Below are 72,089 nucleotides of genomic sequence, written 5' to 3'. Positions count from 1 at the left end.
AAATTTTTATTTTCTAAAATAGAGGTTTCACTAATATTCAAACTCAAATTAATAAATTTAAAGTCCAAATCCTAACCACTAGAAGATTAATTTCCTTAGTTAAGTTATATTTGGAATTTGGAGATTATTTTTATTAGATTGAGTCAACGAATTCCATCCCATGTAATCTAGGTGATTGACCCTAGTGTTCTGTACGGATAGAAACCCTAAATTTTGATCTGAAACTCAACTTTTGTGATTCAAAACACTCTGAAATTTTAAGGGAAACTATAGAATAGTAGTCTAAGACTATCTAGCATAGATTAGGCATCAACAATGATCAACAGAGTGGAATTCTAAATTAATCAAAAGCTAGGGTTTACCGAAATCAATCCGTGAATTCTAGGGTGAAGCTAGAGAGAATGAAAATTCACTCTAGAAAGAGAAGAACAGTAGATCTTAGATAGAAATATTCACTCAAAAGCTAGGTTTTAATCTAGCATGCTTTAAAATCAAAAACATCGAAGGGAGAGTCAATCATGAAGATCACACTTGATTTCCCTTCGAAATCATCATATGAAGATTCACAAAGTCATATGGTGTATGGAGATCCACTCTAGAACAACAGGGATTGGAGGATCAGTCATGGGAACGACATATGATCATCCTCCTATCAATAGAGAATAGAAGAAATCAAAAGAAATAGAAGATGAAGTGTGGGTAGTAGCGAATACCAACCTTAAAGAAAAAGAATTGCCGAAAAGCTTTAAGGATTTCATGAGGATCTTCCAAAACTCCAATGTGAATGCTTGAGAGAGGCTTCCCATGTTCTCTGAATGCTTTAGATCAATGTGGGGTTGATTACCACGAAGTTTTAATAAATAGAGCATCGAAAAGCTAAAATCCAGCAATTTATACAGAAGCCCCTATCACTGTGTGTCACTCAACCTGATCGACCCAGGCTAACAACAAACCCAAAAATAGGGAATTCAAGCTCCAAACCTCAAAATTTTCAATGGGGCTTCTCCCAACTCAACAAGTGACTTACCTAGCATTGAGGGACCTTCCAAAACATGTCCAACTAGGGTTTAAGTCCATCAACCAAGCTCTTTATCATCAAGGTGTAGTTTCTTCCCCCAAATTAGACAAGGTTTCCAAATAAGGAACTCCATCATCAATCTCCATGGGTTCTAGGTCAAACACCATGTCTTCTACTGAGATGGCCCACAATTGCCTTCTACCTTCACTTCAGGTCTTCAGACCTACAAACAAATGGGTTACTAGGTTAGGGTTTGGGCTAAATTTCACACATTTAATCTATCATATAGGTATAAAAAGACTTGGGATTTTGACTTACATGTGTGGGATGGTAATCGAAGATAAACTCCACGAGTTGAGATTTCATCTATATTAAGTACTTGAGAAATATTTCTTCTAGTATGAATCAGAACTCCTTTGCTAAAAGGAATGGAAGACTGAAATATTAATGTGTTGACATCTAAAGCTTGTTGTACTCCAACAGAACTTCATTTATCATAGTTGCATTTTCATTCTTTACTAGAGTAAACAACATGCAATCATCTACAAAGAACATATTATTGATTTTTGGAGCAGATCTAGCCACTGTTATCCCATGTAACCTTGGAACTCCAGTAGAGGATGTAAGTCTTCTAGAAAGGACTTCAAGGAATAGAATGGAAATTTAGGGTCTAAGGGGGCATTCTTGTTGGAGACCCCTTCAAGGGTTAGCTTGCTAGTGAGTTGGCCACTGATTTTGATTTGGTATTCTACTACAGAGATGCATTGCATACCCCCATAGGATCCATTTATTATCAAAACCTAGTACACTAAGAGTTTCCAGAATGAAACACCATTACATTCTGTCATATGCATTGCACAAGTCAAGTTTGAGAGCCAAATGGCTAGTTTTTTATGATGATTGCTCCATGAAATGAAGACATTCATGTGCAAGATATATATTGTCTGATATGGACCTTCTTGGTACAAAAGCACTTTCGCTTTGCTCACTAGTGAATGTAGAGTGGTTTTAATCTGTTTGCAAGGCATTTGGCTATGATTTTTCATGCAACCGTGCATAAACTAATTGGCCAAAGATGGCTCGCCTCCTAGGGTTTTTCCTTTTTGGTATCAAGATAAAGGGTAATTATTGTTCTATTGAGACTCTAAAGGACAAAACCCCTATTGAAAATTTTTTGATTCCTTAGGTCAAGTCAACCCCCTAATATGTCCCAATTCTTATGATAAAAACTTGTCGGCAGCCTGTTCAATAATGCTCTCTATATTTCTTCATCAGAGAAGGGTTTGCACAACATCTCATTATCTACCCTAGACGTACAAGGTTGTACACCAGATTCAAAAGGATGAGATGTGGTAAATAATTCAAAAAAGTATCCCAAGATTTCACCAAAGGTTCTTGATCAGTTTTGAGCCATTAACCAGTGTGAGATTTTGGTTTCTTGATCAGTTTTGAGCAATTAACCAGTGTGAGATTTTGGTTTGTGTATGGCATTTCTTTGTCTTCCTTTGGTTAGTGACTGAATGAAAGAAAGTAGTATTTCGCTCCTTTTAGCCATTTAATCATGGACCTTTGATGCCAATACTTCTCCTCTTCTCTCATTAGATTTGTCAACTTGAGGGAATTGAATGTCTAGTTCAGCTTGGGCTTACCGGTGAGATGAGGGGAGTTGTTGAACTTCCTCCAAGGATTTTTGAAGTTTATATATTTCCTGGGAAGTTACTGACACTGTTGATTTACTCCAATAGGTTCTTGTGCATTGATATATTTATTGTTGGAGCAAGAAAGCAAGAGAACCCTGATAGTCAGTACTCCAACCCTTTTTAATTTGTTCTAGAAGGTCTTAATATTCCTTCCATTTAGTTTCACACAAGAATCTCATGGGCTTTTTCTTGGTTTTCTGAAGGGTTACTTGTGTAATCTGATCCTACCATTGCTAGTTTATGAACATTTAGACCACTAAAAGTGTTAAGCATTGATGTATTGCAGAAACCTTAGCTATGTTCTCTTTACTTAAAGCACTACCCTTTCTTTCATTTGACCATGAAAAAGCTGGCCCTGAACATTTCAGTTCACATAGTCCACAAGTTGAAATTGCATCTCTAAACAAGTCTAATTGTCCTGAGGTTTTGGTTTCCCTTCAAATTTTTTACCATTAATCAATATTTCATTGAAATCTCCTAATACTAACCAAGGAGTTAAAACAATGTTACCCAGTTGGCTGAGTTCTTCCTAAAAATCTGCCTTCTTCTTTCGGGTCCCCATACGCTAAGGTAAGTCTAAATTCCAAGTCGAGAATGTACATGAATAAGTAAACCTACAATATTTACAGAGGCAGAAAGAAGAGTTTAATGAAATATTACCATTTCATAATATGGCCGTACCTCTAGACTTTCCTATAGGGTTGAGGAGGAAATTTCATGAAAGCCCAAAGATGAAGTAATTTTGTTCATAGCCGATTCTACTTGTTTAGTTTCCAGAAATAGAACTAAACTAGGTTTAGATGACTTGCATATCTTATGTAAATATTGTTTAGCTAGGGGCTAATCTAGCACCCCTGACGATTCCAGCATAATAGCTTCCTTTATCACATGCGGGCTGATTAAGAGGAGCCTTCCTCACCCTATTTTACAATCCCCAAAAGTAAAAGGAGTAAGCTTTAACTCTAAAGTGTCTACCAGAACCACCCAAGTGTTTAATGGAGCTCCTCGTACTTGATGTTTCATCTTTCGCATGGTGCCATTTCATGCAACTACTTTGGCTTGGACTCCTGTATCGTATCAGTTATTCTTAATTTCTCGAATTGCATTATGATTTGCATAGTTTCCACAGATTTCCTCTTATTTCTGTTACTTTCTTGGTTATGTTCAGAAGAAGGGATCTCTTCAATGGTAATAGTTGACCCAGGCATAAACGGGGTAGTTTGTTCTGCTGTCAAGATAACAATTTTCTGCGCCACTGCTATGGAAGTTTCTGCGTTTCAGTTCTGGGTTGCAAGCTCTGTATGATCATATTGTAATTCACAATTTGCATTTCTACCATAGAATTTGATTACCTTTCCATTCCAGAAGGCAAAAGATTACTCAGTTTCAGGTCGATCAGGTCCATGTTCTGAGAAGATGGAATAGAAACTATAGGAGGTTCTTCTAGCATAGAATAAGAGGAAATTCCAATCCCAATATTCATTGCAAAAGCATTTTTCTAGGTCTGGCCCAGATACGGGTCCATTTCTGGCCTTTGAGTGGGGCTTTTAAGGTTGGTTTGGGCTATAAAAGTAGAGCCAAAACTTTTTTTTTTTTTTTTTTTTGACTGGGCTTTAGTTATAAGGCCCAGAGCTTCTTTTCCTCCCGATTGAAGTTTTTCCAAGCCAGGTGAGCTATCCGGTTTAGGATAGTATTGACTTGGCCCATTAGCCAAATAGGACAGGCTTAACTGCAAGCCCATATTGCTCAAAGAATTATTCTTAAAAAGTGGGTCTTCAAACATAATTGGAAGTCAAAGTCATCGATGACATGTCATTTGGGGCATACGTGGCTTGAGCATGGAATACGTGATGTTGAAGTGGTGAGGGTGTCACACCCCACCCAACTGTATCGGACCAACCCGACTACTTGTGGATGTGACCCATAGTCTCAATATCATTGGTTATGATTACACAATCAAAACAATCAACATACTATCATTATTGAGAGCAGGGGAATAAGTGTCATGTATTTGATAATTAAGAATAAGGAATGTCACATTAAAGGAAAGAAAAGCGTATAAAAGTTTATTACATCCATTAGTGAGGACCTAACAAGTACTCTACATCCCAATATGTTATCTCCAAATCCCAATAACAAATAGAAATCCAATGATGTTTACTGAGCTCCATATGAGCACTCCATACACATGCATAAACCATCATGTGGCTCGTAATCATTAACCATTGGTGCCTTATATATTCCCACTAGAGTAGAGAACTCCTGTTCATCCAAGCCGTCATAACTTGCAATCAAATCTGAAAATATTGCCCAAGATGGTGAGTTCCGAAAAAGTCAAGAGGCAAAACAGTCCACACATGAATAATAAATATGCCAAGATGGCCTAGGATGCGTCTAATATGCAAACCATGCTAGTCTCTTCCAAGGCAACACACATTAAGTTCAACAATAGTCCCCTCTAGGTAGGTCCATACACCGACCTCCCACCGCTCTTAGCCACCTTTTGAGCATCACGACCCCACCATCTTTCAAGTGTCATGACCCCTCCCGAATCCTAACCGTCTTTTGGGCGTCACCGACCCCTCACGACTCCCAATCAACTTTTGGGCATCACAACGTAAGGTCTAAGGGTAGGCCACCACTATCTCACCACAACTAAGGTAAGGGGTAATATATCCATCAATTCTATATAATGACCATTGGTTTGAGAGTGGTGCATGTTAGGGAATTACCTAGCTAAATGCAGAGTCACCGACCCTTTTGGTCCAATATCCATCCCAATCAAGGAATGTTGATTCTCACGGCTCCTAACAGTCTTTTGGATAAACACCTTATAACCCTATGGTCATCTACATATAGTTTAGTGGATGAACTTCATGTCCCCTCACAACTTTCCATTGTCGTTTGGGCACCCACAAGCCCAACCTATATCATATGCAACCCTACCATGAATGATATGCCGGTAGGACTGTGTCTCCTCGTGGCTCTCAATTGTCTTTTGGACACCCACCAACCACCTACCACTACCACGGCTCGTTTAGCTTTAATGCCCTTGCTAAAAGGGTAGCAACATGCAATTGGGTTCCTAGCCACGAATCTAGACAATCATAATATGCATACACATATCTAAATGTCATGCAAGAGGTACCAATGGTAATGGCCTAAACCACACCCCTGATATATTTATGGATATAGCTTAAATTATATAAACTCTCATCCCAACATGCTTTCTAATATAAAAAAGTACAGTATTAAAGAAACAATATAATGACGATGCACCCCATGTATGCATGTCCTAAATAACATGTATAAGCATTATAACACATCACAAGCATGCATATGAAAGGATATGAAAAACTCAAGGATCAAACCAACCATATGCATATCGTTTCCCTCACTTGAATGATTTTCCAAAACCTTCGAAACAAATCCAAACTTCACAAAAATATACTCTAACAAGTCCCTGTTACTCCTAGGAACATGTATATATAATTAGAATTAGTGTTTGGGATCAATCAAGCTAAATAGACAACCAATGTCACACCCCACCCAGCCGGTATTGGGCTTACCCAAATACCTGTGAGGTGATTCATAACTACAAGATCTAGGTTTACAGCCAATCCATAACTACATTATACACAATAGCATAATCAAAGGAGCAAGCATTTAAGAGGAATCAATTATAAGTTATTACAGTTATCCAAAATTAATCTCAAAGTTAATATCAAAGTTAAATCAAATTTATAGTTATTATAGCAGAAGTCTCAATGTTATCATGCATTTTTAAAAAGTGTAGTCCTTCAAATCAAACTCCAGGATATCTTAAAGAATACTACACAACAATCAAAGCAGTTTAATACCATAAGAACAGTCCAAGCATGGACACGCATCACCAAGGGTATCCATCTCTTCGCTCGCTGGTGCATCCTACGGCTCCAGCGGCACTTGGTACTCCAAAGTGATGTTGTCATCATAACCTGTATAAGAGTCTAAGAAAAATATTTTCCACACAAGATGAGTTGCAACGAAATTAGTGTGAAGTCAACAATATCATATACCAAGTAGTTAACATATGTATGTAGTATGAAATGTAAATAAAATATATAGATATTGTCACATTGTCACATTCACCCAGCCAGTACCCTATCTGGCATACCTGAGTGTGCGATCTATAGCCCCAAAGATCAGTATTGAGGAAATCAACCTCCCACATTTACAATAATATAATTGAGAACAAGATTAAATCAAAGTGAACTGTATAAATCAAGAGATCAAGATAAGATTCAAAGAATACAATCAGAGTGTGGAAAATGAAACCAATAGAATAAAACAAATATAGAGTGTAGTGAAAAATTACTCTACAGTAGCAGAGGAAAAGTAGATCAAAAGTAAAAGAAATTTTACAATCGGTTCCCAAAATGAAAGGGGAAAAGAAAAGAAGAAAAAAAAAAATCTAAACTAAGGTCTCATCGAATCTATAAATAACGTATCCATAATCAAAAGAGACGATGTCCCATTGTTGGCACACAAGTACTAGAGTTGGACTAATCCTGATAAGCTTCAGTATCGTACTAGTAGTCTTCACCGTCGCAGTCACCGTAGCCAGTACCTTGGGTATTGTAAGAGTCATCAGCTTGGTCTTCATAGTATTGACCATCATATCATCAGTACCTGCAGATAAGTCTAACAAAAATGTTGCAAAAAGGAATGAGTTCAAAAGAACTCAGCAAGGCAGTTCATTCCATAATAACATAATAACACATGCTAGCAAATCATACAGAATGCAATATGATATGAAACAGACAATGCAGATATGATTCTAACTCTATGTATGTTGGTCTTTAGTGGCAGACATGCTTTAAGTCAAGCACCATACTCCTCTGGGTAGGTCTCAAATCACTCTCCCTCAACCATTTCGGTATCTTGGGTTCTCCGGTGGTACTTGGGTTCTGCATCCCTCTCGGACATTCCATGGCTAGGGTTTAGGTCACCGCTCTCTCACATCACCATTGGTCTGAGTATTGGCACATGTCAGGGTTAAACTTAGCCTAATACAAGTCTTCTACTTAGTTATATCAAGTCAGGGTTAGATACTTCCATTTCTCACCTCTAGCAATCCTTTCCAGTATCCTTCTCCCTAGAGTCAGCGTATCCTATGGGTACAACCAACTCGGACTATAGACTCATAAACCCTATTGGTCATCCACAAATAGTAAACATGTAGCTCTCATGTCCTCTCATGGGTTGGATACCGGTCTTGAGCGCCCATGAGCCCATGCCCACTACTGCAACCCTACCAGTGAATGACCCTCACAATGTGATTCATGTCCTCTCACAGGTTGGTTACCGGTCTTGAGCGCCCACAAATCCCCATTGCTGCCACAAGATGTTCGGTCTCAATACCCTTCCGATTGGGTCTGATATAATAGGGACATCCTAGCGATACACTTCTAGACATGCCCTAGGTATGTCAACTAGTAATCAGGGAAAGCGCCAAGGGGCACCATAGGAATACATCTCATACCACCTCCACTGGTGTCGAATGACAGAAACACCAAAAGGGCATTCGCCATTCCCCAATCACAACCTAAACAATCACATTCCCAAATCAGTCATTCACAAGCACAACTGATAATACAAATGGTAAGTAAATAATCATTCATACAAGACTGAAATAATAATTGAATCACATAAACAAGTACTACTGTTGTTGAAGAAACTATAGTAGCAATATAATTATAAGAAAGCTAATACAATAGTAGTATGATCATATAATCCAATTCAGTTACAAGTAGACATGTATATTAGGTTATTAGGGATCAACCGTCCTTACCTTAAATAATCTTTAAAGAATTCTGGAGAATAAAGAGGAGAGGTCCAAGACTAGCAAATAGACCCTAAACAAGCATACAACAATCATTAAGAATAAGCCCTAGAAGATTGAGGTCAAACGGATCAAATCGGACAAAGAAACAAGCTACTGTCAGCTTGGGCAGCTTGGTCCAATCGACCCAAGGAACAGTATGGAGCAGAAAACCCTAAATTGGTTATAACTTCTTCGTTTAGAGTCCGATTGCTCCAAAATTCGAAGGGGTGTGAGATCCCACCTATTCCTAACCTTGTTGTTGTACTAAATACATATATACCATATGCATTGTTCAATTTATTCTCTGTTGTACGAATTGCCTAGTTTCGTTTGGTAGAAGTTTACCCCAAAGCTGATCTATTCTCTCCATGATTTCTTCTTGTGCCTTACATTCCCTTTGATAGGAGGATGATCTTAAATCATTCCCATGACTGATCCTTCTATCCCTGTTGTTCTAGAGTGGATCTCCATACACTCTATAACCTTGTAAATTCTCCACATGATGATTTTGAAGAGAAATCAAGTGTGATCTTCATGATTTGTTATTCCTTCTAATTGTTTCAAGCTTTTCATCCCCTATTCTTCAATCAAAGAATTGTAATCTCTCTTGTGTTGTATTGATCTACTCTTGCTATGATTTATTCTTTGAGATTGAGATTATGAAGTAGATGTTGCATCCTTGCAACATATTGATCCTTGCAACCATCTCTTCTACAATCTCCTTTCATTCTTAAAGTTTTATGATCTTCATATTAATCTTTGCCATGATCCTTGTGAAATCTTCATGAAGCCATGATCATACTTTCCATTTGATTTCAAAGCATGTCAGATTTACTCCTTGTTTTCTTATAAAAAGACTTATTGTTATTTGTTTTCCGTGGACTTTGGGAAAAGGAAGCCAAGATAATAGGAAAGTACCCCTGCCTTTTTGAAACCAAGCACTCTCCCAATTTCGAGGACGAAATTATTTTAAGGGGGGGAGAATGTGAAATCCAGCCCAAACCTAGCCAGGGCACCCTATCTGTTTTGGGTAAAGAAGGGTTAGTTTAAATGTTGACTTTAAAGTTGGACCTTGATTTGATCTTAGCTTGTTGCTTGTAGACCCTTTTGGTTGACGATTTGGTGTCGGAACCCAAGCCCATGGACATTGTCGATGATGCCCCTCACTTGAGAGCATTGTCAGTGTTAGTTTTGAATCTGCGCACCGAAGAGGGGTGAATTAGTTGAAATACCTAATGAACTCCTGTGCTCAATCCGATTATATTTCCCGAAACTAGACTTCTTAATGGACTTCCAGGAGAAAACCCCACTCAATTTGACCCCATATAACCTTCCAAATCCTTGTCCGAAGTTGCTGAACTATGTCTGTCAAATCCTGCTTGCGCATCGAAGAAGATGAGCCTAGTTGGTGAACCTAATGAACTCCAATTCTTGATCCAAAGGTATTTCTGGAAACTAGACTTCTTGATTGACTCGTAGAAGAAAACCTCACTCAATTTGACCTTGTATAGCCCTCCGAATCCCTGTTTGAACCTTGCTGTCCTGATTGGTCGACTCATTGGTCGACTGGACCAGTAGACCAATCCAATCGACCAATGGTGTCTGAATTTACCAATTTGGTCCTGTCTCCTCTATTTAAGCCTAATCTCGGGATTACTTCGCCTCCTATGCCTCCTAAGCCTCTGGAATGAGTTAGAACCCTAATCTAATCAATTCCCTTGCATTCCTTGGTGATCTCTCACAAGACTTGAAGTAATCTTCTTCCTCTCGCATCAAAGGTATGTCTACTCTCTTTTCTTTCTTCTCCATCTCTGATTTTCTTTCTTTAATCTGTTCTTGGCTGAGATCAGGAAGAAGATGATGCACTCTTGCAACCATCCACTCCATGATCTCATCTTGTTCCTTGAGATCTATGATCATCATCATGATCTCAACCCCACCTGATGGAATCTTTGAAAACCCTAACCCTAATCCTTTGAAACCCTAATTTGGGTGATTATCTGAGAACCTTTTTGGTAACCTCCCATGTGAGGGAAACCTCATGGGTAATGTGGAGGTTGATCTAAATTCAATATTCTTTAATTCTTCTTGTTGTAATTGGCCAATCATCAATTCCTTCCCTCCTGTGATCTTAACCTTTTTATGGGAACCATAAAGGTTGAAACCCTAATTTCTTGGGTTAGATCAAGAACCCATCTTTTGACCATGATTATCTTCCCATAATGTTTCTATTAACCTAAACAAGATTTTCTTATTATGTTCTTGATTGCAACCATTCCCTTTCTTCCTGTGATCATAACCTTTTCATGAGAGCCATAAAGGTTGAAACCCTAATTTCTTGGGTTAAATCAAGAACCCATATTTTTACCATGACTTGATGATTTTATCTTCCCATATGATTCTAATACATCCTAGGAAGTTCCCCTTCGAATTTCGGATCAATCCGACTTCAAACGAAGAAGTTATGGCCAAAACAGTTTTCACTATTCCGTACTGACTCGATTGGTCGACTGATTGGTCGACTGGGTCAGTAGACCAATCAATCGACCAATGAAGTCAGTAGCTTCAATTTTCGCTCAATTTGATTCGTTTTCTCTCTAATCTTTTAGGTATCTTTCCTAATGTTATATCTATGCTTGTTAGGGGTTTATTTGCCATGTTTGGTGTCTCTCTCTTTGATCTTTGGATTATCTTCGGCGATAATCAGGTAAGGACAATTGATTTCCTTAACTACATAGATTGCTTGTTCTCTAGTTTCTACTTTATGAAACTATTAGATTACCTACTGTTATTGTATTTTAATTCTGATCTCCTACTGTGGGAACAGTAGCACTTATTTATATCATCTTTTCATTGTTTATGTTATATGAATTACTTATTACTGCTTAATCTGATGTTGCTTTTACATTCTCTTTTATATGATGAACTACTGGTTGTGTATGTTATGACTGATCTGAGAATGTGTTTGCTTAAGTTTGGTTTGGGATTGGGAAGTGTCCTTTTGACACTTCTGTCCTTGGACATTATCGAAAATAGTATGGGATGTTTCCGGGGTTGCCCATCGACACTTTCCCGAATCAATGGTTGTCATACCTAGGGATGTCTAGCAGTGTTTGGCTAGGATACACCCCTATTATATCAGACCCGATTCGGAAGGGTATTGAGACCGAACGACCCGTGGTAGCAATGGGGATTCACGGGCACTCAAGACCGGTGAGTTATATCCGTGAGAGGACGGGAATCACATTGTGGGGGCCATTTATTGGAGGGTTGCATATGGCTAGACTTGGGCTCATGGGAGCTCGAGACCGGTGAGTTATATCCGTGAGAGGACATGAGAGCTTCCCGTTTACCATATGTGGATAACCAATAGGGTTGATGAGTCCATAGTCCGAGTTGGTCGGTGCCATAGGATACGCTGACTCTAGTGCGAAGGATACCGGAAAGGATCGTCAGGGACGAGGAATGGACGTATCTGGAACCGAGTTGATATAATCCGACTAGATGACTTGCATTGGGCTAGGCTTTTCCCTGACATGCGCCAGTACTTATGCCAAACGGTTGTGAGAGAGTGTGTTGACTTAACCCCTTACCATGGAAATTGTCCGAGAAGGATGCAGGCCCCATTACCAATCAGTCGCCCGAGATATCTTAAATGGTTGAGGATGTGAGCGGACCTACCCAAAGAAGTACGGTGCTATGACTTAAAGCATGTCTGCCATAGAGACCAGCATACATAGAGTTAGATGCATTCATACATTACTTGTTTCATATTGCATTGCATCTTGTTATGGTTTGCTTCCATGTTATTTATGTTGTTATGGATTAACTTGCCTTACTGAGTTTCTTTCGAAACTCATTCCTTTTTTTGTACAATCTGTTGTTAGACTTCTCTACAGGTTTGGATTTCTTTGACGGCCCGTATGAGGAAGCGCAAGGTGAAGAAGATAAAGACTGAAGAACAAGAAGAGTTGACTGAAGATGTGGATTAGATTTCCTTTGTTTCTTCTAGACTTATACTCTACTTGTATTAGCTTAGAGCTTTACTTAGATTTCGATCTACCTTCCGCATGTATTTGTAGGGTATAATTCCGCTATACTCTACAGTTGTCTTTTGATTTTGGTATCTTGTTATTCCGCACTCTGATATTCTATAGTGATCCTTCTGAGATCCTTTCTTGACTTTTATTATAAATTACTTGAACATTATGATTTGTTCTTGCTTTTGATTATGTTATTGTGCGAAATGGATATGATCGTTCCTAAACTTGATCTTTTGGGTTGTGGATCACACTCTCGGGTATGCCAGATAGGGTACCGGCTGGGAGGATGTGACAAGGGAAGTCCCCAAAAACATACTAAGACTATTTATGAAGGTCTAAGCATCAAACATGGTCAAAAAGATAGAATCCTAATTGAACCATAGGATTAGGGTTTCATCGCATACAGTCCATGGTTCTCATGGAAAGACTAGAGAGAATAATAATTCACTCTAGGGAAAAGAGAATGTAAATTCATAATCAAGAAGGGTGTTGGAGAGGATCCAGCAAATAAAAGATAAATCATGTTTCCCAATTTGGATACCCTTTGTTGGAAGTTACCAAAATTTCCTTCAAAATAAACCCAGGGTAGATTCACAGAGAGCAAGGGAAAATAGGGATCCACCCAACAATCATGGAGATACAAGGGAAGGTCATGGTAATGGTATGAGACCTTCCTCACAATCATAAAGATAGGTAGGAAAATTAAGGAAAGAGAAATCAAAATCTTGGGTAAGATCAAATACAAGGAACATCACCATAAGGCTTCAAGAACATAGAGTGAATGGGGATTCACTCTAAGGCTAAGAGCATTAGAGAAGAGGCCATTATAGTAGTGTAATACCTTCCTCATAATCAAGAAATCAGAAGAAATAGAAGAGAGAATAGATCAAAGAAGAAACAATTCAATTACTAACCTTTGTAGAAGAAGATTCGATGAAGAAACTCAGACGGATGCTTGGGGATCTTCCTTGGCTTCTAAGAGGAGGTTCTAGGGTCTTCCCACATTCTCCAAAGGCTTAGAATTGATAATGAGTGAAAAACACGGAGTTCCCCTTTAAATAGAACAAAAGCCCTTAAAAAATATTAGAGTTTTACAATTTTGACCCTGCTGTCACTGTGGGTCGATTGACCCAGTCAACCCATGTTGACAGCAAGCCCAAAATAGGGAATTCAAGGTCCAAACCTCAATATTTTTGAATGGGCTTCTCACAACTAGTCAAACAACCTACCTAGCATGGAGGGATGCCTTCAAACCATGTCCAACTAGGCTTTAGGTCCAACAACCAATCTCTCCTTTATCAATGTGCAGTTTCTTCTCCAACTCAGACAAAGTTTCCAAGTATGGAACACCATCATCAATTTCCATGGGTTCTGGGTCAAACACCATGTCTTCCATTGAGATGGCCCATAGTTGTCTTCTTCCATCACTTCGGGTCTTTGGACCTACAAACAACAGGAATTCCGAGTTAGGGTTATGGCTGGATTTCATAGATATAATGCAAAAGTAAGTATGCTCATATGAGTCTTGGCATCATAACCGAAGTATGGTGATAACAATCCAATCATCGACCATGGCTAGGGAATAGGGCCACACTCTCTCACCACTACCATTGGCATGAAATTTGGCGCATGTCACAGAACTTCCTATCCCAATACAAAGAATCATCTATGTAACCATGACATGCTAGGTTAGGATATCCTTCCTATGGCACCAACCAACTCAGTCTGATATCCTCACCTATCTAGAAAAGGTCGCATCATATGGTACCAACCAACTTGGACTACGCCTCCTGTCACATCCCCCCAGCCGGTACCCTAACTGGCATACCCGGGAGTGTGATCCACAGCCCCAAAGATCAAGTATCGAGGAAATCATCCTCCCACATATACAATAACATAATCATAAACTGGAAATAATCAGGGTTTTAATATTATAAATAAAAGATTCAAATCAGAAAATGAATAATCAATATAATCAGAGTGTGGAAATGATACCAGATGTAATCACATCAAAAGAAGTAGAGTGAGGTGGAAACTCACTCCACAGCTACAGCGGAAAAGTAGTGGATAAGTCTAAAAAGAATTACAACGGTTTCAAGAGAAAAGCAATAATAGAATGTTCAAAGCAAACTACGCGGTTTCAAATCTATAGATGACATCTTCAAAATAGTGGACTTCGTTAGTCCAACAGAGATGTTCCATCTCTACATTACGTCTAATCGTAGTACGCAATGTGATCGCTCGAGGGATCATCAGTGTAATCTTGATTGTCGCCAACACCTTGCGTGTAGTACGCTTCATCGGTTTGCACTTCGTCTTACTGTCCGTCATAGTAGTCAGTACCTGTAGAAAAATCTAACAAAAGATTGTACAAAAAGGAATGAGTTTCGAAAGAAACTCAGTAAGGCAAGTTAACTCATAACAACATAAATAACAAGCGGCAAATCATAACAAGATGCAATGCAGTATGAAACAGATAATGTATGTATGCATCTAAACTCTATGTATGCTGGTCTCTATTGGCAGACATGCTTTAAGTCATAGCACCGTACTTCTTGGGAAGGTCTCAGTTCACTCGGCTCCGGTTGGTAGTGGGTCCGGCATCCCTCTCGGACAATCCATGGCTGGGGGTTAAGTCACCGCTCTCTCACATCACCATTGGTCTAAGTACTGGCGCATATCAGGATTAAGCCTAGCCCAATGCAAGTCATCTACTTAGTTACATCAACTCAGTTCGAGATACTTCCATTCCTCCCCTCTCGGGATCCTTTCTGGTATCCTTCACACTAGAGTCAGCGTATTCCCTATCGGACTACGAACTCATCAACCCTATAGGTTATCCACATATGGTAAACGGGAAGCTCTCATGTTCTCTCACGGATATAACTCACCGGTCTCGAGCGCCCATGAGCCCAAGTCTAATCATATGCAACCCTCCAATAAATGGCCCCCACAATATGATTCCGTCCTCTCATGGATATAACTCACCGGTCTTAAGCGCCCGTGAATCACATTGCTACCATGAGTCGTTCGGTCTCAATACCCTTCCGATTCGGGTCTGATATAACAGGGACATCCTAGCCAAACACTGCTAGACAGTCCTAAGTATAACAATCAATGATTTGGGAAAGAGTCAATGGGCAACCCCGGAAACATCCCAAACTATTTCCGGTAATGTCGAAGGACAGAAGTGTCAAAAGGACACCTCTCAATCCCAAACCATACCTAGTCAAACACATTCTCAGATCAGTCATGTCATACACAACCAACCATTCATCATATAAAAGAGAATATAAAGTCATGATCTAATCATTAAACAATATAGTAATAAGCAATTCATATAAGCTTGAACAATGAAAAAGAAAACATAAGTGAAGTGCTACTGTACTTACAGTAGTACATCAAAAGTATAAAGTACAAGAACAGTACATAAACTCAGAGTTTCATAAAGTATAAACTCAAGAGTATACAATCTATGTTATTATGAAATAACTGTTCTTACCTTGATTATCGCCGAAGATAATCCAAAGATCAAAGAGAGTAACTCCAAACTTAGCAAATAAACCCCTAACAATCATAAATACAACATTAGGAAAGATACCTAAAAGATCAGAGAGCAAACAAATCAAACTAGGCAAAAAATGAAGCTACTACCTCCTTTGGTCGAGTGCTTGGTCTACTGACCCAGTCGACCAAGCAGTCGACCAACCGAGTCAGTACGGAAATGTAAAGACTGATTTGGTCATAACTTCTTCGTTTGAAGTCGGATTGATTTGAAATTCGAAGGGGAACTTCCTAGAATGTATTAGAATCATTTAGGAAGATAAAATCATCAAGTCATGGTCAAATATGGGTTCTTGATTTGACCCAAGAAACCAGGGTTTCAACCATATGGCTCTCATGAAAAGGCTATGATCACAGGATGAAAGGGAATGATTGCTAACAAGAAAATAACAAGAAAATCATTGAAAACCAAGTTTAGATTAACATAAATATTACCCATGAGGTTTCCCTCGCATGGGAGGTTACCAAAGGTTTCCAGAAAGATCATACAAGGTCAGGGTTTCAAGAAATTAATCAGGCTAGGGTTAAGATCATTACGGTGATTGTGAAACCCAGCCCTAACCTTGACCCGAAAACCCTATTGTTTGTAGGTCCGACAACCCGAAGTAAAGCAAGAAGTCAGCTATGGGTCATTCTAGTGGAAGACTTGGTGGCTGGCTTGGAATCCATGAGTGTTGATGTCAGTGTTCCATTTATGGAAACTGCACCCTGATGAAGATGGAATTAGTTGATCGACTTGGAGTGCTCTCTGTCATGGTTTGAAGGCATTTCTACCTACTAGGTAAGTCACTTGGTGTGTGTGCAAAACCCCTTTATGTTTGGATTTGATCTGAGCCTTCATTTCCCTATTTTGGAATTGCTGTTCTAATTGGTCGACTGGACCAGTCGACCAATCCAATCGACCAATGGGATCTGATTTTGCTAATTAGGTCTTTGCTTGCTCTATTTAAGTCCAATCTCGAGTCTACTTCGTATTTTCTGCCTCCAAACTCTTTGGATCATACCAGAGCCCTCTGCAAGTCATCTCCCTTGCATCCTTGGTGATTATCTTGACGGATCTTCGTCAAAACTCGTGCTTTTACTCAAAAAGGTATGTGATCATCCTCTTCTATGTTTCATCTTTGATTCTTCATTATTTTTATTTCCTTTTCTGATTGAGGACAGTAGAAGTGATGTTGTATCTCTGTTGCAACCATCACTATACTCTTTCCCTCTCTTTTCCTAAGGATCTAAAGCTTGGTGGATGATCTTCATCAAGATCATCACTCGCTTTTGAAGGAAAGCTTGTATTCATTCTCTTTCCTTATTTAGATTGATGTTCTTCAGTCTTAGATCTAATTTTCTTGAAGATCTAAGCATGCTTTTCATGATTCCTTTATCACAATTAGTGATCCATCATCTTATTGTTCTTGTCCATGATTTTTACTATGAATTCTTCAAGAACCATGATTGATCTAATTATGGTAACTTTTTGTTTCTTAATTTGTAACTTGAAGACTTGATTTGATTAGTGTTTTAGAGTCGTCTATATACTAGTATACTGCCATTGTAGTTTCTCCCTTGTTTAGTACCCTTTTGAACCACCAAATTCAGTTTCATATTCTAAAAACTCTAATTTTGAAGGCCACTGTCTCTGTTGGTCGACTCATTGGTCAATCGAGGCGATGAGACCAATCCAATCGACCAATGGGTACAGCAACCTCATATTTGGTTTGTTTTGGATGTTTTGATATCTTTCCTTCTAAGTATCTTTCATAATATGTTGTATATACTTGTTTAGGACTTTCTTCCCAAGTTTAGTCAAGGTCTTACTTGATTCCCTAAGATTCCTTTGCGAGTTATATAAGGTAAAGATGGTTATTTCCTTAACTACATAGATTTCATGTTCTAGTTTCTATATTTGAATCTTGTTAGTTTATTTCCTTAATTAGATGCTTACACTGATATACTATTGATGCATTACCTTGATTACAGCAGCATTACTTGTTTATACTAGATTGATTCATGTATGATTTACTTACCAAATATATGCAAGTTGGATGTTATTATTGATTTCTTTCCATATAAGAAGTTACCATATATGTGATATGATGGAATTATGTTTGTGAATGATTAAGTATGGTTTGGAAAGGGGAGGTGTCCTTTTGACACTTCTGTCCTTGGACAACTACGGGAATATTATGGGATGTTTCCGGAGATGCCCTTTGGACACCTTCCTAAACTGTTGGATGACATATTTAGGGCTATCTAGTAGTGTTTGGCTAGGATGTCCCGTTATGTCAGACCCTAATCGGAGGTGTATTGAGACCGAACGACCCGTGGCAGCAATGGGGATTCATGGGCGCTTAAGACCGGTAACCAATCCATGAGAGGACAGGAATCACATTGTGGGGACCATTTATCGGTAGGGTTGCATATGGATAGACTTGGGCTCATGGGCGCTCAAGACCGGTAGCCAACCCATGAGGGGACGTGAGCTTCCCATTTACCATATGTGGATGACCTATAGGGTTGATGAGTCCGTAGTTAGGGACTATGAGGACTCTAGTGTGAAGGATACGGAAAGGATCGACAGGGGCAAGGAATGGACGTATCTGGATCTGACTTGATGTAACTGAGTAGGAGACTTGCATTTGGCTAGGCTTTGACCCTGACATGCGCCAGTACTTAGACCAATGGTGATGTGAGAGAGTGGTGACTTAACCCCCAGCCATGGAATGTCCCGAGGGATGCCGGACCCAATACCAAAAGGCGTTGTGCGATGAGACCTTCCTAAAGAAGTATGGTGCTATGACTTAAAGCATGTCTACCGATAGAGACCAGCATACGTAGAGTTAGAATCATATTGCATCATGTGTTTCATATCATATAGCATTTTACTTTGCTTTGAAATCCTGCCATTTATGTTGTTATGGATTAACTGCCTTACTGAGTTTCTTTGAAACTCATTCCTTTTGTACAATGTATTGTTAGATTTCTCTACAGGTTCTGAGTATCATGACTGCTCGTATGAAGAAGCGCAAGGAGAAGAGGCATATCTCCAGGAAGGTGATTGCGGTTACTACAATTACACTGAAGATTCCGCGGGTGGTTATGTTGCGTACGATGCTTAGTCTGACCATAGAGTGGAAGCGCCCTTGCGCCATTTTTGAGATTTATACTTATAGAGATGTTGTCTATAAGATTGAGAACAATTTAGTTACTTATTGTACCTGCTATTGGGATTAGTTTCATTCCTTTTCCTTTTCTTTTAGCACTACTTTTCCGTTGGTTGTAGAGTGGGATTCTGCCTCACTTTATTTTATTGATTTAGACATTCTGATTGTCTTTCGTACTCTGATGATATATGATTTATTCTTTCCTTATTTGGATCTGTTGTTTATCTTTTGCACACTGATTATTTATGTTCATGATTATGTTATTGTCTATGTGGGAGGTTGATTACCTCGATACTTGATCTTCGGGGCCATGGATCACACACTCGGGTATGCCAGGTAGGGTATCGGCTGAGTGGATGTGACAGTGATCATAGATCTCAAAGAAATGAAGGAGATCATGAAGAGATGGTTGCAAGGATGCATCATCTTCTTCTAATCTCAATCAAGAATAAGATTAAAGAAAAGAAATTCGTAAAGTGATTACTAACCTTGAATTGGCAGATCAGAGATGAGAAGCTTTAGATCTGCAGAGGAATTGTTCGAATCACCAGAGAGAGTTTCAGAGAGGTCTTCTCACGTTCAAAAAGTGTTTAGGAGGCTGCCGTAACTAAGAAACACGAAGTAGGGTTTAAATAAAAGTGAAAAACCCTAAAATTGCATTTCTCGGATTTAGCAAACCTTTGGTCGAGTGCTTGGTCGCTTGGCCCAGTCAACCAAGGAGTCGACCAAGGCAAACAGTAAGGAACAAACAGGGAATTGAAGGATCAAATGGGCTCTAAACCTCATGGGCTTTTGTACACAGATCAAGTGACATATCTAGTGTGTAGAAATACCTTCAAACCAAGTCAGATAACACTCCAAGTCCTTCAACTAATCTCATCTTCGACAGGGTGCAGCTTCCTTTCCGGATCAGATGCAGACTTCGAGATTTGAACTCCACCATCAATATCCATAGGTTCAGAGTCAAACACCATGTCTTCTACTGAGATGGCCCACAACTGGCTTCTTCCTTTACTCCGGGTCTTTGGACCTAAAAACAACAGGGTTTCTAGGTCAAGGTCAGGGTTAGGTTAGGGCTGGGTTTCACACCTCCCTTACCCCTATGGTCATCCACATGCAATAGGTCAAGCCATATCCTATGGCTCCAAAAAACTCGAACTATGCCTCCCTCATCCATATGCAACCTTACCATGAATGACACGTGGTCTGTTGTGTCCCAACACATACTACAATAGGCTGTTTGGTGACCACACCAAATGTTGTCATGGGTCACTCGGCTTCAATACCCCTACCAAAAGGGTGATGGCATGATACGGATTTTTAGGCATTCATCTCAACACATAAAGAATCTATATGAAATGTAATGGGTAAACCCACAACTCTGGGTAGATTATACATGTATGCATTATCTTCACATTTCCATCATATCATCATCATCATAAATATAATTGAAAGTAAATAACAAAATAGTAAACATAATGAAAATCTATGTCACTACCCTTGCATGCATGCCCTACAAAAAAGTTGCACAATCACACAACAAGCATGATAATCATAGTAGAACATGAAATTAAACACATGATAGTGTAAGATTGTCTTTGTCACCTGTCGCGATGCTAGTACTCTTAAGAGAACCAAAATGTGAGAGAAAAAAAAGGTCAAAAAGATCACCCAAGACCTAGCAAAACCATGTAAAATAGTTTAGTTTCAAATTAGAACCAAATTGGACAAACATTAGACATCGAACGATGTCACCGGATCAGACCTAGGGAGGGCTAGTCCATCAAGCTGACCAAGACTAGTTGAATGCCCCTGGTTGGCCTCCCCATGGCTACAAAGATATTTGGTCTCTCCTTTCTCATTTCGAAACCCAATATTTTTGGGCTTTTGGGGCTTCAATGGAGTAGCAACAATGCCCCAAAAACAACATCCAAACACCCAACCAGTCTCCAACTAAAAAGCCCCAATTTAGTTAACAGAGTGTTGTCTGTAGGCGTTTCTGAGATGTTCAATTAGTCTCAAATGGAGGACTAACACCATTCAACACATAATAGGATTTGGAAACATGCTAGGAAACTTCAACGAGCATTCAATAGCATTCAACTAACTCTACCACTCACATTCATCATCTTCAATACCAACCACCATCTTAAATAACTTAAAGAAATAGATGAAAGAGGGATTCCTTACCTCCGCACACGATTATCTCTATGATTCGTGCTTTGGCATGCCAAAATCCCCATGATTTGACACAATACCAATCTCTTCTCTTCCCCCACGCTCTCAGCCTCCAAAGAACATAAAAAAATCCGTATATGAGACTAAAAAAGATAATAAAATAGGGTTTCAAAACCCAAAATTCCAAAATTTTCCTTTTCTGGGTAAGGGTTGGTTAATCAATTGGATCAGCCACACCCAGGAGACTGCCCCTATAACTTTTTCATCCAAAGCGGTTTCTATCGAGCTTTGGAGGGTATATACCTCTAAAAATACTTGACTCAATGGTCTAGTTTACCTTTGCATTGGAGTCTTCTAACATTGGTTTTTGTGCATGCCAAAATCCTCTTTTTAACCCATCCGGTTGACTTTCTCTCTCCTTCCAACATTCAAAATGGTGGCCGGGTCATCTCCTTCATTATCCATGTCCGTAGTTCAACTTTTGGACCCAAGCTTCAACACGGATGACCCACAACTGCTTTCTACTAGCACTCCGGGATTGTGGACCTAAAATGAAGATTTATCAGGTTAGGATTCTAAGGGATTTCACAACCAACACAGGACAGTAGGAGGGGTTGTCGATTAAGCCAGTAGAGACAAGTCAACTACCCAGATAGACCACCCAGGGTGTGCGACCCGCAACCCAGGTCAAAAATTCACACCTTCTCCTGGATCCATGGAGGGTTCGGGGGTGATCTTAGGCATGGATTTCATCTCTGAAGCACATCCAACCACTCCCTAATGATGACAACAAACCCTAAAGATCTAACAATCTAAAGATGAGGATCCTATTTTGGGAATATTTCACAGTTGGGAAAGATGTAGATATCATCCCCCATGCAAGATCTTATTAGGATTGATGGAAAACATTGGTTTCCAAATTAAATCTAATCCCCCAACACAATCTCCTCCCATCCATTTCTCAAAACTTAACAAAGATCATAGAGGAGACACAATATATAGATGATTTACCTTAAAAACTAAAGATCCCATAAAGATCCAAAATTCCTTCCATGAATATTGCTTCCTTTCACTCTAGAACATACCCTGTGACTTGCTCTAGAGTTCTCGGCTGTCCTAGAGTAGAGTAATCCCGAATTCAAGGTTTAAAATCAATAAATAGGGGTTTTAGAGTGTAAAAACCCTAAAATTCTAGTATTGTCCTGACCAAATGCCTAGGGGCAATGGTGTGAAATCCCTCCTAACCCTAACCTAATGACCCTATTTGTTTTGGATGAAAAGTGACTTAATTGATGTTTGACTTGGAAGTTACCTTGATTTTAGTGTTGATAGCTTTGGAAGGTCCTAGGAAGTTAGGTCAAACTTTTCCCTAAGTTGGTTGAGGACCTAAGTGTTGGTTTTGACCCTGGAGATCCAAAATTCAGCAAGTTGACAAAGGGAGACCCTTTGGTCGATCCTCCCTCCGAAAACAAAATTGTCTAACTTTGGAAGTTTTGGATTTTGGATCTCTATATATATGCAACCTCGGTCTAAACCTAAGTACTTTGCCTCTTAACTATTGGAGAACGTGGGAAGAACCCTAGAGCCTCCTCTTCAAGCCAAGGAAGATCCCTAAGAATCCAACCAAGGTTCCTACTTTGATTTCTCCTCTACAAGGTTAGTATTCAATCTCTTTCTTCTCTAATCTATTCTCTCTACCGTATCTTCTTTTTGTTTTGATTGTGAGGAAGGTATTACACTACTGTAATGACCCAACCTCTAATCTTCTTAGTCTTAGAGTGAATCCCCGTTCACTCTATGTTCTCCTTGAAGCCATATGGTGGTTTTCCATGTTTTGATCTAGTATTGATATCATGATTTACTCTTACTGTAGTTTTCAATTCTAATCTATGTTAGACTTGTTTCTAAGATGTTTCCTATGCATGATCTATTGTTTTCTATCCTTTCGAATGAATCCCCCCATTCATTCTAGCCTTTCCGTGTGAACTTGCAGTTTTAACCTAATAGGTGTTTTATTAGAATTCTATTCCGTTGGCCTTATTAGATGTTTAAACCTTCATAGATAGTCTTAGTATGTTGTTTTAGAATTTTCCTATTAATTTCGGAGTGTTTAGATGTGTTTCGGCGAGTTTCCAACCAAAGTTGGTGATTATGTCCATACACTTTTTGCATGGTCGATGCATCAACCAAGGGACCATCGACCAACGGGTTGCTGACAACAGTTTTCCTTGTTTTGTCTCGGTTTAGACTCCGATCGTTTGGATTTGTTTCTTATGATCTATACATGTTTGTGTAAGGTTGTTTAGGTGGTTTTGGATTTGTTCTCTAATCTCTCACTTGAAGGTTACAAAGTCAGATACAAGGTGAGTACGTTCACTCACAATATGCATATTTACATGCTTTGATGTGTTATGACTTGAATGCATGAGTTAGCTATTGTTTTGCATTCTTTTATATATTGTTTCAATTATGTAATTACAATAGGTTAATCATATTGGGATCTACATATTCAGATTGACATTGAATGATGTGAATGGATTGGACTATAATGTGATATGTGTGGAATCATGATATGATGTGGTTGCCTAGGTTGTAGTTATGGAATGGGGAATGCCCTTTTGGCGTTTTTGTCTTTGGACACCAATGGACGTGGTATGGGACGCTTTCTTATGGTGCCCCTTGGCGCTTTCCCTAACTACTGGTTGACATACCTAGAATTGGTTTAGAAGTGTTTGGCTAGGGGAATTGAGACCTAGTGACCCGTGGCAACAATGGGGATTTGTGGACGCTTAAGACCAGTAACCAACCCGTGAGAGGACATGGATCACATTGTGGGGGCCATTCATTGGTAGGGTCGCATTTAATATACTTAGGCTCATGGGCGTTCAAGACCGGTAGCCAACCTGTGAGAGGACATGAGAACATCCTGTTTATTATTTGTGGGTGACCAATAGGGTTAAGAGTCTACGTAGCCAGGAAGAAGACCGTGACTTTAGGGGGAAGGATATCGGAAATGATCGCAGGAAGCTAGGAATGGAAGTATATAACCCTAACTAGATTTGACTCAATAGATGACTTGCATTGGGCTAAGTTTAACCATGAACACGCGCCAATACTCAGACCAATGGTGATGCGAGAGAATGGTGACCTAAACCCTAGCAATGGAATGTTCGGGAAGGATGCAGGACCTAATTACCAACGGAGAACCCAAAAGACAGGGAAGGTTGAGGGAAGAGTGACTGAGACCTACCTAGAGGAGTATGGTGCTATGACTTAATGTTTGTTTGCCAATAAAGACCAGCATATGTAGAGTTAGAAGCATACTTGCATTTATTGTCTCATATCATTGCATTTATGATTGCTTTGGATTGTGTGTAATTGTGTATTGTGAATTGGACTACTTGCTAAGTTCTTTTGAGCTTACCCTTTGGGGGATATGTTTTTAGATGCTTTTGCAGGAACAGAAGAGAACCTGTGCTTCGTTATGGAGGACCCTTCCTTACATGGTTCAACTACGGAAATCAATGGAGAAGATCATGTCCAATGGTGTGACCAGTACACAGGTTTGGACCACATTGACGGCTCCTATTGACAGCAGCCGGCATCGCCTTATTCGCCAATGGGATCATGAGTTAGAAGTTGATCCGAAGTTACAAGAGCACAATCCTAGGGTGAAGAAGATGAAGACTGAAGAAGAAGAAGAGCCGATGAAAGATTTTGATTAGTTTACTCTTTGTTCTTTTAGACTTCTATTTTAATTATAAAAGCTTTAGACTTGTTTTAGATTTCCGATCTACCTTCTGCTTTTATTGTAGGGTATATTTTCGCTATACTCTACAATTATCTCTTTTGATTAGTATCTTTTTATTCCGCACTTTGATATTTTTTGTGATCCTTCTCTGATCATTTCTAGATTATTTCTTAATTTATTTCAGTATAGTGATTTGTTCATGCTTTTGATTATTTTATTGTGCTATGTGGGATATGATCGCCTTAAACTTGATCTTCAGGGTTGTGGATCACACACTCGGGTATGCTAGATAGGGCACCGGCTGGGTGGATGTGACAGAGTGGTATCAGAGCCCAAAGTTTTTGGACAATCATAACCACAAAACACAGTAATGAAGCATCCTTGAGTAATAGATCTAAAGTGACTCAAACTTCCTTAGAAGTGAATAATAGAAAACTTGGACTAGAAACTTGAATTAATGAAGCATAATACACCAAGTTTGAATAATGCACAATAATTATAATTTATGACTTGTACTTGAGTTGTAGTTATGGGTTATAGTTAAGTTGTAGTTATGAGTCATAGTTATAAGTTATAAGTTATAAGTTATACGTTATGTGTTGATGAGTCAAGTCATGAGTTAAGAGTTGTCCTTATGGGTTACAGTTATGAGTTGAGTCATGAGTTAAGAGTTGTCTTAGGAGAGTTGTCATTGGGAGTAATAGTTATGAGTGGTCGTGATGAGTTATGAGTCATAAGCCAAACGTTGAACAATTACTAATACAATACAGGAAATGCATAATGTACAATAACACAAGTGAAATAAACTAAACTTCATTAATCACTAAGAAAATTTTTACAAGCTTGAAAGTAAGTACATCTCATAAGCAAAAGGAAAATCCTAGCACTGCCTATCTAGGTGATTGACTCTGACGATCTATCTAATCTCTCCTAGCTCTAACTTCCTCCTCCAGTCGTGTCAACCGATCTCCCATGGTATACATATAGGCCTCCATCCTCTTAAGAGTGGAAGATATCATTGACAACTGAGAAGCCACACCTGGAGCCTCAAAAGTCGTATTTGATAGAGCTCCAACCTCAAAGAATCATGGTATAGGAATCTCCTAGTGTCGCGGAATCTCCTCATTACCCTGATCCCCGACATCATCCTGACCCTGAGCCTTATCTTGAGCTGGAACCTCATCCTCATCATCATCATCATTCTTGGCATCATCATCCTCATCCTCTGATCCAGTTGCATCGCGAAGCCTCATCTTCCCAAGCAACGAAGAACCGATGTCCTCTCCTATGTTCCGGTGAAGCACCGTAGTATCCTTGAGACTGACATCAAAGTGCCGGAAGATGCGTGTCAAGAGTCGACCAAAGGCTAAGTTCCTAACCCTAGGATACTCAACCCGATCGATCATGACGTGTTGGATGATGTAGGAAAGGTCCATCCGATAGCCGGTGTAGATGTTGTAAATGACCAAGGCCTCCATCATTGACACCTTGTTGTGATGCCCTGCCTTTGGAATGATGTTTTGCTCGATGATGCGAGCGATAACTCAAGCTAATGGGCGCATCTGAGTTTCGCTCCGTAAGCTGTGATAGCGGATGTCATCCCAAAGAATCATGCAAATCTTGTGGAGCTCGTGTGGATGAAGAACCTCGGTAATGTCTATGCCGACTGGGATCCACCAACAAGAATCTAGAACATATGGAACTCTAAGAATGTGGGCCAGTACTCTCGTGGAAAATCTAATCTCCGTCTCTCTGACCTTGGTCTGAATGACTAGCCTGGTGCCCCCGTGTGTGTCTATCTCCGTACGGTAGGTCAAGTTACTATAGAAGTACCTGACTAAATCTGAGTAGACTGGGTAGTCTGTGGTGTGAAGGTGAAGCCATCCCATAGCCCCTAGTTGCTGTTGGATGTGGAAGGTCTCTATATCATCTGTAAGAACCAACCGCCCATACTCAATAGGCAAGTCTCTAAAGTAGTACTCGTGTAAGTAGTTGGCCTCTAGAGTAGAGAAGAGATCCTCTCAGATAACTATCGGCTGTGGAATGTGTCCTAGACCCCTATTCGCCCGTCCTCCTCCTCTAGGCATAGTGAACTTGTTGAGACAAGGCAAAGATTGCAATGGATTAGTACATGGGCTTGTTTGCACTAAAGAAGGGTATTTTGGTAATTGTTTTGAAATTTTTTTATTTCGGAAGAATTGCTATTTGGACATAATAGCATGTGCATAATACTTAGATTAACATGTTGGAATAACTTATTTAAGAGAAATCTATCAAAAAACTCAGTATGGATGAGAAAATTCAGCAAGGAAGAAGTGAAGAAATCCTCTTTGGGTGAAGTTTTGTGATATTTTGAAACTTGGATTTTTTCCTAACGAAGTGTGGGAGCATCTCAACCATGATGAATCAATCATGTAGGAAGTGATTTGGTTTAAATCTCCATTTGGTTTGGAAATGGTGCAAGTTTTTCAAAAGTTGGGTTTTTGTGTTGTGAATAGTAAAAAAGTGTGCAAAGTGTGTTGAATCTAAGTGTTGAAGCATGGCATTATCTCGAAAATGGTTGGAGCATGTTAGTAAACCTTCCTAGTTGTGATTCTAACCTAGAACAGCAAGCAAGGAATGGTTTTGAGAAAAATCTAGATAATGGTAAAGCCATTTGAGAGTGAGTTTGGAACTTACTTGTTGGTTGATGATCAAAGTGTGTTGTGAGATGTTGTTGAAGCCTTGTGCAAGCTTTAGAACCCTTAGAAAACCATAGAAAGCCTTTCCCCAAAGTCCAAATTCAAAATGAGTTAAGATAGAAGTGAGTTTGAAATGAACCAAGTGGGCCCTTTATGCTGTTTTTCTTCATGCAGAAGAGCTTTGGTTGATTCCCTTGGTTGATACCATCGACCAAAGGACCATTGACCAAGCAGGGCTGATTTTTGAGATTTGGCCATTTTAAGAAAAATTTAATTTTTGATGATATTGTTTGGATTTTAATGGCCTGTGTTGTTGAGATAAGTATGTTTGGCATGTTGGGAACATGAGTTTGACTTTGGATAGATTTTATTGGTTTTTGACTTCTTGTTGGATCAGCAGAATGGTTGGAAGAAGGAACCATGGTGCCTCCTCTTGTCAGAATGGAAGAAGGATTGTCCTTGATGTTGGTGCATCTTCTAGTGGTGTTGAAGACCAGAATCCTCTAAACAGTCAAGCTGCTGATAACCCACCCGGTGCTCCTCCAGTGGTTAGCATCTAGGATATCACTACTATCATGGGGAACATTATGCAATAGCAGAGTGCACAATTTAATCAAATGTTGACTGGGATTATGGCTATGCACAACGAGACCAGTGCACAACGAGACCAGTGCTGCTACCCAGGCCAATCCTAACCTTGTTGTTGTGCCTAATGTTGAAAGATTGGCAGGAACTCCTCATATCAGGCTGATGGAGAGTTTCTGAAGTTGCAAGTTCTGAGTTTTACAGGTGTGACGAAGGATACTATGTTCCCTAAGAAGTGGCTGAGGAAATTAGAGGCTTTCAGGAATTTGCAGTGCTCTGAAGCACAGAAGATCCTGTTCGCCAAGCAGAAGCTCCAGCATGAAGCTGATGCGTGGTGGAATGCTACCCGCCCTATTCGGAAGATTTGCATGCCAGATGGTATCTCTTGGGAAATATTTAAGAAAGCTTTTTGCAAGAACTATTTCCTTGAGTCTATGAAGGATGTTGATGCGAAAGAGTTGGAATTCATGGCTCTTACACAAGGTCCCCTTTCTGTACTTGAGTATCAACAGAAATTTGAGGAATTGTTTTTCTTTGCCCCTGCATCCTTGAAGACAAATAGAGCTAAAGCAAAGAAGTTCTTCAAAGGACTGTGACCCTCAATCAAGACTTATCTCACCATTTTACCAATTGAGAGTTACGCTCAAATAGTGCAGAATTCGAAGAAAGTTGAAGAATCTAGAGAGAGAATCTTCGTCACTAGAAATCCTTGCTGAGTAGAAGTTCTGGTTATGTCGATAGGACCGACAGGAAGATCACTAGACCTACACCATATCCCACCTCGACTTTTCAGCATAGGGCTGTGGGACAAGGTGTTGGGATTGCAAACCCTGGACCGATCTATGCAAACCCGAGGTTAGTGACTCAAAGACCTCTAGCGCTAGTGCAACCTGTGGGACAAAGAGAACTTGTCTGTTATTTCTGCCAACAGACACGACATCCTACTTGTCTCTGCCCCCATAAATTAGGTCTTCAAGCTGCTGTAGTTGTGAAGCCAATTCAAGCCCCTCCTGCTGGTAAAGTGTATAGCATAGTTGGAATCGAGATAGAGCCGAATCTTAAATGTCATGACCGATATGTTACTCTTAGCTTTAACTCCTATTGTTAATCTATTTCTTTACCTATGCATTGCATACATACCATATGCATTGTTTTGATTTTCTCTGCTATATAATTTATCCTAGCTCCATTTAGAACTAGTTGTGGGACAGAAGTATACCCTGAAGAAAATTTTAGGAGAAGGAAGTCAAGATGAAAGTGAAGTACCCCCGTCTTTTGGAAAGCCAAGTACTCTCCCAATTTCAAGGGCAAATTTTTTTTAAGGGGGCGAGATTGTGAAATCCCACCTAACCCTAACCTAATGACCCTGTTTGTTTTGGATGAAGAAGTGACCTGATAGATGTTTGACTTGGAAGTTGGACCTTGAGTTCAATGTTGAAAGCTTTGGAAGGTCCTAGGAAGTCAGGTCAGACCTTTCCCTAAGTTGGTTGAGGACCTAAGTGTTGGTTTGACCTTGGAGATCCAAAATTCAGAAAGTTGACAAAGGGAGACCCTTTGGTCGATCCTCCTTTGGTCGATACCATCAACCAAAACAGCCCCGGAAACAAAATTGTCTAATTTTGGAAGTTTTGGATTCTGGATCTATATATATATATATATATATATATATATATATATATATATATATATATATATATATATATACAACCTCGATCTAAACCTAAGTACTTTGCCTTTTAACTATTGGAGAACGTGGGAAGAACCCTAGAGCCTCCTCCTCAAGCCAAGGAAGATCCCTAGGAATCCAACCAAGGTTCCTACTTTGATTTCTCCTCTACAAGGTTAGTATTCAATCTCTTTCTTCTCTGATATATTCTCTCTACTGTATCTTCTTTTTGTTTTGATTGTGAGGAAGGTATTACACTACTATAATGATCCAACCTCTAATCTTCTTAGTCTTAGAGTGAATCCCCGTTCACTCTATGTTCTCCATGAAGCCATATGGTGGTTTTCCATGTTTTGATCTAGTATTGATATCATGATTTACTCTTACTGTAGTTTTCAATTCTAATCTGTGTTAGACTTGTTCTAAGATGTTTTCTATGCATGATCTACTATTTTCTATCCTTTTGAATGAATCCCCATTCATTCTAGCCTTTCCGTGTGAACCTGCAATTTTAACCTGATAGGTGTTTTATTAGAATTCTATTCCGTTGGCCTTATTAGATGTTTAAACCTTCATAGATAGTCTTAGTATGTTGTTTTAGAATTTTTCTGTTAATTTTGGAGTGTTTCGATGTGATTCGGCGAGTTTCCGACCAACTCAGTAAGAAGAGATTGAATCCAAGTTAACTCCGTAGTGGCAAGAGCAAGCGCACGATACTCACTTTTAGTACTGGAGCGTGCAACATTAGATTGTTTATGAGATTGCTAAGAAACAAGATTACCACCTAGGTATACAAGATAACCACCCTGTGATTTGTGATCCATGGGACACCCAGCCCAATCAGCATCTGCCTCAATAACAAAAGTAGCAGATGGTGTGAGATGTAAACCAAAGACGATTGTACCCTTTAAATAACGCAACAAGCATTTTAAAGTAGTCCAATGGGCCTCAGTGGGTTGAGCCATGAATTGACACAACGTATTCATAGGATAAGAGAGGTCGGGCCTAGTAAGCGTCACATACTGAAGTGTTCCAACAAGACTCCTATAAAGAGCTAGATCAGGAAAATGCGGCCCATCAAAAGATAAATGAGTAGAGGTGGCCATAGGAGTAATGGGTTTGGCTGTAGACAAATCAGCCCATGCCAATAAACCACTAATGTAACGCTGTTGGGAAAGAAGAAGACCAGCACCCATCGGAATAAGCTCAATACCAAGAAAAAACCAAGCAGGACCTAAGTCTTTGAGTGCAAATTTCAAGGATAAAGTAGACATTAGCGTGTTGATATCCAAAGATGAAGGACCAATGATGAGGATGTCATCAACATAAACAAGAATAAACAACGGTCCACTCGAGAGATGACAATAAAATAAGGACGAATTTGTCTTGGAGACAATAAAACTGAGACGAAGAAGGCATGTACTCAGGCGTTGAAACCAAGCACGAGGGGCCTGTTTCTATCACACCCCACCTAGCTAGATCCAGTCATACCCGAATACCCTTGGGGGTGATACACCGCAATATCTAGGTTTAGTGACAATTCCATACAATACATGATAAGGTAAAATTAAATGGACAGGAAATAAACAAGTTCAAGTATTTAATAATCAAGAATGAAAAGAAAGGATTACAATATCCAAAACTTCCTTTCAACAACTAAACATCAAAGTTCTACGGAAAGCAAGAATGTTAAATGTTGCAGCGGAAATAATCTAAAGGAGCTCTAAGGAAAGGAATCTCCATAAAAGCAGTCCCGGCACAAACAAGAAACCTCATGTGCCTCCATTTCTTCTCCAAATATTCCATCCTAATAATCACTTGACAAAGGATCCTCAACAATAGTGGGGTCCTCATAACATGTACAGCAGTCTAAAGAGCAAACAAAAATAAAGGAATGAGATCATAGAACTCAGTGAGGTAACTAACAATCACATCATATATTCATCTAATTCCCATGTCATAATTCATAAGACAATCATGTATTCAATAACATAAGTAAATAAATAAATAAATGCATGGTGATGATATGAGGTTCCTAACTCTATAATGTAGTCTCTAAAGTAGACACGCATTAAGTCATACACCAATCTTCTTTGGCGGTCTCATCACTCTTCCCTCATGGCCCCAAAGCACGTCTGTTGGGTTCTCCGCAGCTATTGGGTAAAGTCTCATTGAGCCCGGTTGGGGATTAAGTTACCACTCTCTCATATCATCATTGGTATAAGATTTGGAGTGTGTTAGGGATAAACCTAAGCCCAGTGCAAGGTCATACGGTTTCATACTACATATGGTCCGGATATCTCCCCTCACGCCTAGTGCTCTATTGGTTTAATACCTTCTCACCTATGAATGGAATCCTCAACGGGAGGCATCTGTTGGATCCCATTCCTTAACCCAGTGGTCATCCACATATAATGGACATGATGCTCTCCATGTCCTCTCATGGATTGGTTACCGGTCTTGAGCGCCCAAGAACCCTTATCTATTATATGCAACCCTACCTCTCTATGACAATAGTGGGCTTGCTCAATATACAGGACCCAACCACTAGCATCACGGGTTAACCGGCTTCAATACCCCTACCAAAAGGGTAGTAGTACTCATTAGGATTCCTAACTCAACACTTCTAGACACCTATAAATCATGCAATTGGGTTTAATAGCACCACATAAGGTTATTAGGGTAATGGGCGAACCCACAACCCTATTGGAAAATACAAGGTAGAGAGAATAATAATATCCCCCCTCTCTCTTCACATACATTTACATTCCATTTCATAACAACAATAATAGATTTAAAGGCAAAGAGCAACATCATAAATAATAGTTTTACCTTCCTTTCATGCAAAGTCACACACAATTATAGTAAGATAAACAGATATTATAGCAATTTATATATTTAATGGAAGACATAAAATAACAACAATTAATTAAATATAATGTGGTTAGTTATTCCTCACCTTCCAACTAGAATCCTTTCTCCAAAGATCAATAATTCTTTCCCACGAGACGGTAACAAAAGGTGATAAACGTAATCATCATGCAAGAGGATTAACAAAAATAAAGTAGAAGTTAATTTGGGTTTAGAAAAATGTCTCAAAATATTTCCGTAAAACCCAAATGGAAAACTAGGTTTAACTCGCCTTTTTAACCTAAATCAGCTAAGAGTTATAATTTTGCCCTTGATTTGAAGTCAAAACGAAACAAAAGCTTGGGGAAATCAAATTGGTAGTAAAGAGATCATAAGGGTGTCCTCAATTTGATCCAACTTTACCTAGATAAAAAATGCCCCAAATTGGCTCTCCTAAATCACTCGTGGGTGACTCGAAGAGTCGAAAAGCATCAACCTTAGCAAGGGATCGCACAACCACACCATTAACTCTTATACTAGAAAGGGATAATAAAACAAGAAAACAAAGGAACAACAAACCTAACATGCTCCCACAACCACAATTCCATGAATAAAGAGAAGAGAGTTGTCCACATAATTGTATCTAAGAAAATGATTAAATAAATCTCACATTTCCTAATGTTTTCGTGACGATTCAAATCACAAAACACCTTCGGAAGGATGGGAACTGCTCTTCGTCTTGGTTTCTCCTCTTCCCACAGCTTCAAACTCATTCTAGTATAAAGAAATGCGATTACGGGTGAGTTAAAACATAAAATAGGGCTTAAAAACCCAAAATTCCGTTTTTGCCCCTAAACAAAAAATGGAGTGGGGTGGTTGGTTCACCCAACCGGCCCATGGTTGGACTCCAAAATGGACTCTGAATGCGGTGATTTTTGGCTTGTTGGAAAGGTCTTTCAATGATCTTCGATATGATACCTTATTCGTGTCAATTGGATTCTCCACCACAGATCTATAAACGTGCCAAAATCGCCTTTTAACACCATCGTGATTTATCTTCTCTCTTCTTTTAAACTCCATGAGAGTTATCAAATCATCACTAGGTTCATCCACGATCATTTGGTCCTCTTTCGAACCTTCAGGCTCGACTCTAATGATCCACAGTTGTTGCCAACTTAAGGCCTAGGTTCACGGTCCTAAAATCATAGGCTAACGAGTTAGAAATCCGGGGGATTTCACATTCCTCCTCCCTTAAAAGAAATTTCATCCTCGAGATTAACGTACTTGAGGCACCAAAGAGGATAGGATACTTCACCCGCGTTTCATCTTCCTTTTCCCACGGAGCTTCTTCTACTGTGTGATTATTTCACCTAATCTTCACCAAAGGAATGGTTCGGTTTCAAATTTGCTTGTCCTTTCGGTCCAATTTCTCAGCAGCCTCTTCGTCATAAGACAAATTCGCACTCAATCCTTAGGTTCTTGTGGTAATAGGTGTTCCGAGTTCTCTATGCATTGAAGCATAGAAACATGGAACACACTATGTACACCTTCTAAAGATGTTGGAAGTGCCAACCGATATGCAACTGGTCCAACTTTCTCTAAAATCTCAAAAGCACCAATATATATTGGACTAAGCTTCCCCTTGATGTTGAACCTCATCACACCTCTCATTGATGAGACTTTTAGAAAAGCCCTTTCGCCTACTCGAAATTCCACATCTGTCCTCCTTTTATCTGCATAAGACTTCTACCTAGACTGAGCTGCCTTGATTCTTTCTCTAATCAAATCAACCATAGCTCCAATAGCTTCTATCAACTCACGGCCCAAAACTCTTCATTCTCTAGCTTCATCCCAACAGAGGGGAGTTCTACATGTCTATCCATACAAAGCCTTGAACGGTGCCATGCCAATAGTGGATTAATAGTTGTTGTAAGCGAACTCCACTAATGCTAAGTGTTCATCCCAACTTCCACTCATGTCAGCTACACAAGAGCATGTCCTCCAAGATCTAAATGGTTCTCTCAGATTGTCCATCCGTTTGGGGACGATGAGTTGTACTCAAGTTTAACTGGGTACCCAAAGCTTTTTGCAAACTCTTCCAAAATCTTGAAGTAAATCTTGGATCACGATCCAACACAATGCTCACCGGCACACCATGTAATCTCACCACATTATCCACATATAACCTTATCAGTTTGTCCATGGTGAAGGTAATCTTCATAGGAATAAAGTGTGCCAATTTTGTCAATCGGTCCACTACTACCCACACTATGTCATTTCCTTTATTGGTCCGACGCAAACTCGTGACAAAGTCCATCGTGATGTCCTCCCACTTCCAACTTGGCACATGAAGTGGTTGCAAAAGACCTGCAGAAGGTTGTCGAATGGCTTTTACCCTTCGGCAAGTTCCACACTTGGCCACAAAGTCTTCAACATCATTTTTCAAACCAACCCATCAATAGTGTTCTTTCAAGTCCTTGTAAATCTTGGCGCTACCGGGATGCACAATGAACACAGAGTAATGTGCTTCACCCAAAATCTCTTTTCTAAGATCTTCATTTGCCAGTACACATATTCTTCCTCTGTACACTAGAACATTATCGGAGGATAAAGAAAAACCAATCATCTCTTGAGGGTCTGAAGAAATCTTCTCTAACTTTTCTTGCAACAAAGGATCTGAAGACTATAAGGTAATGATCCTATCTCTTAGGGCAGGCCTTGCTGTCAAAGAGGCAAGGATCACATCAGAACCTTCCGGCACAATCTCCAACTCCAACTTCATAATAGAGTTCAACAAAGGCTTACTAAGAACATTAAGATCAGTCACTCCTCGAGTGCTCTTCCTACTCAAGGCATTGGCCACTACATTTGTTTTACACGGATGGTACTGGAGATTGCAATCGTAGTCTATTACCAGCTCCAACCACCGACGTTGTCTCATATTCAACTCCTTCTGGGTGAAGAAGTATTTCAAGCTCTTATGGTTGGTGAAAATGGCTATCTTCTCTCCATAAAGATAGTGGCGCCATATCTTCAAAGCAAAAACCACCGTAGCCAACTCAAGATCATGAGTGAGATAGTTGTGTTCATAATCCTTGAGTTGTCGTGATGCATAGGCTACCACTTTTCCATGTTGCATTAACACACAACCAAGACCGATCTTCGATGCATCCGTGTAGACCGTCACTCCTCCAGAGTTATCAGGTACAGTCGAAACCGGTGCATTGTTCAATCTCTTCTTCATCTCTTGGATGTTGTTTTCACATGATTCACTCCACACGAACTTCACGCCTTCCTTTGTCAATCTTGTCATTGGGGCGGATAACCTAGAGAAATTTTCAATAAATCTCCTATAGTATTCAGCAAGTCCCAAGAAACTTCTAATTTCAGTAACCAACTTGGGTTGATCCCAATCTGCCACTGCCTTGACCTTATTTGGATCCACTTTGATTCCGTCCGCACATACAACACGTCTCAAAAACACTACCTGTGAAAGACAAAACTCACATTTGGAAAACTTCGCATACAACTTCTTTTCTCTTAACCTTTGCAAAAGCAAACCTTAAGTATTCGACATGCTCTTTCTCATCCTTAGAATAAATCAAGATGTCATCAATAAAGACTATGATAAATTTATCTAAGACATCATGAAATATCTTATTCATCAAATCCATGAAAGCGGCTGGTGCATAAGTCAGACCGAACGGCATCACTTTGAATTTGTAATGACCATATCAAGTCCTAAAAGCCATTTTGCATATGTCACTAGCTTTCACCCTCAATTGATGATATCCTGATCGCAAGTCAATTTTAGAGAAAATTGAGGCTCCCCAATTGATCAAACAAATCATCAATTCTCGATTGGGGATATCTATTCTTGCTGGTATGTTGGTTCAATTCTCTATAGTTGATACACATCCTCATACTTCCATCTTTCTTCTTCACGAACAACACCGGAGTTCCCCAAGGATATACACTAGGTTGAATGAAAACTCTCCCTAGTAATTCATTTAGTTGGTCTTGAAGTTCTTTCAACTCCATGGGTGCCATTCTATATGGAGCTTTGAACACAAGTGCAATTCCAGGTATCAATTCAATGGCAAAATCCAACTCTCTTTCTGGGGGTATTTCGGGTAATTTGTCAGGAAAAATATCTCTGAAGTTCTTCACTACTTCAAGGTCTTCAATGGACTTCACTTCCTTCTTTTCTTCCATAGAAGCACAAAGTTTAGCTCCTCCAACCAGTTCCTTCGCTTGAAGTGCTGCCACTAAAGTCTTCTCGCACTACTTTCCCAAATCATTATGGAACTCAAAAATAGGGCCATCAACGGGATGAAATTGAACTTTCTTCTCTGAACATGAGATGATTGCCTTGTGAGCTGTTAGCCAATCCATGCCTAAGACAACATCAAAGTCCTTCATAATCAATTTCACATGTTGAGCCTCTAGATCTTTTCCTTCAACAGTTATAGGACAAGGTCCAACTACTTCATCAAGTTTTACTAGAGACCGAGTAGGTGTACTAACCACTAGGTCATAACATAGTTTACTAGATGGTAAAGAAGTACGCCTCACAAATGATGATGCAATGAATGAGTGTGAGGCTCCAATGTCAAATAATACAAATGCAAGAACTGAAGCAATAAGAAGAGTACCTATCACTACATCATGACTCTGGTCTATCTCAGTCCCAGTCACACTATACATCTTTCCTGCTTGAGGTTGTTGAGGTGGCCTAAAAGAAGTATTAGGCTGACTTCCTTTCTGTGGGCTGAAGTGAGCCATATGTCCAGGTTTCTTGCAATAGAAGCATGTAAGCTCTCCTTGACCTCAAATTGTAGCTGGCTGAACTACTGGTCTAGGGCCATTTACAGGACGCGGATTAGCATAAATAGGTCCTGATGGTGGAGTAGTACCAGCTGGTCGCATAGGTGCACCACTATTCCCATAACCAAACCTTGATCCTCTTGGTTGAAACTGAGGATTGGGGTAAGGTGAAGGCCTAGTGAACCTTCCTTGATTTCTATTCACATAAGGACTGGGTCCCTTATTAGCCAAACTCCTCTATAGTTGGTTCTTTCTTTCTCCTTCTTCAATCTTCTTTGCTGCTTGAACGACTTGAGCATAACTCACTATAGGTTGTATGGCCATGTAAGTTCTGATGGTTGGCTTCAAACCTTTCGAGAATTTCTTGGCTTTCTCCAAGTCAACCTTCATAAATACCGGAGCAAAGAAGAAAAGCTCCTCGAACATCTGCTGATAATCGAGAACAGAGAGGGTTCCTTGCTGAAGGGCCATGAATTAGCCTCCTTGGAATCTCTTACCGACACTGGGAAATAGTTCTAGTAGAACGCTTCTTTGAAAATCTCCCAAGTGACAACCGAATGTTGTGCCGTCAAGATAGGTTGTGTGGCATTCCACCAAGCATCAGCCTCATGTTGAAGCTTCTGTTCAACACACACTATCTTTTGCTCTTCATCACACCTTAGTGACGGAAGGCTTTCTCCATTTCTCTTAGCCACTTGTTCAAGAACAAGATGTCCTTAGTGATTCCGGTGAATGCTGGGACACAAATCTTGAGGAACTGCTCCATCAATTTGTTGTGAGATCCCAAATCGAAAGTCTCTTGATTCCCTCCTTGAGTGGAGGTTCCAGCACCATGAACTTGAGGTGCAGGCCTATTTCCTATAGCCACCACTCCTTGCATGAGTGCATTGATCTGAGTCTGCTGCTGCTGCATCATGTTCGTCATAATGTTGAACACATCCTAAGTTGCAGCCAACAGTGGTGCATCGGGTAGGTTACCTCCTTGAGGAAGGGGTGTTTCTGTACTAGGTGGAGGAACACCACTTGCTCCTTCCCGACTGGAATCATTAGGAGAGCCATCACTACTTCCATTCCCAACAGATGGGTTTCTCAAATTAACCATCTTGATAACACCATAAACTCATTAATTCCAAAATCACAAACTCAAAACGTCCAATTCTTATATCAAACTTCAGCAATTAATTGAGCTAAAAGCAAGTATGAAAGCCAATTGAGCTAAAAAAAAAAAAATAGGATTTCCATTTTTTTTTTTTTTTTTTTTTTTTGACCATGGGGGGGTTGGGCCGATTGGTTGACTCAATCGCCCACTCGCTCGGTAGGTCTCTAAAATCAGAGACCTGCCAAATTTTTTTTTTTTTTTTTTTTTTTGAAGTCCTTTCTGTGCGTGGTGTGTGAGTGTGGCTGTTGCACGTGGCGCGCAAGTTGTATTGCGCTCACCAAAACAGCTGAAGGGGTCGTTTTATATGACCGCCCATGCCCAAAAATCACTTTTTTCAAACTTTTTCACCTCTTTTCACTTTATAACTTTCCTCTCTTGCTTTGGGGTGGGTTCTTCCATACTTCTGCTCAGATCTAGCCACGTACGATGCTCAAACGCAAGATCCGACGACAAATCATCCGCAAAACGAAAGGTAAGCTTTCTCTACATACCACTTTTGTGAGCTTTCGCTAGGCTTTCGCGATTTTGCGTTTTTGTCCGTGGGATTTCCAATATTCTTGTAGATCTACAATCCTCATAGCATCCTCTTCACTTTCCCATAATTTTTTTGTTTAGATCTACACGTTTCTCCACATCATCTCATGAAAATTTCGCAAAAATCACTATTCACAGCAGTGTTCACTTTTACTGTCCATAGTACCAAAATTCTGAATTTTCTTCCTAAATTTCAGATGGCTCAACATGGTGGAGGTCATGGACAAGGCCGGGGAGTCCAACTTCCTTAATTATTCGACAACGTCGAAGTAAAAATATTGTATCTCAACTCCTTCCAAAATCGGCTCATTGAGTACGAACAATTCATTGAGCCACGCCCAGTGGCTCCATTCCAGGTATACGAGAGATTTGCAGCACTAGGATGGGGCAGCATGCTGAATTTCAACTAACCGGCTTACCCCTATTTGATTTGATATTTGTACAGCAATCGACTTTTTCTTGAGCTTCCAGCTAACAATGGAGGAACCATTCTCACTATCCGATCTCGGGTTAGAGGTACACTCATCCAATTCAATACTGAATTATTAGCTGCAATTATGGATGTACCATACGTCTCGGATGAGATGAGGTGGATTCCATCCAACGGTGGGGATGATTCCATCAATTACACTGAGAGACTTCTTATCTTTTCGATGTTGTGCAATCGCGAGTGCGATCATGTGCGACAAGGGAGAAGTATGCTTCCTTCCCCAAGACTTATTTCTTGCATTGTTAGCCGCAACATCTTGCCAAAGGGTGGGCATCAAGATGAGATCTCCATCATGTAGGCATTCATCACCTTCGCCCTTTATGTGGGATATCCCATAGACCTTGCATAGATCATTCAGTGTGCAATGATCCATAGAACGCAACATCCTGAGGTATCACACATAGGGCATGGGCGTCTCTTAACTTGAATCTTCAGACACTTCGGAATGGACTTCTCTGACACAGAAGAGTTGAGGGAAAATCTGGGAGATAACATTGGGAGAAAACTTATCTCTTAGATGGGAATTCGAGATGGACCCAACTCTCCAATTTTAACAGATGATGGTGAAGGAGGTAGACAACAGGAGCATCTGCCACTAGAACGTCACATGGAGGAGGGTAAGTCTTCCTGTAGTAGGAGGGCTCCACCGGTACCTGCAGTTGATCCTGCCATGTGGGCAACACTCTTGGCCGCAATAGGAAGAGTAGAGCAAAAGCAGAATTTCATGGGTCAGCAGATTGTAGAGATTCACACTCAACTGCAAGAGATTGTCCGATGAATGATAGACATCCAAGCCCGAGTCGAGCATTGGAAGAACTTCCTTTGTCAAGACATGACCCCGCCAGAGCGCTAGAGATTTACTTACTCCACTCAGTTTCATTTTATTTCGAACATATAATTTTATTATGCATGTTTGCCCATGCTCTTTCACTTGATATGGGGTTGTAATATTTTGAATCTAAGAATTTTATTAGTTATGAACTTTGATATTTCATATACTTATTGTGCCTTATGCTTTAGTTGAATTAATATGTGACTTTTGTGTTTCATTTACTTATTGTATCTTATTCAAGTTGAATTCATTATGCAACTATTAAAATCAAAATTTTCCTAAGTTCATGTTAAGCCTATTATTCACCTTTATTTAATAGAGTCATTTAAGGATCAATGACTCAAATGCCCCTATTGTATCATATAAAGTTAGGACTTGTATGAACCTAGGCTCTGATGCCTTTTGTCACATCCCACCCAGCCGGATCCGGTTTTACTAGAACACCCATGGGGGTGATACACCACAAGATGTAGGTTTAGTGACAATTCCATACAATACATGATAAAGTAAAATTAAATGGATAGGAAATAAACAAGTTCAAGTATTCAATAATCAAGAATGGAAAGAAAAGATTACAATATCCAAAACTTCCTTTCAAAAACTAAACATCATAGTTCTAAGAAAAACAAGAATGTTTAATGTTGCAGCGGAAATAATCTAAAGATACTCTAAGGAAAGGAATCTCCATAAGAGCAGTCCTACCACGAACAAGAAGTATCATGTGCCTCCACTTCTTCTCCAAATACTCCATCCTAATAATCACTTAACAAAAGATCTTTAGCGATAGTGGGTCCTCATAACCTGTTGAGCAGTCTAAAGAGCAAACAAAAATAAAGAAATTAGTTCATAGAACTCAGTGAGGTAACTAACAATCACATCATATATTCATCCAATTCCCATGTTATAACTCATAAGACAATCATGTATTCAATAATATAAGTAAATAAATGCATGGTGATGATATGAGGTTCTTAACTCTATAATGTATTCTCTAGAGTAGACACGCATTAAGTCATACACCAGTCTTCTTTGGGCGGTCTCATCACTCTTCCCTCACGGCACCAAAGCATGTCTGTTGGGTTCTCCGTGGTTGTTGGGTAAAGTCTCATCGAGCCACGGTTGGGGATTAAGTCACCACTCTCTCACATCACCATTGGTATAAGATCTGGAGTGTGTCAGGGATAAACCTAAGCCCAATGCAAGGTCATACGGTCTCATACTACATATGGTCCGGATATCTCCCCTCACGCCTAGTGCTCTGTTGGTTCAATACCTTCCCACCTATGAATGGAATCCTCAACAGGAGGCATCTGTTGGATCCCATTCCTCAACCCAATGGTCATCCACATATAATGGACATGATGCTCTCCATGTCCTCTCACGGGTTGGTTACCGGTCTTGAGCGCCCAAGAGCCCTTATCTATTATATGTAACCCTACCTCTCTATGATGATAGTGGGCCTGCTCGATATACAGGACCCAGCCACTAGAATCATGGGTTAACCGGCTTCAATTGTGAAACCCGGCCCTAACCTTGACCCGGATACTCTTTTGTCTATAGGTCCGAAGACCCAAAGTAGAAATGAAAGTCAACTATGGGCCATATTAGTAGAAGACATAGTGTTCGACTCCAAACCTATGGAGATTGAAGATGATGCCCCATACTTGAAGACAGTGTTGGATATAGAGAAGAGACTACGCCTTGATGAAGAGAAGATTGATTGATGACTGATGAACACATTTATGTGTGAAATCTTAGGGCATAAAGCATGCATTTTATACACTTAGAATGGAGTTACCTTGGGTTTTATGTTGTTTTTGCAGATTTTAGGACTTTTCAAGATTTAAGCAAATATTTGGAGTTTTGGGCTTGAATCATGCTATTTTACACGTCAAGAAGTTCATCCAAATTCTCAAATGCGAAAATGGGTCCGATCTGAAGCATGATGGGCTAGAGATGTGTGATTATGGGCCAACTCCGAAATATTGAAGAGATAAAGAATGCAAATCTGATCTACGGCTGAGATTTTAAATCATATCTACAGAGATATTATTGAGAGAGTCCAAATGGAAAAGAGTCCTTGCATACCTCAATATCTTATTTTCTATTTGGGATTTGATTAAAGAAAGAAAAAGAGGAAAAAGAATTATATTCAGATAAGGATGAAGCAAAAATCCCGTTTTTGAATGCCTCTGTCCAGTTTCGATCAAACCCTTCATCGAACGGTCATCTGATGTCCGATCGTGCTGATTTTTGGAGGAGAGCTTCACGACTACTTAAAACTCAAATCCAACGGTGGGATTATGCATCTGATCTCTCTAAGTTGGCGCGATTAGTACATCAAAACCCTAATTGGATGAGTCAAGTAGAAACCCTGAGTTTTATTCAAATTCAGCCGTGCTTCATATCTCATGTAAACTCTATAAAATGAGAGCCTACTCCATCAAAGGAGAACGTGTTCTAGAGCTTAGTAGAAGCATTCTTTCTTCTCTCTTCAGTTTATTTAAGTTTTCTTTAGTTTTCTTTGCTTGCATTAGTGAGATTTAAATTTCTAGATTAAATATTTAGGTTTAATTTTTTTTTATGTAATGCAATTCAAGTTCAAGCTTCAAGTTCAAGTTCAAGTTTCAATTTTTTTAGATTCGTTTTTCTCTGGGCATAGCAATTGCAGATTTAGATCATTCTAGATCTAGATCTGGTTGTTAGGGTTGGTTGAGATTCGAATCGTTTGTTCAATTCGCAAGTAAGTAACCTTCTTTATTAATCTTCTCTCCTCCCTCCATTCCCGCTTCTATCTCCCCCTCCATATTCTTAATTTAGGATTTACTTTCAGCATTATTTATTGTTCTGCCTATTCATTCATAATCTCGGACCACTACGGTCGAGAGCCTCGGTCGTGCCTCTCCCCGGGGGGGGTGGTGTTGCATCTGCATTTTCCTGTCTTTTATTTATGCATTGATTGTGTTTAATTTATTGTTCGTTTCAATTCGATTGCATTAGAAGTATAGATTAGGCTCGTTTAGTTTAGTTAATTAGTTAACAAAAATTGAATCATTCCACTCTCGCATTACTATTAAGAAGTTGAATTATAAGTGGCATATCTCCTTGAGATCGACCCGTTAGCTACACGATACCGTGCGCTTGCGGTTACTTTTAAAATTCACAAACAAGTTTTTGGCGCTGTTGCCGGGGAGGTATTAGTCCACTTTGTTTTTCTCATTCTTAGGTAAATCGAAGTGATTTAAAAATTAAAAAAAGAATTCAAAGATATTACTCTTAACTTGAGTAGAAACAAAAACGTATAGTAGTCCCCACTTTACAGCAGAATCCCAGGATTCGATTGTAGGTGGCTCCGAAGACTATACGGATTCCCTTGCTGTCAAACCTATAAGCGCTCAGCTATACGGCAACCTTACAGCTTTGGAATCATTGTTTCAATCTTTGTGGTGGGAAATTCATTACTTTCCCTTCGTTTTTTTTTTTTTTTTTTTTTTTAATTCTTTTTTTTTTTTTTTTTTTATTTAAAAAAAAAAATCTCATTCTTTCATAAAAGCCATTAATTGCATTAAGTGGTTAGTGCATGTGTGTCTGGACTCGTGATTCTACAAATAGAATTGTCCGAGTGTCTACCTTGACCATGGAAGGTCTACCTCCACCACCTCCACCTAAGAGTCTTAGGGATAGATTTTATCCTACCCGATCTGCACAACCTTCTTGTATACGTTTACCTGAAGTGAGGGGTAATAATTTTGAGCTCAAATCTCATTATCTATCTATGTTACCCCAATTTCATGGGTTACCTCATCAAGATGCATATTTGTTCCTTAGGGAGTTTGAGGAGGTTTGTGTCCTTATGAAGGTACAACAGCTCACTGATGATGCTGTAAGACTAAGATTCATTACATTTGCATTAAAGGATCAAGCTAAAAAGTGGCTTTATAGCTTACCTAGGGATAGCATTATCACATGGGAACAATTTACTGTCCTCTTCTTGAAAAATTCTTTCCTTTCTCTAAGACGAATAAAATAAGAAATGATATTCTTCAATTTCGTCAGAAACCCAGTGAGTCCTTTGCTAAGGTAATGGAGAGGTTCCAAAGCCTTCTCCAAGAATGCCCTCACCATGGTATAGAATTATGGCATTTATGCCAAATAATTTATGAGGGTATCGATTATCAAACAAAGCAACTCTTGGAATCTATGTGCCCCACAGGATTTACATCTTTTTGATGATTCTGAAGCTTGGGAATTTCTTTTAGACCTAGCAGATAGAACTAGAGAATGGGAGTCAACCCAAGAGTCTGAAAGGACTAGTAGGGGATATTTTGTTGATAGCCAAGTTCATACGGAAGCACAAATAGATAATCTTTTGAAAAAGTTAAAGACTTTGGTAGTTAAAGCTGCACCACCACCACCTAGTCAAGCACATTTTATTGACAAATCTATTGCTATGTGTGCATGGTGTCAGTCTCCTACACATGTAATTGAGGAATGTCCTAGCTATTCTGGAGACCAACATGAGAATGTCAGTGCAATGTTTCCAAACCCGTACAGTAACACGTACAATCCTGGGTGGAAGAATCATCCTAACTTTTCATGGTCTCAAGGGCAAAACCAAAATGGATTAAGCAATTATTCCACACAAAATCACTTTGGTGCCCCTCAAAAACAAAGTGCCCAATTTTCTCATAATCCAAATGTCCAGTTCCCTCAAGCCTCTAATTTTCAGAATGCCAATTTAGCTAGGCCTGTCAATCCAACTATTGTGCCTCGTATGCCTCATATTGCACAAAACCAATCACCACCTGGTTTCAATAGAGGTAATAATCCAGAGTTTTCTCGTCTTTCTACCTTAGAGAAGAATATGGAAGTACTTTCCAGCACCTTCATGACTTCTATGCATAATATGGAAAAACAAATTTCCACTCTTGCAAGTGCTTTGTCTGAGTGAAAAAAAGGTAAAATGCCTAGCCAGCCTGAGTTAAATCCTAGGACTCAGATTCAACAAAGGCCACCAAATCAAGTCAACCAAGTTGAAACCACCTCTTCTTCTTTAGAGCCAATTACTTCTATGTATGCATTGAGAAGTGGAAAAGGGTATTTAACAGGTGAATCTCCTATTACTGACCAGAGCAAAATTAGTGACCATCATGATGCGGAGAATGTTCAAGTATCTCCTAATGAGGGTTTGTCTAAAGAACCCTTAGAAGTTGAGGAGGAACAAATTGCTTTAGAGGTACCTAAGTCTGATGAATCATTATCTGAAACCCTGAGAGAAGAACAAACTTCAAATGAGAGATCTTATGTACCTAAAGCCCCTTTTCCTAGCCGATTAGCAAGTACCAAAAGGAATGAAAATGTTGACAAAATTTTAGAAGTTTTCAAAAATGTGAGTGTCAACATTCCACTTTTAGATGCTATTTCTCAAGTCCCTTCTTATGCTAAGGTTCTTAAAGACTTGTGTACTCAAAAGAGAACCACGAATGTCCCAAAGAAGGCCTTTCTAACAAAAATGTAAGTTCAATCCTTTCAGAACAAGTCCCAATTAAGTATAGAGATCCAGGAAGTCCAACAATTCCATGTGTTATTGGTGATAAAAAAAAATAGAGCATGCTTTACTAGACTTGGGCGCTAGTGTTAATTTATTGCCATATACTGTTTATAAACAATTGGGTCTTGGGGAACTCAAACCAACCTCAGTTACTCTCCAGTTGGCTGATAGATCTGTCAAAATACCCAATGGAATAATTGAAGATGTGTTAATTCAAATAGGAGAATTTGTTTTTCCTATTGATTTCATTGTCTTAGACACACATCCAGTTACAAATCTTAAGGACCAAATTCCTGTGATATTAGGGAGACCATTTTTAGCTACAAGCAATGCTCTTATCAATTGTCGAAATGGTCTTTGAAGTTATCATTTGGGAATACATCCATTGAGTTCAATGTCTTTAGGTTGAGGAAACAACCAAACTTTTCTGAGAATATTAGTATGTTGCAAAGCATTTCTGATGATATTGATGTCTCCATTGAAAAAGGTTTTGATGATGATTTTTACACTTGTTTGGAAGAGCTAGAGGATATAGGGAATGATTTTTTTTCTGATATGATGAGCTTGCAACAATTTAATGAACCACTTGGTAAGTTGTCTAGAAATCTTCCTGCCCCATCTGTGGTTGAGGCCCCCCAACTAGAATTGAAACCTTTGCCTTCAACTCTTCGGTATGCTTTTCTAGGCCCCAATGAAACTCTTCCTATAATCATTGCATCTGATCTTACCAAAGACCAAGAGGATGAGCTTCTTTGTTTGCTTAAAGACAATCAAGAAGCCATAGGTTGGCAAATGGTTGACATTAAAGGAATTAGTCCCTCCATAGTTCAACATCATATAAATTTGATTGATGGATCCAAACCCTTTAGGGATGCCCAAAGAAGGGCTAATCCTATGATGAAAGAAGCCATTCACAAAGAAGTGTTGAAATGCATGGATAATGGGATTATCTATCCCATATCAGATAGCCAGTGGGTAAGCCCAGTCCAAGTTGTTCCTAAGAAGTCCGGAGTCACAGTAGTTACATCTACTACCAATGAGCTCATCCCAACTCGTATTCAAATTGGTTGGCGTGTTTGTATTGATTACCGGAAGCTTAATGCAGCTACTCATAAGGATCATTTTCCTTTGCCTTTCATTGATCAAATGTTAGAACGTTTAGCCGGCCATGCTTATTATTGTTTCCTTGATGGTTATTCTGGCTATAATCAAATTCCTATAGCACCCGAAGACCAAGACAAAACCACATTCACATGCCCATATGGAACATATGCCTATCGACGCATGCCCTTTGGGTTATGCAATGCTCCTGCCACATTCCAACGGTGCATGATGAGCATATTCTCAGATATGGTAAAGGATTATTTGGAAGTATTTATGGATGATTTCTCTATTCATGGGTCTACCTTTTCTGATTGCCTTCACCATCTCCGCTTAGTTCTTGAACGTAGTAGAGCCAAAAATTTAGTTCTTAATTGGGAGAAATGTCACTTCATGGTGAAGAATGGAATAGTCTTAGATCATATTGTTTCTAAGGAAGGAATTATGGTTGATAAGGCTAAGGTTGATCCTATATCTAATTTACCATCACCTAAAAGTGTCAAGGATGTTAGATCATTTCTAGGTCATCTGGTTTTTACCGCCCTTTATAAAGGACTTTAGCAAGATAGCCGACCATTAACTTCATTACTTGCTAAAGATGTCCCTTTCATTTTACCTCGAGTGCTTACTATGTTTTGAACTATTGAAAGAGAAGCTCTCCACCGCTCCTATAATACAAGCACCAAATTGGTTAGAACCCTTTGAGTTAATGTGTATGCTTCGATTATGCTTTAGGGGCGTGCTAAGTCAAAGGTTAAATAAGATGCCCATTGTGATTTCTTATGCAAGTCGAACCCTCAATGATGTACAACTTAACTATACGACAACCGAAAAAGAATTTTTGCTGTTGTGTTTGCATTAGAAGTTCCGCTCATATTTGATGTGTCATGTAATTGTTTACACCGATCATTCGCTATCAAATATTTGCTACAAAGAAGGATGCAAAATCCCGACTCATTCGTTGGGTCTTCTACTACAAGAGTTTGACTTAGAAATTAGGGACAAAAAGGGACTGAAAATTTAGTTCGACCATCTATCCCGCCTTTCTAATTCTAGAAAGGAAGAGAGTCAAATTCTAGAAACATTTCCAGATGAGCAATTGTTATCGTAAACATGTACCTTGTATGCGATATTGTCAATTATCTTGTGACCAATGAAACCCCATCCCATTGGTCCACCCAAGATAAATATCGGTTCCATTCACAAGTGAAATATTTTTTCGGATGATCCATACTTGTTTAAAAAGGTTCGATCAAATCATTAGCGTTCGACCGGCATGAACAAATTCTTTCTTTCATTTTGCCATGTCTGCGTCATTTTGGGCCTAGGAAAACCGCAAAAAGTGCTTCATGTTTCTATTGGCCTACAATATTTAGGATTCATTTTCTTTTTGCGAGCTTCAAAGCTTTCAATCTCTTGGTTGCCAAGAACATTGCCCCTGAATCCAATTTTAATTGTTGAATTTTTTATGTTTGGGGTATTGATTTTATGGGACCATTCCCTAATTCTTACGAATCTATATATTCTATTTTCGATTATGTGAGCAATGGATAGAGGCCATAGCTTTAATCAAATGATCACAGTGGTAGTCAGTTTTTAGGGAAAATATCTTCTCTCGTTTTGGCACTCCTCGTGCTTGATTAGTGACGGGCAGCATTTCTTATCCCTTTTGAGCCTTGATGAAAAATATGAATCACCCATAAGCTTCTACGCATACCATCCACTGTCTGAGGTTTAATGCTTCTTTTAGAAAGACTTAACCCTACTCTTTTCATCTTTGATTATGCTTTATGCCCGCTCATATAGCGTTTGGGTCAATCCCCATCCGTTTAGTGTATGGTAAAGCTTGTCACCTCCGTTGAATTAGACATCCTTTCTGCATCAGAGTTATTTTGATCTTACTCTTCCATCTCTTCCCTTTTAGGAACTTAGAAATGAAGCCTATGAAAACTCAAAGATTTACAAGGCTAAAACTAAAACCTTTCATGATAAGCATATTGTTAGGAAATCATTTTCTATTGGTGATAAGGTTTTGTTTCAATACTCGCTACATTTGTTCCCGGAAAATTCACTGTGGAGGTCCATTTATTATTCACCTGTTTTTAACCTTCTAATGTTGATCCTCATTCTAACCAAATTTTCAAGTGAATGTCAACTTTAACCTTTCCTTGAAATGCCAAGTGTTGATGTTGGTCATTGATCTCTATGAGCCTTTTACACTGTGATTGAAACTCCAAGGTATCCCTCTTTTCCTTCCCTTATTCTTCTTTTCATCATGCTTGGACATTCTTACTTGTGTTCCTTTGATTTTAACTTTGACTTTTGTTTATACTATTCTTTCAATTCTATGATGTGTGAAATAGAGTGATTTTTACCTTGTGAACATATAAAACCCTTGGGGTCTTTTTAATAGCTTTAGAAATCCCTAACTGTTCCACTTTTTTCCTTTTTGGCTAGGTTGGATCATTTTGTGTTGCTATAAAAAAAAAAAAAAAAAGAAGGAGTGAGTTTGTTCCTTAACTAGCCACTCACTCTCTGACTTGATCACCAGAAGTTATTGAAAACTCTCATCCTTGGGCTTGCAGCACTACTAACTTTTTCTGTTTGATCCCTGTCATTCAAGCCAACCTTGGTATTGGTTCACTACTCAAAAAAAAAAGAGATAAATACAGTGTCCCTTTTTTTTGTCAAAAATCTTCAAAACTTAGTCCTTGTCCCTTACTTTATGGTGTTTGCTATTCATATATTCTTTATTAATTATGCTAAGTCTCAAAACTTGGTAATATTCGTGGGTCTTATCTGTGAAATTTCCTTTGTCCTTTGTCTTCCAATTGTTAGGTTGGATTTGCTTTTATTTTGAGCTTTGATTTTGGATGTACATTCCCCAACATCCACGGACAAACTCTCCTCTAGGGTACCTGTGGTTTACTTTTCCTCTTGTCCTTTCCTCAGTGAATTAATTTATTTTGTTGCACTTTTCTCCTTTTTTTTCTTTATTTTTCTTACCTAACTTGTGGGGATCTCACATTTATTTAAATCTTACTCATCATTTTATACACTTATGTTCTTTTATTTTTTTTCTTTTTTTTTAAGTTTCTTTTTTTCTTGATCTGCTTTTTCCAATTCATCCAAATTCTCAATGCTGGGTCCCGCTGGCTGTGTGTGTTATCCACTCCTATTAAGATATCAACTCTCTTTTTAAATCTTCTCTTTTTGAATATTATTAGGTCTATGGAAAAGATCCTCATACCTCAATATCTTATTTTCTTTTGGGTTTGTTAAAAAGAGGAAAATTATTTCAGATAAGGATGAGCAAACTTTTTGCTCTTATTTCATCAATTATCTTCTCCTTTTTAGGCTTCCACTCTTAACCTCACTTTTCTACTAGTCTTTCATAAAACCCTAATTGGATGAGTCAGATAGAAACCCTGAGTTTTATTCAAATTCAGCCGTGCTTCATATCTCATGTAAACTCTATAAAAGGAGAGCCTACTCCATCAAAGGAGAACGTGTTCTAGAGCTTAGTAGAAGCATTCTTTCTTCTCTCTTCAGTTTATTTAAGTTTTCTTTAGTTTTCTTTGCTTGCATTAGTGAGATTTAAATTTCTAGATTAAATGTTTAGGTTTAATTTTTTTTATGTAATGCAATTCAAGTTCAAGTTCAAGTTTCAATTTTTTTTAGATTCGTTTTTCTCTGGGTATAGCAATTGCAGATTTAGATCATTCTAGATTTAGATCTGGTTGTTAGGGTTGGTTGAGATTCGAATCGTTTGTTCAATTCGCAAGTAAGTAACCTTCTTTATTAATCTTCTCTCCTCCCTCCATTCCCGCTTCTATCTACCCCTCCATATTCTTAATTTAGGATTTACTTTCAGCATTATTTATTGTTCTGCCTATTCATTCATAATCTCGGACCACATAACCGGAGCAAGCCTACAGCCGTGCCTTTGCTTCTGGTGACAGGTGGTGTTGCATCTGCATTTTAGTTATTTCCTTTTCCTTTTATTGCTTTGTTTATTGCTTTGTTATTTACTTTCTGTTATTTACTTTCTGCCTATTCATTCATAATCTCGGACCACATAACCGGAGCAAGCCTACAGTCGTGCCTCTGCTTCTGGTGACGGGTGGTGTTGCATCTGCATTTTCCTGTCTTTTATTTATGCATTGATTGTGTTTAATTTATTGTTCGTTTCAATTCGATTGCATTAGACGTATAGATTAGGATCGTTTAGTTTAGTTAATTAGTTAACAAAAATTGAATCATTCCACTCTCGCATTACTATTAAGAAGTTGAATTATAAGTGGCATATCTCCTTGAGATCGACCCGTTAGCTACACGATACCGTGCGCTTGCGGTTACTTCTAAAATTCACAAACAAGTTTTTGCCTGCGGTTACTTTTAAAATTCACAAACAATGACCTTAGAGCTTGGTGGGATATGATTTAAAGCCATTTTCCATGCTAGGTATGTTATAGTATATGTGTTTAAAGTTTCGTTTGATTCCGAGTAGTGGAAGACCCTCAAATCCCTGTTTTTGGATTTGTTGTCTGCTTGGGTCGATTGCTTGGGTCGACTGGGCCAGGCTACCCAGCCAATCGACCCAAAGATGCTGAACTCGAGCAGAATCTTCTGTTTAGGTTATGTTGCTATATATACCCCATGACTTCGTGATTTTAGTATCCCTTGCCTCCAAAACACTTAGAGAACGAAGGAAAACCATCTCCAAGCCTCCAAAAGTGTAGAAGAAGATCTAATCTTGCAAACTTGCTATTTCTCTCTCTTGTTCTTCAATCAAAAGTTAGTATTCAATCTTTTGTGTTCTTGATTCATTCTTTCTATGATCACTCTCATCTTTGAACTGAGATTATGATGAAGATGCTGCAACCTTGTAGTCATATCTTTACAATCTCTTTTCATTCTCTTGTGCCATGATCATCTTATTCATTCTTAACATGATTTTTATGATTTCTTCTTAAACTATGATCATATCCTTATTTCGATTTATTCTAGCTTTATAGATGCTTCTCTATGATTATTCATACCTCTGATTTACTGTGTTCTTGTACTAGAATGAGATCTTATCATCTCTAGTTCATCTCTTTCGTTCATAGCATGTTTCCAATGAAAACCATGATTTTTACCAAAATAGAAACTATGATTTCAAATTAGTAAGTAATGGTTTTAATGGTTGTTTGATGTCTAAATTATGCTTTTTACTCTTAGACTACTGTGTTAGACATTTTCTCCAAGTTTCGTCGCATTTCGGATTGTGTAGCATAGGTTTCGGATAAAGATTCTATTCTTGGATTCGGATTTGCTCTTGGGCAGACTGCCTGGGTCGACTGACTCAGTCAACCCAGCCAATCAACCCGCAAGAATAGAATCTGATTTCTTCGTCCGATTCGATTTGATTGATGTTTATTCTTTTAGGACTACTTCCTAATGATTGTGTGATGCTATTCTAGGGTTTGTTTGCTAACTTTGGATTCATTCTCTTGTCCGTCCGGAATATATTCGAATCTATTTAAGGTAAGGAAAGTTGTTACCATATTAACATAGATTACATAGATTTAGTTTCTAATTTGGGAACTACTTAGAATTACTACTGTTATGTTAGTTTCTATTATGATAAGAATGCTGTAAGTACAGTAGGATCTTATTTCCTTATTTACTTTATGTATTTGGATCATGTATGAATACTTATTCATGTATGTTGCTTATTCATTTAATCTTGTCTTAATATACTCTTTCATATGATGAGATATCTGTCGTGGATGATATGATTGAATTATGATTGTGATTGTTTAGGTATGATTTGGGATTGGGGATGTCCTTTTGACATTTCTGTCCTTGGACCTCATTGGGAGTAGTATGGGATATTCCCAATGTTGCCCTTTGACACTTTCCCAGATTATTGGTTTTCATACCTAGGACTTGTCTAGCAGTATTTGGTTAGGATATTTCCCTGTTATATCAGACCCGATTCGGAAGGGCGCTCAAGACCGGTAACCATCCCGTGAGGGGACATGAATCACATTGTGGGGGCCTTGTATGGGTAGAGTTGCATATGGATAGACTTGGGCTCATGGGCGTTCAAGACCGGTAACCAACCCGTGAGAAGACATGAGAGCTTCCCGTTTACTATATGTGGATGACCTATAGGGTTGATGAGTCTGTAGTCTGGGACTATGCTGACTTTAGTGTGAAGGATACCGGAAAGGATCGCCAGGGGCGAGGAATGGACGTATCTAGATCTGAGTTGATGTAACTAAGTAGAAGAATTGCATTGGGCTAGGCTTTACCTTGACATGCGCCAATACTTAGACCAATGGTGATGTGAGAGAGAGGTGACCTAAACCCCTAACCAAGGAATGTCCAAGAGGGATGCAAGACCCAACTACCACCGGCAGACCCAAGATGCCAAGATGGCTGTGGGGGAGTGATTGACCTTCCTAAAGAAGTATGGTGCTATGACTTAAAGCATGTCTGCCTATAGAGACCAGCATACATAGAGTTAGACTCATACATGCATTGTCTGTCTCATATCATATCACATTATGCTTTGCTTATGTTATCATGTTATTTATGCTATTATGGAATAACTTGCCTTGCTGAGTTTCTTTTGAAAATCACTCCTTTTGTACAACATCTTTTATTAGATTATTCTGCAGGCCTTGATGACTATGAAGCGCAATATGAAGAAGCGCAAGATGAAGAAGCATACCATACGCAAGGTGTTGGCAACTATGAAGATTACATTGAGGATTCCTCGAGTGGTCTCTCTTGTTACCAAGATTAGCCCTACTATGGAGTGGGAGCGTCTGAGCGTAATCGATGAAGTCTATGTTTACGAAGACGTTCTTTACAAATTAGAATAGACTCTAGCTTAGTTTGATTCTATCTTTCTTTCTTGTCTTTAGAATCAGTTGTAATCTCCTTTGATTTTCGAACTACATTCCACTGTACTCGTGGAGTGAGATTCCACCTCACTCTACATTTTATTTTATACATCTATTGGTATCATTTCCACACTCAGATGATTATCTCGTTACTTTACTTTGATTCATTTGAATAATATTGTTAACCTTGATTTAGTCTTGTTCTTGATTATATTGTTGTGAATGTGGGAGGTTGATTTACTAACTACTGGATCTTGTGGACTGTGGATCACACACTCGGGTATGCCAGATAGGGTACCGGCTGGGTGGATGTGACATCAATACCCTACTGGAAGGGTAGTAGTACTCATTGGGATTCCTAGCTCAACACTTGTAGACACCTATAAATCATGCAATTGGGTTTAATAGCACCACATAAGGTTATTAGGGTAATGGGCGAACCGACAACCCTATTGGAAAATACAAGGTAGAGAGCATAATAATATTCCCCCCTCTCTCTTCACATACATTTACATTCCATTTCATAACAACAATAATAGATTTAAAGGCAAAGAACAACATCATAAATAATAGTTTTACCTTCCTTTTGTGCAAAGCCACAATTATAGTAAGATAAACAAAAATTACAACAATTCATATATCTAACGGAAGACATAAAATAATAACAATTAATTAAATATAATGTGGTTAGTTATTCCTCACCTTCCATCTAGATTCCTTTCTCCAAAGATCAATAATTCCTTCCCACAAGAAGGTAACAAAAGGTAATAAACCTAATCATCATGCAAGAGGATTAACAAAAATAAAGTAGAAGTTAATTTGGGTTTAAAAAAAATATCTGAAAATATTTCCGTAAAACCCAAACGAAAAATTAGGTTTTAAGTCGCCTTTTTAACCTAAATCGGCTAAGAGTTATAATTTCGCCCTTGATTTGAAGTCGAAATGAAACAAAACCTTGGGGAAATATAATTGGCAATAAAGAGATCATAAGGGTGTCCTCAATTTGATCAAATTTAACCTAGATCAAAATGCCCCAAATTGGCTCTCCTAAATCACCCGTGGGTGACTCGGAGAGTCAAAATGCATCAACCTTCGCAAGGGATTGCACCATTAACTATTATATTAGAAAGGGATAATAAAACAAGAAATAAAGATAACAATAAACCTAACATGCTCCCACAACCACAATTCCACGAATAAAGAGAAGAGAGTTGTCCACATAATTGTGTCTAAGAAAAGGATTAAATAAATCTCACATTTCCTATTGTTTTCGTGAAGATTCGAATCACAAAACACCTTCGGAAGGATGGGAATTGCTCTTCTTCTTGGTTTCTCCTCTTCCCACAGCCTCAAGGTTGTTCCAGCATAAAGAAATGCGGTTACGGGTGAGTTAAAACATAAAATAGGGCTTAAAAACCCAAAATTCCATTTTTGCCCCTAAACAGAAAATTGGGGTGGGGGGTAGGTTCACCCAACAAGCCCATGGTTAGACCCCCCAAATAGACTTCGAATTCGGTGATTTTGGGCTTGTTGGAAAGGTCTTTCAACGGTCTTCGATTTGATACCTTATTCGCGTCAATCAGATTCTCCATCGTTGATCTATGGACATGCCAAAATCGTCTTTTAACACCATCGTGATTAATCTTCTCTCTTCTTTTAAACTCCATGAGAGTAATCAAATCATCACTAGGTTCATCTATGATCATTTGGTCCTCTTCCGAACCTTCGAGCTAGACTCAAATGGTCCACAGTTGTTGCGGACTCGAGGCTCGAGTTCGCGGTACTGAAATCACGAGCTAACGAATAAGAAATCTGGGGGATTTCACTGTTTCAATCCATATAAAGAACGTTGAAGCTTGCACACAGAATCAGAGCATTGAGAATTAGTGTAGCCAGGAGGTTGATGCATATAAACATCCTCCAAAAGATGGCCATGCAAAAACACATTATTAAAGACATCAAGTTGGCGAATGAACCGTTACCTAGAAACTGCAAGGGAAAGCAAAATGTGGATAGTGGTAGTCTGACAACCGGACTAAAAGTCTCATCATAATCAAGACCATATTCTTGAGAGCCTTTTGCAACATGACGAGCCTTATAACATTCTATCATGTATTTACTTCTATAAATATGCAACCACAACAATAAATACAATTAAGGGAATTCATTTCAATCTGTTATGTTTTCCTTAACATGGTATCAAAGGGTGCTATATGTGCTGTATCGAACGAGGCAGAAACACAAGTTATACCAGAACCATTAGCATATCTCTCTAACAAAGGGTTAGAGCCGAGGATTCCAAAACTCAAAGGGCAAGGAGCGGGGAGAGAAGAAGACATGGAGGATGGAATGGACATTGAAGAAAGAGGAGAAACAGAAGGAGAAGAAGAAGAACGAAAAGGAAATAAGTGTTCATCAAAAACAACATGACGGGAAATAATGATCTTACCAGTGGTAGGATTATAACATTTGTACACATGATGAGAAACACTATACCCAATAAAAACACAAGGAACAGAACGAAACTCAAGTTTATGAAGACTGAAAGGTCTCATGTTAGGAAAACAACAACAACCAAAGGCGCGAAGGAACAAATAATCAAAATGTTTATCAAAGAGTTTATGAGGAGTATCAAAAGCAAGAGCAGCAGTAGGTAGTCCGTTTAAAAGAAAAACAGCAGCTCCAAAAGCATCACACCAAAAAGACATGGGGATCCCAGAATGAGCTAACATTTCTAAACCCATTTCATCTATTTGCCGATGTTTTCTTTCAACCTAGCCATTCTGTTTAGAAGTAAAAGGACAAGTCACTCGATGGGATATCCCACAAAATTGAAGGTAGGAGTTAAAACCCTGAACTTCTCCTCCACCTAATCAGACTGAAAAGATTTAATGGTAGTAGAGAATTGATTCTCAACAAACTATTTGAAAATTTTAAAAACATGAATAGCATCTGACTTGGGTGTAATAGTATATAGCCATGTGAAATGAGTATAGTCGTCAACAAAAGCAATGTAATACCAAAAACCAATATTAGAAACCACATGAGCAGGACCCCATAGATCAGAAAAGACTAATTGATGTGGGGCAGTGGTATGAGTATCATAAGTATTAAAAGAAAGTTTATGTGACTTGCCTAATTGACAAGAAGAACAAACAGTATACCAAGGCAGTCCCATTAATATTGTTTACAGTAGGAAGATTAAAAGATGAAATCAACCTACGAACTGTCTTAAAACTAGCATGTCCAAATCGTAAATGCCATATGTCAGGAGATACCCGAACAGCAGTAAGAGCAGAGGGAGACCGAAAAATAGTAGGCAAGATGTAAACATCACTCTCAAAAGGACCTGTGAGGAGTTGGCGTCCCGAGGATTGCTCCTTAATATGAAAACAGGTTAGATGAAATTCAAGACTACTTTGTTATCAGTAGCAAATTGATGAAAAAAAAGCAAGTGATGAGAAGAACAAGGAACATGAAGGATATTACAAAGAAGAAAATTGGAATTGCCAATTTTAAGAGTAGAATTACCTAAATGCTGAATAGGCATACCAGAGCCATCACCAATGCGAACAGAGTCAGGGCCATGATATGAAGAAGGAGAAGTGATGTATCCAAGTTCAAGGGAATGTGATGTGAAGCCCCAGAGTCTGGAATCCATGATGTTAAATCACCAGAAGATGAAGCACCAACAAAATTCGCATGAGGCATAAAAAAATTAGCTTGAGTACCCGCATAATGGACTAGAGCACCAGAACTATGTTGCAAATTAGAACCAGCAGAGGTTCTATTGTAACAAAACTGAGCAAGATGACCAGGACGATTACAAATGTGACAATAATAGGATCAATCTGAACCACGAGCACCACCATGGCTAGAAAGTCTGCCGCCACGACCACTAGATCTGAAAGAATTATATCTGGCCCATGACCAGGATGAGAGTAATGAACATTCAAGGATCTAGCCGAATGCACAAAAGTAAATGGAGATCCAAGAGAAGTTGTAGCAAGTTGAGCTGAAACATTGGTAATATCTTGAAGAGCAGATTGCTGACGAATCTCTTCACAAAGCAACAAACTATGTAGATCGGCAAATTTGATGGAAGTCTCCCGTGTGGTTACAGAAGTGACAAAAGCTTGATACTCAGTACCTAGAGCACCAAGAATTTAGAAAACGATATCAGATTCAGAAACAGGCTGAGATGCAGGAGCTAGAGCATCATCGATACGCTTCACACGAAGCAAGTAATTAGCAATAGAATCAACGCCTTTCTTGACAATTACTAACTGCATTCACAATTGCATCACACTAGCCTGAGAAGGAGATGCAAATGTTGTAGCCAAAGCAGACCAAACAACAAAAGATGTCGACATTCCGACGACCTAAGCATGGACGGATTCAGTAAGAGATGACAAAATCCAAGATAACAACACCTAATCTTGACGCTGCCACACAAAGAACACTGGATTTGACTCAGGAGATGAAGAAGAAGAGTCAAGAAAGGGCGGAGGACAAGATTGAGTGCCATCAACAAACCCTAGCAGACCGACCAGAGGCACGCAACAAAGGCTGAAATTGTGAACACCAAATCAAATAATTGGAAGGATTAAGCTTCACACTCAGATAACGACGTGCATTTGAGAAAGAAAGCAAAGGAACTGTATTAGAGAAAGAAATCGCAGAAGCAGAAGATGTATCCAAAGCCATTAAAGGAAGGAAAGAAAACAGAGAAAGTTCAAGAAAATGGGGAAATTTCCAAGAAACTGTTTCCAATAGCTAACGCATAGAAAACAAGAAAAGTGGAAAAAGGAAAGCCGTAGGATCAACCAACGTATGTTACCATCTTAAGGAAAATGTAACAGATTGAAATGAATTCCCTTAATTGTATTTACTGTTGTGGTTACATATTTATAGAAGTAAATACATGAAAATGTCAAGTGACATAATAACAAAAGGAATATTTACATATTACTCCTTAACAGATCCAATATCTTCCACCCTTCGGTTTAATGACTCCGAACACAGGCCGAATAGGATATCTGACACTGCAGCCAATTCTAGTGATCAATGGCTTTCCCAGGTCTCTCAGACAATTTGAAGATGCCTATTTGTTCCCAATTTGGGAGGCCACTTCGTTTGAGAGCAGATGAGATGCAACATTTCAGGTGCGCCAGTATTTTGAAGTGATCAAACGTATATCTACCCAAGGGAACTTCACGGTTCCATTGTTGCAGCAACAACTGGTGATTTTTGACCAATCATGGTCCGGTTGGCAACCCGGTTGTTTTCTCTTCAGCATTTGAGAGCTCGATTAGGAGTAGATTGTCGCTGATTTGATGAACCTCCAGATCACGAGAGAGGTTCCAAGCTATCACTAAGGATCGAGCCATCGTGGCCCAATGGTTATGAACAGCTTCCCTATAATCATCGTGATCCAATCTATTGTGTTGTTTGTGACTCATTTGACGATTCTTCCTGGCTTGATGTCAAAACAATGTCTGGCATTAAGGAGTCCCATGCATCAGATGGTAGACATATTTCTATCTTTTTCGAAGAAAGAAGCTTGTTGGGATCTGGTGTCACTGAAAGTCGAAGGATAAAAAAGAAAAATAGCAAATGAAGTGGATAGATATAAAAATATATTCCTTACTTTTCCTTTATTTATTCAACTCGGTTCGTTGCAGAGAAGACTCCTATAAAGCAACAAAACACTATAGAGAAATTTATTCTAAAGTTCCAATAGTGCTACCGATTATGAGACAAAAAGCAAATGACTTTAAGGAAGAACCCTCCCAGGAGGGATAACGACCTCAGAGTCTAACTAAAGGGAAAATCAGTTAGCCATTCAGCCATGGTAACACTATTTTTAGTGATTTCAAGACTTACTGTTGCCGTAAGAGATGTCGTTTCTTCTGTCAGAGAGGAGCGGAGAAAAACCAAACCCTAGTTCTCAGGGGAAGGACCTAGACTTGTGGGCTTCAAGAGCTCAGCAAGCAAGTTCCAACACAAATATATTTTAGTAACCATAAAAGCTAGAGAACAATAGCAAATAAATCAAGAACAAAATTATGACAAAAATATCCAAATAGAATAATAAAGAAGAGTAACTTACATGCACTCCTTTTGAATGTTACTATAATCACGGTACATTATGTCGTCGATTTAGATTTAGCGTCGAAATGTTGCGATAAGTTGGCATGTCGCAGAAGGGCGACATGAAACCGAGCTTTAATACAACATTGACCAAAAGTCGTTGGAAAATCGTCGAACTGGCGAAATATCGGCCAAAATCAAACTGTTGCTGTTGCTCTTCACCTTCTCCAATCTGACGACGGAAAAACTTCACCGCTGCTCTTTCCCTCTCTCTTTTGCCCTTTGCCGGCGATCTTAGTATTTTCAGTTCTCTCTTTAGTTTCAGGTGAAGCCCTGAAGCAGAGGGCTTAGCTGCATATTTCCGGCCGGCGATCTCTCTCTCTCTCTCTCTCTCTCTCTCTCTCTCTCTCTCTCTCTCTCTCTCTCTCTCTCTCTCTCTCTCTCTCTCTCTCTCTCTCTCTCTCTCTCTCTCTCTCTCTCTCTCTCTCTCTGCAAAAACATCTCGAGCTCTCTCTATCTTCTCTCTCTTCTCTCTTTGCTCTCCGGCAAACACTAAAGAACAAACCTATTTTAGGTTTCAACTTTCAACCCTTTTAAATGTTGGCGATATTTCGCCAACATTTCAGAAATTCGGTGGTTTTGCCGGTCATCGACACCCGAGTTTGCATGACACGTGAGACCTTGACTATAATTACATACAACTCCATGAATTTGAAAAATGTATATGCACCTCCTCCAAATGGGTACTTTTTTTTTCCTTTCTACAAACGAGTCCGTACTGCTAGAAGTAGCCACTAAGTGCAATTAATTTTTTCAAGATACCCATATTACCCTTTGAAGAGTAATATTATATGACCATTGTAAACTCTCTATTCACCTTCTATTTTCTTCAAATTCCATTGGTCTTAAAGTGAACCTTATATCCTTGTCTTCGCCAAATCCCCCTTGGTGTTTTCCTCTAATTTCTCGAACCATCTTGTTCCTTCTCGACTCCACAACTCTCGCCATTTTCTTCTATATTATTTCATTGTTCTCTATTATCTTTTAATTGCTTCTCTATATCTCCTCAAATTTTAATTACTTCACTATTTCTCATTAAATTTCATGGTTCAGTTTTAAACTGTAAGGAATCTTCAGATTAATTCAATCTGAATTGTTTTCATTTTATTTATAGATATAAACTATTACATAGGAAAAGAATAAACCATTTACAAAGTGCCATCTGGCATACTATGAAATTCCCTTAACACCCCCCCCCGGAAACTTAAGCTCCCATCAAAGAGATTAAGTTTGGTACAAAGAGAATGAAAACGAGGAGTGGGAAGAGGCTTAGTAAGCATATCAGCTAATTGCTCCGAAGTAGAAATAAAACGCACAAGAAGATCCCCATGAGACACCTTTTCCCTAACAAAATGGAAGTCAATTTCTACATGCTTCATGCGGGCGTGAAAAACAGGATTAGCAGACAAATAAAAGCAGCACCAACATTATCACACCATAATGTAGGAGAACAAGGTAGCAAAATATGTACTCCCGCAAAAGAGATTGGATCCAAGTTAATTTGGCTGTAGCTAAAGCAAGAGCACGAAATTCTGATTCAGTGCTTGAACGAGCAACCACAGTTTGTTTACGAGACTGCCATGAAATAAGGTTGGACCCTAAGTAAATGAGATATGCACCGGTGGACTTGCGATCATCCACACAGCCAGCCCAATCTGAGTCGGAATAAGCATGTAGATCCATACTAGAGTGCTGATAAAGCTGTAAACCATAACAAAGAGTTCCTTTAATATAACGAAGAACACGCTTGGCAGCCATCCAATGAACATCACTTGGACAAGACTTAAACTGGCATAGTTTATTCACGGAATAGGCAAGATCAGGCCTTGTTAATGTGGCATATTGAAGTGCCCCTACCACACTTCGATACTCAGATGGATCAGACAAGGGTAGGCCATCACAACGAGACAAAGAGGAGGAAGAGGCCATTGGAGAACCAATCGGTTTACAATCAACCATATGTGTACGTTGTAGAAGACTAAGCAAGTATTTACGTTGAGATAAGAGAAGCCCGTTTGCATTTGGAGTGAGATCTATACCAAGAAAATAATGAGCTGGGCCTAAATCTTTAATAGCAAATTCCTTAGCAAGAGAATCCAATAAAGTCTTAATAGAAACAACAGAATGGCCCATAACCAATATATCATCTACGTAGATAAGAACATAAACAGGGCCCAGCGAGTCAACTCTGTGAAACAATGAGGAGTCAGTATTGGACCCAGCAAAGCCCAATGTCTCCAAGTAGGAACTGAGCCTAAGAAACCAGGCCCGTGGTGCTTGCTTCAAGCCATACAAAGATTTGCGTAGTTTACATACATAATCGGGATATTGAGCATGAAGATAACCTATGGGCTGAACCATATAAATGTCTTTGGAGATTGTACCATGTAGAAAAGCATTGGTTACATCAAGTTGATGAATAAGCCAATTATGGGATACAGCCAAAGAAAGCAACAGCCTGATTGTGGTGGTCTTAACGACTGGACTAAAGGTTTCAAAGTAATCAATTCCATATTCCTGAGCAAATCCCTTAGCCACAAGTCTTGCTTTATAACGCTCAATATGACCATCTGATTTTCGTTTAACCCGATATACCCATTTACACCCAATAGGAGTACGCCCAGGAGGAAGATGAGTTAAAGTCCATGTTCCATTAGTAAGAAGGGCATTAAATTCTAAGTCCATTGCAGCACGCCACTCAGAATATTTGACAGCTTGAGAATAACAACTCGATTCAATATCTAGAGAAGCTAACAAAGCCTTGGGAATAGGATATTTAGTAGAAATCATGCTATAAGGCAAACGAGAAATGTGAGAGCCATCCATACTACGGGTTACCATTGAATGAGCACGGAGAGGAATAACATTTGGGGAAGAAGAAATCTGTAAAGACCCAGCTGAAGAAGACAAAAATCCAGACGGAGAAGGCACAGATTCCAGGGGCTGCTCATTAAAATTCTGTTCAACCACATTCTGTACAGGTAAATGCTGCTCAACCAATTGCTGTTCAACCAAAGGCTGTACAGATAAATTATGCTCGACTAATTTCTGCTCAACCAAAGGCTGTACAGAAAAATTCTGCTTTCCCAAATGCTGTACAGGAAAATTCTGCTCAACTGAATTAAAACGAGACTCACTAACAGGTTGTACAGGAGCATTCTCACGAGAGCCATTAACACCAGGAACACCATGTGACTGAGGGACAGCATTTGCAGAAACATTAGAAACTACGACATTCTTAGACAAAATACTAGAAGTGCCAGAAGAAGAAGAAAAACAGGGTACACAAGGTGGAGAAGCAGGCCAAAAGTCTGAAGCAGAAACAGAAGAAGATGTGGTAGAAAAATGAATACCAGGATATTGAAACTCATCAAATGTCACATGTCAAGAAATAATGAATTTCTTGGATGCAATATCATAACAACGAAAACCCTTGTGATTCGGACTATAGCCAAGAAATAAACATTTAGATGAGCGAAAACTGAATTTATGAGAATTGAAAGGACGAAGGAGAGGATAGCAAACACACCCAAAGACTTTGAACATAGAATAGTCAGGTAAAATACCAAAAACACATTCAAAGGGAGAACGATATTGAAGCACACTAGTAGGGAATCTATTAATGATATAGACTGCTGTCATAAAAGCATCAGCCCAGAATTCAAAAGGCAAATGACTATGAGCTAACAAACTAATACCCATATCAGTAACATGACAATGTTTCCTCTCAGCCACTCCATTTTGAGCTGAGGTATGAGGGCAAGATAAACGATGATGAATACCACAAGAAGAAAGAAAAGAAGAAAGACTACGGTACTCACCACCCCAATCTGATTGAAATTTTTTTATAGAAGAACTAAATTGATTTTCAACTAATGCTTTGAACAATTGAAAAGCAGTAAGAACATCAGATTTCTTAGCCAAACTATACATCCAAGTATACCGTGTAAAATCATCTACAAAAATGACATAATACCTATGACCAGTAGTGAACAAAACAGGAGCAGGACCCCACAAGTCTGAATGAATAAGCTCTAATGGGGCTGAAGTAAAAGAAGTAGAAATAGTAAATGGCAATTGATGTGCCTTACCCATTTTACAAGAATGACAAATTGTAGAAGCAGAAACAAATGATTTATTATGAATCACATGAAGTTTTGCCTGACGAATAACACGGCCAACTATATCAGCAGAGGCATTGTAACAACCCCCGTTTTTCTAACCCGGAATCCGTATTGTAGGTCCGAGAACCCGAAGGTCTAGTCGGATTAATTTTGTGGAGTGTCCAGATAGAAGTCCATGATCCATATCCAGAACCCATGGATCTGGATTCTCTTGTTGAAGAATCTGCCTTACTGGGAAGTTGGATCTCCAGTAGAAGGCATGTGGTGTTTGGAGATGTCCGGAATGAAGGTAAGACATCCCCCATGTGTTGTTTAGGACTAGGTTGTGTTTGGGTTTCAACCCCCTTGAGCAAAGCACCCTTGTATAGCAATATACTTGGGGGCGGTTGCTAGTGGCAGTTGATTAAACCAAGCGACCGCCCGGTTCTGCTTGCGGGAAAATGCCCTATTTTGCCCCCTGTTAGTTATAAATAGCATCCCTCGCCCTATTAATTCATTATTATGTTCGGGATTGCTATTTTGGGCGATTAGGAGGCAGTGGAAACGTGCTAGAAGGTGGGCGAAGTGCTGTTAATGATCTGGAACATTTTTCCTTCTATTCTTGGTGATTCTGATTAAGGTAATGAATCTCCATCTGTTATTCTCTTCTTTTTAACCTCTGATTGATATGAACCCATGCCCATTTTGTTGTGGTTACCCAATTGATTAGTTGTATCTCCCTTTTCAATGTTCTTGATGAGATCTCTGTCCGAAACAAATCCCCGCATTTGTTTAATGGATGGATCCCATCAAGGGGAATGATTTGGGTAATAAATCTTTGTTAATTTTAGGGTTTCTTGTTACCCCTTTGTTCTAGACCTATTAAGCTTGAAATTCGGACTAAAATCATCCCAAAACGGATTGAAATCGGATGATAAAAAGTCTGATTTTCAGAGTTGGAAACTGTCTGAAACAGGGGCGATCGCTTGTGGAGGTCGCTTAACTTAAGCAACCGCCACAAGCAACCGGCTGGTTTCCAGTGACAGTGTAGGTTTGATTTTGGATTTGTTTTGACTCTTGACTCTTATACATTCTTGTAACCCTATGCCTAGGTGTTCTCTGTTTCAAATAAAAGTCTTATAATAGTTTTTGGATTGCAAGTTAGAGGACTTCTACTAAATTACAGGTAAGGATATGCATTCTTATTTATATCCAATTACATATACATGATGATTCAGCTGTTCTATTTACTATTCTTTGATCATGTATCTTGCTGTAATTGTATAAAGCATGTGAATCTTATTGTATACTCGCTGTTTGTGGTGTTCCTTGACGTACTTCATCTTTTATGATATTGCACAACTGTTCATGATATGATAAAGAGTGATGTAGTGTAGTTGTGATGGAAGGGGTATTCCATTGGGATATCTTGGCTAGAGATATCAAAGGGCTGTTGTCACACCCCACCCGTCGGTCTCGGTTACCCGCCCGACAACCCGTGGGTGCGATCCGTCACAAGATCCAAGGTTTTAGTCTATCAACAATATTTAAGACAAATACAGATAATCATGAGCAAGAATATTCAATAACTAAATTAAATGAATTACAGAAGCCCAAAATGCTCCAATAACAAAGGAAAGAAAATAAAGAATAATGAATAAGTCAAAAATGAGGGCAGCGGAATAAAAGTGTTTAAATCAGTTTCTTTCCAGTTTGTTTCTCTAAGTCAATGAACTTAGTTTCCAGTTTAATGAGGTGAGGGGTTCTCCAATTCTTCTCCAGTCTCAGTGCGAACTGCCTGACCACCTTTTGCCTCTGACCATCAACCGGTGCGATAAGCGCACTCCATGCACCCAGGAACTCCCGCACATGCTATTTCCATCTCCCACTGGCGGTGCCACATCTTCTTCAAACGGGATGGTTCCTTCATAGGGAACCAGCCCATCTTCAGATACAATTCCTTCCTCTGTATAGGCTAAAAACATACAAAGAATAAAGGAATGAGTTCTAAAGAACTCAGTAAGAAACAATCATATATCTCATCCATCATCCAAAAATACCATGATACAACAAAATATGAATGAATGCAAAACATGAATGATGCTATGATTTCTAACTATGCAAGTCTCTAATAGCTGACATGCTTTAAGATAAACACCAGCCCTCCTCCGGGTAAGTCTCATCACTCCGATCCGGCAAGGCTGGTTACCTCGTAGGGATCCGGGGAAAAGGGAAAGTCCACACCTGCTCACAAACCATGGTTAGGGGTTAAGTCCACACTCTCTCATCACGACCATTGGTAATGAGTACTGGCGCATGTCTGGGTTTCTAATCCAATGCAAGGTCATAATGGTTACATGTCTACATGAAGTCCAGATACATCCCCTATGGCACCGACCAACTCGGTTCAGTATCCTTCGCAACCTAGGAGTAAGAATCCTCACGGATGGCTACCTCTGTTGGACTCTACTCCATAACCCTATGGTCATCCACATATCATTGGGGCAGATGCTCTCATGATTCCTCCCGACACCCGGTCCGGTCCTTGGACATCCATGAGCCCAACCCTAACATATGCAACCCTACCATTTCATGACCAACAGTGGACCACCAAGTCACATCACTATCATCACGGGTCACTCGGTTTCAATTCCCCTACCGAAAGGGTAGTAGCATGTGGGGTACCTAGCCATGCAATCTAGACTCATCCTAACAATGTCATCAATTAATCATGATAGTGCTGAAGGCATCAGCAGGCTTGTGTCCCATTCCACAGCCTCCTGATAACATCAGCCAAGATATCCCAAAAGGAATACCCCAACTATCATAATCATATACCAACTACCACCATCTCATAACAATCACAAACCACAAAGTAAACATGAAATCAAAGTAAACAGCAGTAGTATGCAAGATTATATATGAAACTACAGCGGTATATATTGGTACAGATTAAGAATAACAATTACTAAATCAACATGCTGAAGTATACATAAATAGATAAGATAGGCTGTCCTTACTTGCATATACTTGAAACGTCCGTAAAATGGAATCCAAAGAATTATTAGTAGACTTTTCTTTTAAACAGGAATCACCTAAACACGGGTTATTAGAATATATAAGTCACATAAACCAAATTGAATCAAAACTGAAATCTATTTAATCATCTTGTTTACCTGCGCTTGTGCCGGTCGCTAGGTTAGCGACCGCCACTAGTGACCGCCCCAAAAACAGTGAGCTTCAATCCGAAACTCAGGCTTCTGATTACTCGATTTCAATCCGGTTTTCGAGTAATCTCATCCTAAGTCTCGAATTAAACACTCCCTAAGCCAAAAGGGTAAGAGAAAACAATCCACTATCATCAGTGGATTACCCCTAACCCTCTCCTTGATTGGATTTACCATCTCACGAAGCGGGTTCCGTTTATGGTTATTCCATCTCATGTAGATTAAAAAAAGGGTAAAGAATAACCAAGGGGTAATCACAAGACGAGGGAAAAGGGTAAAACCAAACTAACGGAGATAAGAGAGTAGAGAACGAGGGTTAGTTCAATATCTCACACCGGAAAGCCGAGAAGAAGAAAACCGATCCTCCAAACCACTGTCAGTATTCCAGAGACTCTTTCGGATCTTCCCCGCAGCCGTCTTAACTCCCAAATAAGAAATAACGAATAAAGTAATCGTTAATGAGACGGAGGTTGCCTTTTATAGAAGTCTGGGGGCAAAATAGGGCAAAATCCCAAACAGACCGGGCGTCGCTGGGCCGGTCGCGGTTGCGACCGCCACTAGTAACCGCCCCCATGAAATTTGCCATACAAGGGTGCTTTTACTAGGGGGTTGATACCCAAGGTCAACCTAGCCCTAAATAAGAGATGGGGGAGATCTTACCTTCATTCCGGACATCTCTGAACGACACTTGACTTCCAGAATTTCCCACGCCAGCCAAGGCAGGCTTTTCGGACATAGGATCCAGATCCATGGGTCTTGGGTATGGATCATGGGCTTCAATCCGGATACTCCACAAGTTCACCCGACTAGACCTTCGGGTTCTCGGACCTGGAATACGGATCTCGGGTTAGAAATACGGGGGGTATTACAGCTGTGGTATGGGACACATACTCACTGATGCCTCTAGCACTATCATGATTACTTGATGACATACTTAGGAGAGTCTAGAATTGCATGGCTAGGTACCCCCACATACTATAACCCTTTCGGGAGGGGAATTGAAGCCGGGTGACCCGTGACAATGGTGACGTGACTATGTTTCATCCTACAGCGGTAACCAGTCCGTGCGGAGACTCAGTGGTCCACTGTTGGTCATGTAATGGTAAGGTTGCATATGTTAGGGTTGGGCTCATGGACGTCCAAGGAGTGGACCGGGTGTCGCAAGGAGTCATGAGAGCATCCGTCCCAATAATATGTGGATGACCATAGGGTTAAGGAGTGGAGTCCAACGCGGTAGCCAGTCCGTGAGGGTTCTCACTCCTAGGTTGCGAGGATACTAAGCCGGTTGGTTGGTGCCATAGGGGAAGTATCTGGACTCCATATAGTATGTTACCATTATGACTTGCGTTGGATTAGAAACCCCGACATGCGCCAGTACTCATTGCCAATGGTCGTGGTGAGAGAGTGTTGACTTAACCCCACCATGGTTTGAGAGCCGGTGTGGACTTACCCCTTTGCCCGGGATCCCTCGAGAGGTAACCGTCCTTGCCGGATCGAGTGATGAGACCTACCCGGAGGAGGGCTGGTGTATATTTTAATGCATGTCAGCTGTTAGAGACTTGCATAGTTAGATCTTAGTAGCATTCATATTTCTGCATACCATTCATATCATTTCATATATGCATTCGTGGATTGTATTGACATATATATGAGAATTGTCTTTCTTCCGAGTTCGTTAGAACTCACTCCTTTCATTGTATATATTATATGAGTTATACAGATGGTGGCTCAACGTCGGAAGTTGGAGATGATTCATATGAAAGGGCTTTCCTGTATGAAGCTGATGTGAGACAAACAGTGGTACATGGACTTGCAGAGCATGGAGCCTCCTGAAGATGCTTGTGTGCACAGCAACCCATTGATGGCCTACGGAGGCAGATTCCTAGGATTTTGATGATCGTGTGAAGAAAGATTGGAGGACATCTTTACTTGCTACTTACTAGTTTTTAGATTTAGAAAAGAAAACCAAAGAGAAAATTATCTAGTTTATTTATTTTGCTTCCGCTGAACTCGATATTACATTTGATTATTGATTCTTTCCTTTGGCTATTTCTTGGATATTTATTGGAGTATTTGGACTCCTGGTAACCTTTTATTAATTATTGTTCTATTCTTGCTCTTGATTACATGTATTTGTATTTATTATTATTGATAGACTAAAACCGTGGATCCTGTGACGGATCGCACCCACGGGTTGTCGGACGGGTAACCGAGACCGGCGGGCAGGGTGTGATAGGCATGATCAAGACGCTCATGCCAAAGGGAAGAAGAAACACGAACAGCAGATAAAGCGGAACATGAAGCAGCTGCAGAAGAAGAAAAATCCAGCTTGTACAAACCACCATCAATAGGACCAGTGTGCAGGATATTCCCCGAGCATGGATCCTTGATATGAAAACAATCACCATGAAATTCAAAGAAAACAGAATTATCCTCAGCAAATTGGCGAATTGAAAGAAGATTAAATTGTAAAGAAGGCACATGAAAGATTTTGTTAAGAGAAAAATGGACAACAGGACTGAAAACAATAGATGAACCAGAGTGTGCAATATGCAAACCTGTACCATTGCCAATTCGAACATTAGAATCCCCATCATAACTAGTAGGTCGTTGAATGGCAGCAAAATCCGATGTCATATGGTGAGTAGCACCAGTATCAGGATACCAAGAATGTGCAAAAAAAGGTGGCCTTGAGTCAGTAGCCGAATAATATGCTTGTGGAGCTATCGGAATAGGAGCAGGTGGCCTCTGAAAACAATGACGAGCAAAATGTCCTCCACGACCACAAATCTGACATAAAGTGCCAAAAGAACCACCACGATTGTTTGAATAACCACCACGATGATTCCCTCAAAAAGATCCTTGAAAATGACCTCCATGGGAAGATCTGTTAATAGACAGAGGCCGTGAAGAAGGAGCAGAGACAGAGAAAGAAATGGAAGCGAAGCAGAAGCAGAATCATTCACTCCAACATTAGCCATGACATTAGTGATTTCTTGAAGAACAGAAGAAGTATGAATCTCCTCACTAAGCAAAAGGCCATGTAAATCACGCATTCGAACAGCAGATTCGCGAGTGGTAATCGAAGTATCAAAAGAAGAAAACTCCGATCCAAGACCTCCAAGAGTAAAAAGAACCATTTCATCCTCAGAAACAAGCTTACCAGCAAGAGCTAACTGATCAAAAATCCTCTTCAACCGAAGTAAATAAGCCTCCAAAGAATCAAATCCCTTTTTCAAATTGTGCAGAGACAAGCGGAGTTGCATCACACGTGCCTGAGAGTGAGAAGCATAGGCATCCTCAAGAAACAACCATACCTCAGACGCAGAAGAAAGGCCAACAACCTGAGCATGCACATCTTCACTAAGAGAAGAAAGAATCCAACTCAACAGTGGTTGATCCTGATTATGCCAAGCCAAAAATGCCGGATTAACAGAGGAATCAAGAAGAAACTCCATTGGACAATCAGAAGAACCATCAATCAATCAAAGTAAACCAGAACTTCGTAAGACAGGCAAAAACTGAGATCACCACACAAGGTAATTGGTAGAAGAAAGCTTAATTGGAAGAAAATGGTGAATATTTGAGAGAGGAACAAAAGAACTAGGGAAGGAGGAAGCAAAGAGAGGAGATCCAGACGCCATGGAAGCACCATCGGCAAGAAACCAACGCAAGAAACAAATCAAGAAATGAACAATTGAACAACCCTAAACAAAAAAGAAGTGAAAAGACCAAAAAGGACACCCCAACAGTCCCAAAAAGAATTGAACCAGCGCTCGATACCATGTAAGGAATCTTCAGATTAATTCAATCTGAAGTGTTTTCATTTTATTTATAGATATAAACTATTACATAGGAAAAGAATAAACCATTTACAAAGTGCCATCTGGCATACTATGAAATTCCCTTAACAGAAACTGATTAATTTAAATCTGAATGTTAGCTGGTTAAATTGAAAAATTCATGAGGGTGACAATGATAAAGACATTGACAAGTGAAGAGTACTCACAGAAAGATGTGGCAAAAAGCATGGCTTATTCGAAATCCATGTGAACCTATCACTAATTTGGACGAGTTAAAAGGTGCATTCAAGGATGAGAACTTCTCCTTGGTGCTTTTATCCTTTTTACTCTCTCCACCTAGATCCATCATA

The 72,089-nt window shown here is 39.4% G+C and overlaps 2 protein-coding genes and 1 non-coding gene across 3 annotated transcripts; 1 reads left to right on the top strand and 2 right to left on the bottom strand.

Moving 5' to 3' along the window:
• Positions 1 to 35,743: 35,743 nt before the first annotated feature.
• On the bottom strand, positions 35,744 to 37,845 carry LOC149018792 (uncharacterized). Its single transcript, XM_089153971.1, has 3 exons — positions 37,432 to 37,845; positions 37,036 to 37,344; positions 35,744 to 36,547 (listed from the first exon to the last, which is right to left on the bottom strand). The coding sequence occupies exons 1-3, from the start codon at positions 37,843 to 37,845 to the stop codon at positions 35,744 to 35,746; spliced, it is 1,527 nt and encodes a 508-aa protein (XP_089010097.1).
• A 7,080-nt stretch (positions 37,846 to 44,925) lies between these two features.
• Positions 44,926 to 45,032, bottom strand: LOC149018791 (small nucleolar RNA R71). The gene has a single exon (XR_016173253.1). It is a non-coding gene; the product is annotated as a small nucleolar RNA R71 (small nucleolar RNA).
• A 941-nt stretch (positions 45,033 to 45,973) lies between these two features.
• Positions 45,974 to 48,115, top strand: LOC149018790 (uncharacterized). Its single transcript, XM_089153970.1, has 3 exons — positions 45,974 to 46,416; positions 46,858 to 47,042; positions 47,418 to 48,115. Exons 1-3 carry the CDS (start codon positions 45,974 to 45,976, stop codon positions 48,113 to 48,115), a joined length of 1,326 nt encoding a protein of 441 aa, XP_089010096.1.
• Positions 48,116 to 72,089: the final 23,974 nt, after the last annotated feature.

Source organism: Hakea prostrata, chromosome 4 (assembly GCF_041222555.1).
Source record: "Hakea prostrata isolate BN-2017 chromosome 4, UWA_Hpros_2, whole genome shotgun sequence".
NCBI lineage: Eukaryota > Viridiplantae > Streptophyta > Magnoliopsida > Proteales > Proteaceae > Hakea > Hakea prostrata.
The sequence above is the reverse complement of the archived record's forward strand: the minus strand, read 5'-3'. Positions and strand labels throughout refer to the sequence as shown.

What these genes read in the sequence shown, in the direction of transcription:
- LOC149018792 (XM_089153971.1), bottom strand. Translation starts at nt 37,845, where the DNA reads ATGGCTCACTTCAGCCCACAGAAAGGAAGTCAGCCTAATACTTCTTTT. An exon ending in ATTGGCTAACAGCTCACAAG is followed by an intron (nt 37,345 to 37,431) that starts GCAATCATCTCA and finishes TTGGGAAAGTAG; the next exon opens with TGCGAGAAGACTTTAGTGGC. An exon ending in GAGTTTTCATTCAACCTAGT is followed by an intron (nt 36,548 to 37,035) that starts GTATATCCTTGG and finishes TGTCTTTCACAG; the next exon opens with GTAGTGTTTTTGAGACGTGT.
- LOC149018790 (XM_089153970.1), top strand. Translation starts at nt 45,974, where the DNA reads ATGTATGCATTGAGAAGTGGAAAAGGGTATTTAACAGGTGAATCTCCT. An exon ending in AAGGCCTTTCTAACAAAAAT is followed by an intron (nt 46,417 to 46,857) that starts GTAAGTTCAATC and finishes CAATGTCTTTAG; the next exon opens with GTTGAGGAAACAACCAAACT. An exon ending in ACAATTTAATGAACCACTTG is followed by an intron (nt 47,043 to 47,417) that starts GTAAGTTGTCTA and finishes ATCCCATATCAG; the next exon opens with ATAGCCAGTGGGTAAGCCCA.